Source organism: Diadema setosum, chromosome 10, assembly GCF_964275005.1.
Source record: "Diadema setosum chromosome 10, eeDiaSeto1, whole genome shotgun sequence".
In the NCBI taxonomy this organism is placed as follows: domain Eukaryota; kingdom Metazoa; phylum Echinodermata; class Echinoidea; order Diadematoida; family Diadematidae; genus Diadema; species Diadema setosum.
The window spans coordinates 5,522,178-5,594,266 of NC_092694.1; the positions used below are offsets into that span (position 1 = coordinate 5,522,178).

Below are 72,089 nucleotides of genomic sequence, written 5' to 3' on the forward strand. Positions count from 1 at the left end.
GGCCTTAATTTTTACTTCATGGTAATGGGAATTTCGTTATAAACGTGTTCGTTATAACGGGAGTACACTGTATAGAGAAAGATATAACGTATTGTACATAGGCACCTTTAAACATGTAGAGGAGACCGTCATCAATAAGTAGGGAGTTTTCGCTACACGAAGGGAAGAGCGAGATATACGAGGAAGCAATCAGCTGTTACAGTCCCCCTACTCGGACTCCCGTCCCTCAAGCAGTTGGGTCGCTGTCCTGTCAGGACGGAGACGTGGGGACAAGATCGCTGATTAGCTGGATGGCTGGCTGGCTGGCTCACTCCTACCCAGCATCGGCCGAGTACCGTACTCGTTTTCCCCTGGACGGAATTAAACCTATTGGAGATATCACTATCTTTCTTAATAAATAAGAACTGTAGTTTATCCTAGAAACAATTGTTATCATAACTATTGTTCACACTTGTATCATCAATACTTAACATTGATTATACTGCTTGTTGCACAGTTTTGTATTGGTTGTTTCTGTCCGTATCTCAAAGTTTAGAACTGAAGAGTTTGTTTTCAAAAACCGATAAGTCCATTTTTGAAGATTTTGAAGTACGGTCTCTGTCATAAAGTACAAAATAATACCTTTTAAATGATATATTGGTCACTATTATATAAAGGTATATTTTTGAAGTTATGGTCAAAAGAAGCAACAATTTTCTTATTATTCTCTTTATTTTTCTTGTACTTTAATCGCAAATATCTCCATTTGACAAATATGGACTTATCGGTTTACTTAACTATTTTGAAGCAGTAAAGCTGGGTGTCTGTTTCATCTGTAAATAGTGAAAAATGCCTGAGAATCCAAATATTTCCTGATATTGTTGAATGGAGTTTGTACAATGTGATAGGACCGTGAGAATGGGCTTCAATGGTCATTAAAAATAACGACTTAACAAAAGACCTTTGTTGCAGTTGTTGTCCGTCTACATGTTAAATATCTGAAACTGAAACCAGATTTACACAGTACAATGTATTTACCAACAGTTTATTTCGGCATACAAATTTTCGAGCAATTCGCTCTTTCTCAATTATTATTGATAATGAGAGAACACTTGAGAAAGAGCTAATCGCTTGAGAATTTATATGCCGAAATAAACTGTTGGTGAATACAGCATGAACATGGTTTCAGTTTCATTTTTTTTTTTTTTTATGATATTACCTTTTCCAACAGGATTATAGTAAGGGACCAAAATATGTCATTTCGGCTGTCCGGCTCAAACTTTTAGATTTTTAAACTAAAATTTTAAATAAATTATTTTTTTTTTCAATCTCATATCAGAACGTAATATCTTCGGGTATACTTCAGTAAAACTTTCTTTTTTAAAGCAAATCTTCTAAAGTCAAAGTCAACATGAAATAAAAGCCATCTTAAATGTCTTTTTTATAACTATAAAGATGACTGAACTAACATTGACACGCCACTCCTATCAGACTTCTTCTGCATTATACAAAAGTGCCCGACATAGACACTATTTCATTTCCCTTCCTCTCGCTGCTGCGCCGTTTGCGTTTTCTATGCAAGAGCTCAACAACAATTTCGTCGCTATGCCACATACATCTCAAAACAGAGAATGGTTGAAACATTAGTCACCATTTATTTTTCTGTAGGTTTCATATCCTTATTTCTCTACAGTTGTTGCATACTCTTGGTATACAGCACAGAGAGTACAATTTTGCAGTTTAACATTTCGAACGTATTGCATTTTATTGTATTGTATTGTATTGTATTGTGTTGTATTGTATTGTATTGTATTGTGTTGTATTGTATTGTGTTGTATTGATTTTCTTTTCCGTGGCCTTGCATGCTAGCCAAGTATTTCACAGTCGGTAAAATTACGTGTCAAGATTGTGATTTTGTAGAATCTGTCTTTGTTTCTCAGTTTCGGATGGATTTCTCACATCGATTATGGAGCTTTCTTCTCTGTGGTCTTCTACTTGTAGATTCAAATACTGTGAGATATTTCCACAAAGGTAAGACTGCAACAATGTTTTATGACTTCAATTGTGAAGTGCATACTGCTTGAACAGATGTACGATATTTTCGCACGGTTTTATCTTTAATCAATATAGGTCACGCGGTTATTAGTATTATTTGTTCATAGTTTCTTCGCTATGATATTATGACCAGTATTTTGTTATTAACACGTATGAAAATGCCAACAACCCCATCGTCTTAAACATTTTGATACTCTCCACATTAATGATCTAGTTAATTGCTTTTGTACTTGGGACTTTTATGAATAAGCATAAAACTTGTATAATTCGGAGGGATGAAATAATGATGGTCGAGGGTAATAGAAAAGGAGATCAAAAGGAATTTTCTCTTCGTCCCCGTGACGTAACTCCGTCCTTCCACTTTGATATATAACAATGTAACATCAAATAAGAGACTGGAGAAAGATATAAATGAATTTAATCCATGGCGTTAAGTCACTCTGAATAAACTTTGAATTATTTCTCTTGGACGTCGAACGTAATAAAAGAAAACATCGAGTACGAAATCCTAATTCATAGTAACAGGTAGAAGTTGTTTTCTTCGACTTTAATAGATCTTTAGGTGAAATTTAAGGTCAATGTCACTTCAGAATCACTTAATAATACGCAATCCTTGGGAAATCAAGGAAAATTCAATGTTTTCCATGTTTGCTTTCTCTGTGTGCAGAATCCGGCGTCAAGATTGAAATTTCTGCTAAATGTCTGAACGCAGAGTCCCAACACCCCTCCTCCGTGTATTCCTTTATTCTGTGATAGTCTCTTCTTTGTCAATCCTTCTTTTTTCTTTTTGTAAAGGACAAAAGCAAATCAGGGGAGATAACAAGACATAGAAAGCGATAGATCCCACACATTATGGTGGTAATGGTATCATTATCTGAAATTATGATACTGTAGTTTCATGATCGATGATGGATAGTATCACTCAATTTAAAAATCCTACTGAGTGAAAGATTGCTTAATACAAGTTTCCCACTAGCAACTATTATGTACCTTAACCCCTTTTAAAGGGGATGTCTAGTAACTGATCAATGGGAATCAGTGGGAATGCTGGAGGATGATCGTTCCAATCCCTGTGAGATTTATCTAAGAGTACATTATATATCTATTGTTGTGTGAAAATTATTTGCTTCAGAATGGTCTCATATTCAAGTAATATGCAGTTTAATGTTTCCAGGTTAGCATACCTGTACAGTGACGGGGCCTTAAACTGCACATTACACATGACCATTCTGAAGCAAATGATTTTCACAAAATGGATATATAGTGTACTCTTAAATGAATCCCACAAGGATTGGGACAATCATCCCCCAGCATTCCCACTGATTCTCACTGATCAGTTACTAGCCATCCCCTTTAACCGTTTATCTCCTGTCCGAGTGTACCTCTGCTCTGTTGTGAGTACATATTGATTGACCATGACGCTGCTGTTCACTCATAATGAATATCATCCATACTAAGCATGCTTAGTTATGGTATTAAATGTAGATGTTTCATCAAAACCCGGGGAGAACAAGGAAGCTAGGTAATATCAAAATCCTTCGTGTTTCACGGAAATGCCAGTTGCAATTGACACGTGGAAATTAAAAGTGACTGTAACATAAACGTCTCGTCCGTCTCAAATTGGTTTGTAGAATGCCTTGAATAAATTAAAGACAATGTTTAAAAACGATGATTTAGCATCTAACTTTTTACTAACATTTTCCTTTTCGAAATCAGTGTTGTGAAGATATTGAAACTCATCTGCAATCATATGAAGCGAAAGATAATATTCATATTGTATACGTATCTATTTTACTTCAACAAAGGAAACTGTTGTCTTTTTTTACTTGTGTGCACGACAACAAGAGACAGAATTGGCAATGGCATCATCAAGTCATAGTTCAAAAGTGTGCTTATCATCCAAAGACCTAAGTTTTTGTAATTTTTACCGACATTAGTTTTTTGTATAAAATGAGAAATGGAATACAGTTCTCAACTTCATGAGTCAGACTTAATCATTTGTGAGACTTCTTATTCCTTTGTATTTGTCTCTTTTCGCACCTGACCTGACCTGAACCTGTTGGTAGCGAGAATAAAAAATTGGTCTCAACTTTCCTCTGCAGGCGCAGCCGGCGCTAAACTCATTTTTACCAGCGAAAGCAACAATCACGACAATGAAGATGACACACCCCTCGCCTCCAGAAGCAACGAGGAACAAGGTAAGAATTGTTTTTTTTTTTTTTTTACGTCACGCACGCACACATACACACACACACACACATATATATATATATATATATGATACGGCTTTATAATGTGTGTAGGTTTCGCTTGTGTGACTATATACTACGAGAGACTACTTGTGCGTTGGTTACCGTGACGACATGGTGAATCTAAATCAAATGTTTCCACAAGCCTGTATGACTGATATGCACTGTATTTTGATTTTTATATTCAATTTACGCCACACATTATACAATCATAGTAATAAGAGCAAAGTCTTTTTAAAAGGTGTAAGATCATGAACACACACAGACACGCATAAACATACAGAAATGCCCTTAATTTAATAGCTGAATATAATAAATATCACAGCATGAACCTTGGTGGGCAATATTGATAAGTGCCAGAGGCTTCAATTCTTTTGATTAATGTTTGATTTAGATATGAGGAAAAGCATCATAAAATGAAAATATATTGTACTTCTAACAAAACTCGTCGTCCGGAATCAGTCATACTCATCAGTAAAGAGAAAATCTCTTATTCCATCAGGCGATTTTACAGCTTTCGACAAGATCGTGTTTCCCGCAGCTGTCGCTTTGTTTGTCATCGTTCTGGTTGCCGTGGTGATATTCATCATAAAAAAGTGCAAACAAAGGTAAGACTGCTCTCACTATGTTTCAAACGCAAAGAAATATATGGGCAAATTGGAGAGTATAAAAATGCAGAGGCAGCGGATATGGGGTGGGGTGATGGGGATTATTTTTAATGCCATCTCCACGGCAAGAGCAAGCAGAACTCGATATCTAAAGTCGCACTCGCACCAGTCGCACCAGAGCAAAACAACATAAGCAACAACTACAGTGTAAGTGACTCCTGTGCTGTTATGCATTTACACAGATAATCATAACAGACAGAGAGTGAGAGAGCCAATGAAGGAGAGAAAGAGAAAGAGTTAGAAATGGAAAGGAAAGGTACTTCAAAGAAGGAATTTGTATTGTTTTCTGTACTATCCCCCCATCCCGTTTATTTCGTCTATTTTAAAGGGACTGTCCAGTTCCGGTTGAGGTGAGGATTTAGCTTTTAACGTTTTGGAGATATTCAGAAACCACTCTTTGAGATGTCAAAGAGCATGCAATTCTAAGGGGAATCATTTTTTTTTTTTTTTTGGATGAAAATCGGTTTTGAAATGACTGAGATATCCAAAAACAAGGTGAAACAATGAGATCCTAATAAAAGTCGTGGCCTGTCGCCTTTTATTATTATCACTTTTTTGATATCTCAGCCATTAATTTTGAAAACCAATTTTGAAAAACCAACGTTGAATCCTTCTTAAAATTACATGCTCTTTCATAATGTATCGTAAGAGTTAATTTTCTCATTATCTCACTTAGGAATATTATAAACCTGGGCCCTGTTTCATAAAGCTGTTCGTAAAGGTACGAACAACTTACGAGCGACTGGTGATCAGTTCTGATGTGCTATACTTATCAGAATTTCCATAATTCAGCACAAGAACTGATCACCAGTCGCTCGTAAGTTGTTCGTAACTTTAAGAACAGCTTTATGAAACACCCCCAGAATCCTCACCTCAACCAGTACTGTACAGTCCCCTTAATATGCATTTAAACAAAGACTTTTCATACAATCTTTATGGCAGATGCGCGCAGAGAACAAGATCTAGCGCCCTCGAGTTTACCCCTCTGCAACTCGTCCACACTGCTGAAACCGCGACGACAGAGCATTCGTATAATGATATCAACGGGCACAACCTCTTCTCCCCGGAGGAATACCCGAGCGAGGATCACGAGTACAACGTAATACAGGAACGGCAGGAAAATCTCCCACCTGCTTCCTTATGGGATTCTGATTCTGGGGCTAACCATGGGCCTTGTGTTAGCAGCTTGGCGTGTTCGGATCACAATGATCTTGGAGCAATACCGTCAGGTCCCCTCACTCGTGACAATGTTTCGACTGCTACCAGGGAATACAACGTGCTCGAATGTCCCGAAAGTCTGTCGAGTGACAGCATTTCCCTCGTTTCATCACAAAACTACGATCATGCATGGCGAACCTGTGGCAACAGACCTAACGAGACTGTCGACCTCGTTCCAGAAGCTCATCCTAACGACTACGGGGAGCTATCCATGCCTCCAGGCCAATTATATCAGCCCTTACTACACCGAGACGATCATGATAGTAATCCCGTGGTAATCCCGTTTGTCCCGATGGTGACTTTGAACACAGACCGAGAGTATGATACGTTAAAGAGAGACCGGACCCCCGATCTTTTGCCATCTGGTTCGTTAACTATAGACCACACTAAACTTTATAGTGACAAAGAGTACGAGATGCTAACTCCAGATAGTCAAACTGACAAAGACTCCATGAATATAGTATCTACATCCCGTCATGTACCGGCAGAGACCAATGCCCAGTTGTACCACCATCTTCGACGACCCTTGATAAACCGGTCACTTGAGTCTTTTCCAGTGTCCAGGGATTATTCCACTCTTTATAGTCGCGCAGATAACGACACACGAACTCCAGGTGGTAATACTTCCATAGAGCCCCAGACTCTGGTATCTGCACGCGCATTCCATCAGAAACCTGCTGATACCAACGCCCAATTATGCCAGAATCTCCCACAACCCTTGAAAAACTGTAATGTTGAGCCTTTTTCACGGAATCTAGCATCCAGAAAATGTTCCCCACAACGGTACCCAGCCTACGAAACGCCTTCTCCAAGTGGTGATACTTCCATTAACTCCTGGACTGATATATCTGCATCCCATCAGGAAACTACTGAGACCAACGCCAAGTTATATCAGCATCTCCAACGACCATTGATAGACCAGTCACTTGAACCGAAGCCATTATCCTGGGATTATTCCTCTCTTGTCGCCGCAAATTGCGAGACTAAAAGTCCAGATGATAACATTTCCATGGAATCCCGGACTGTAGTATCTTCATCCCATCAGGATCCTTCAGAGACCAATACCCTGTTGTACCAACATCTCCGACGACCCTTGATACACCGTATACTTGAGCATAGCCCAATATCCACAGATGATTATTCCACTCCTATAGACGGACATTACGAGACACCAACTCCAGATAGTAATATATCCATAGAGCTACTGAATGACTTCTCTGCATCCCGTCAGGTACCTGCGGAGACCAATTGCCAGATATACGAGCATTTCCAAAGACCCTTGATAAACTGCTCGCTTGAGCCTAGTCGACTTTTGGAAGACCGTTTACTTGAGTATAGTCCATCATGCAGGGACTATTCCACTCTTTTGGACGGAGATTACGAGACAACAAATCCAGATGATATTTGCACAGACTACCTGACTGTGCAATCCGCATCCCATCAGTATTCTGCTGAGACCAACGCCCAGTTGTACCAGCATCTTAGACGACCCTTGATAAACAATTCGCCTGAGACCAGTCCATCATCCAGGGATTATTACCCTCTTAGTGAAGCAGATTACGAAACACCAACTACAGATGGTAATGTTTATGTAGAGTCACAGAATGTAGTGCCTGCATCCCATCAGCAAACTGTTGGGAGCACTAGTACCAACATCTCTGAAGACCTTTGACTAGTGACTACCGTAATCTTGAGTCTCCGTCACTGGGTCCTTTATCCAGGGAATGTTCTCTACAAAGTGAAAGAGCTTTTGAAACAACAAATCCGGGTGGCAGTTATACACTCCATGGAGTCCCGGAGTGTATTATCTGCATTCCATCAAGGACTTGCTGACGCCAAAGCTGAATTATACCAGCTAACAGACCTTGACACACACGGGTGACACACTCCATTTGATTCTAGTCGACCCCCGATAAAACCATCACTTGAGACTAATCCATCATCCAGGGATATTGTTCCTCTCTTAGCGACGGAGATTAGGCAACACCAAATCCAGATGGGGATATTTGCATGGACTACCCGATTGCAGTACCTACATTCGATCAGGATCCTGCTGAGATCAACGCCCAGTTGTACCAACTCCTTAGGCGATTCCTTATAAACAGTTCGCTTGAGCCCAGTCTAACATGACATTGTATACCACTGATGTTAGTATTGGGAGTCTGCATCTGTACTACACGTACACTACATTACCAGAGCATTTCCTTGCCCTGTATAAAATTTTTATACATCCACACGTACCTTGTCGATGACCCGTGGACTTTTCCGAACTGATTGACACAGATTACAAGACACCATGCAACTCGGTCCAGGTACGTGGTTATATCCTTCCAAAGACTCCCCAATCAGTGCGCGAGCTGCACTATTACTGTCTGAACCTCGATATCATCCTGCTGACACCAGATGCCCAGTTACACCGGCATCTCCATTGGCCCTTGATGAACGGTACACACACCTGAACCTTGTCCCTTGTCTGTGCATGGTTCACAAATTAGTGATACAGAATACGACACACCAACTCCAGTTCGTAACAGCATTCACTGCGACCTTTAATGTGGAGACATAGTGGCATGAACCTTAGTATCTTATTTGACCTCATAATGTGTCATTGCCACGAGTATGGCAAGGTACCCTGTTTGAAGCTGGGTCAACAGGGACATTGTCGGAAATTCATCCTGTTTAAGAATGCCTATAATAGATGGTCAGACATGAATACAGGATAGCCTTTGAAATGATTAATGGTTGCAACATCACATTTACAGTCATCTGTCAGGGCCGGCGCTCTATCCTTTTAGTTTTTTAAAGGGGGGGGGGGGGGGGGGGGCTTTAAAAAACTAAAAGAATAGAGCGCCGGCCCTGACCGGGATGGGCAGTTTATATTTCTGGTGCCACTTTCGGGTTAAATAAGCTGACAAGCCCCTCCCCCCCCCCCCCCCCCCAAAAAAAAAAAAAAAAAAAACACAAAAAAAACCAACAAAACAAAACAAAACAAAACAAAACAAAAAATCAAGCTTACCACACTTTTTGGTGCCACTTCCGGGATTAAGCGGTGCATATTTTTCTGGTGCTACTTCCAGGGTAAAAGAGCCCCCCCCCCCCCCCCGGTTTTGCATTCCTTGTCTATCTCCAGACACCTGCACAACGATCATGGCCGGGAGTGCACTAGCTGCCTATTAGGAGTTTTGAGCGGTCCTTCTTATTTTCGCGTGAATCTCATGCAAAAACCATCCGTTAATGCGAAATATGTCTGATTATTTTTATTTTTTATTTTTTCCTAAGGCTCGTTATTCCTAAGATTCTCTTTTCCCAGAAGTCACTATTCCCGAGGTTTTTTCATAAAAAAAAAAAAAATGAATTAAGGTTCATTATTCCGAGGGTTCATTGTTCCGAAGGGTCTTTAGTCTGAAGATCAAATAAGGTTCGTTTGAAACCTTCATAATGCTTATCATACTTTCTTTCAATTTCGGATTGACGAACAGCCGGATAACACCAACAATGTTCTTAATTTTTTATTTTCTTTTAAATTAAGGAACATCTATAGATATATATGGAATTTGTGTGTTTCGTAATAAGAAACGTACGGAATAACGAATCTTATTTCAGTTTTCGTCGTAAGGAGTGTGTGACACATTGAGAGAACGTTGAGAGATTTCTGTTTAAATTAATGTATACAAAAGCGTTTGCCCATGCACAGACCCTCTGTTATTGTTTGATCGTCTACGGGAGTAAGTATTTTTCGTGAGGGATCCGCATTTTGTCATAACGGATCATATTCCTTTTATTTGTTTGTTTTTATTTGTTTGCTTTTGTAAATGGCGCTAGGTGAAAACTTCTTTGTAACAAATTGTTATACGTGTCCGTTGTAAACGAAATTTGTACCAAAGGCTTTAAAGATGCATGGTCCCGGTGTTTTAGTCAAATGCATACGCGGGCGCACGGCGCAAGTTTCCTATAGAGACCTATGCTATCGACTCTTCTTTGGCGCTTACCCTGTGGCCCACTTCCCCGAGTCCGAAGAAGTCCGATCCACTGTAGTCAGTGGTCCGATCACAGTTCGGCTCATGATTCGGCTCAGGGGGATGACAGCTTTAGCAAATTTCTTTTGTGATGTCAGAAGCACATATGCACGCACCCTGGCATTACTACAGACTGCGTGATGCGCAGAGAAGACAACAGAGGCAACGTTACTTAGCAACACCTACGCGCTTATACTCTTGATGACAGCTCAACTTCGGCGATCTTCGTATCAATGCTGACGGTGATCGGCAGTATCATCAACAGCGCCCTCTACACTACCGGGACTATGCACCTTTAAAATGATAATTTTGGATCTGAATATTCACGTCGTGATAACGACAATTCGTTACAACCGTGAGCGTTGTAACGGGAGTGCACTGTATTATCTGACTCCTTAGTATCTCCTTCAGCCGCCATTTTATGGTTGAAGATGTTCAAAAGCATCAGGATATGAAGTGGCCTTGAGGTCATTAGAAGTATTTTTGTATTACTCCCGATACTGATACGAATTTTTACCATTAAATTTTGTTCGAATGTGCAAACAGTGCTGAAATACAGGGTGTAATTTAACATTTAGTATAACGATAACAGACATCTAGCAAAATAAGACTAGGATATAGTGACAAGTAATAGGATGGCAGAAGCAAGGTATACTTGATATCGAGCGCCACATGATTAGATTTCGATGTACAAACAAATCAATTACCTAAAAATGATTAATTGCAACCTATTTGCGAAGCACAAACGTCTGCCGATGAAAACACTCGTAACGCACAAGTGCAGAAGCGTACCGTAGAATCAATTCTAAACTGATAAATTTAATGGGATTCAACAACACACATTGCCGGCGCCACGTTTTCAAAAAAAAAAAAAAAAAAAAAGGGGGGGGGGACACTTCATCATAGGTAACAAAACAGCTGAGGCTTTACCGCGTTCACACTTCAAGGTTTCATTCTATTTCTAGTGCCACTTCCTGGGTATAAAAAAAGGTGGGGGGATCCTAAGGGGTGATACTCCACAATATTCCTATGTCTGGAGAAAAAAACACTCCGCCGGACCTGACACATGCAATGTAAAGATTGTATGAAGATCGTGGGTGTTGAAATTGTGACGTGCTCCCTTAAAATCAATGCCACAAAGAGTAATCTTTGCACTTTTCATGGAGGTCAAATCCATGTAATTAGCCATCAGTCGTCGATCAGTGTATTGCTGGGTGATGGTTGATCTGAATGTTTTATAATCCGAAAATGAAATTAGGTTCGTTATTCCGAAGCATTATTTTTCCGAAGCTCACAACTTTCTTACACCTAAATGTTCATTTATCAGAAAATAAAAAGGTGGCTCGGTCATCCAAACATTTTGTGGCATTTTATCGAAAGTTCGTTATTCCGAAAATGAAATTGGGTCCGTTCTTCGGAAGATTCAAAATAAATAGGGTTCTTTAATCTGATTATGAAAAGAAACACCGACAAACGTTCGGAATAACGAACCCTATTTCATCTTTGATTAACGAACATTCGGAATAACAAACCTTTGGCATGTTTGGATTAACGATCTGTACAACAGTATTTTTGATTGTCTTATTGTAAATGAAACATATAAGTTACCCACATGGCACAGATCACGAGCTTTCACAGTTATGATCATAAACGTATGCAACTTATTTGAAGATAATGTGAAAAAAAAAACTCATGTTCTACTACAGTCGGCTCGTAAAAAAGAAAAGAGTCACAAATTCGTAATTTCTTAAATAGCACACTACAAAAATTGCTACGCTCGTTTGTTTTATGGAAGAAGATTCATCTAAAGTTCTATTATGTATTGCATCCCTGATAGATATAATCAATAGATAGATAGATAGATAGATAGATAGATATATAGATAGATAGATAGAGAAAGAAAGAGAGCGAGAGAGAGAGAGTGGAGTATTGCAAATAGTCCAAAATAGTGCTGATTGACATTTAAAGCGTGCAATAATTGTGGTTAAATTGGTTTTGTCATGGAGTTGAGAAACAAGAGAAAAAAATCCTTCCTATTCAAATAACATTACACCATGCACAAATAAAAGAAACATCCTCTCTCTTGATAAGCGTTTGTTTCATCGATATACCTATACTGTATTAGTTTCAACCGTCTGTTACGGCACAAATTGTCGCCCCGTCACAAATTGTCGCCCCTGCATAAATTGCCGCTTGGCGATAATTTGTGCTGGCAAAATGAAATGGAATTTGTGCACAAATTGTCGTCGGCCATGCACTACCTCTAATCCATTGTGTCGTTGTGGTGGTTGCTGCAGCAGCGGTGATATGCTTAGGTGGGGTGGATATGACTGGAAAGTTATGCGTATGTGTGTGGGAAGGGGGGCTGCATGGTACATGATTGTATGTGCTGTGTATGATATGTAGGTGCGTATTATGTGGCTTGTGTATGCGTTTGCGCATGGCTGTGTGTGTGTTTGTGTGTGTTTGGAGTATAATAATACAATATGTTGAAACTGCAATGTGTGGTGGTTAGTGTATAGTGGTAGTGGTTTGTTTGTCTGTGTGTATAGTATACGTGTGCCTGTGTGCGTACCGCCGTACGTGTGTCTGTTTGTGTTTGTGTTTTGATGTTTGTGCGAACGAACTTTTTGGGCGGCAGTAGGCACTACTGCGGCAATGAAAATGCCTTCAACGTGTATGAGCACGTGTTTATAGAGTTCACAGCGGCGTTGATTTCAAAATATTATGGGTGTGTCAATTTCAGCGGTGAGGCGGGCTAGGAGAGAGAGAGAGACCGAGAGAAATGTCATCTGTCTTTGTTCATTTTTTTTTTTCACTGCATTCATATTCTTCCATCAGTCTTAACTTCAACTTCCATGTCACTGTTCTTTGTCATAGAATAAGTTTGGCATGCTATGAACGAATAATTTCGACACGCCGTAAATAATATTACTCAATCGTTAGTTGATTTTAGCATAAACGAACTGCCATATGCACACGGCAATTAAATACATACGTATTTATAAACAAACACCAGCAAACAAACAAATCCTCATAATGCATATAAACCACTACAACACACATTCTTCCATAATATGCAAGAAACGCACACACACACACACACACACCCATGAACGGACATTATCATGTGCGCGCGCACGTACACACTTCCTTGAAACCTCATCGTGACCTTTTTACTACATGGCTTGTTTGCATGGATGTAGCCATGTAAGCTATGTGTTGGTATTTCAATGACTATGTCAAAGAGAAAAATGATATTACCCCCCAAAATGTGCCGTCAGCCCTCAGCACAAATTGTCGCCAGACGACAATTTGTGCTGGGGCGACAATTTGTGCCGTCAGTTCCATGCACAAATTGGATTGTCGCCTGTTTCAGGGGGAGACCATTTGTGACGGGGCGACAATTTGTGTCGCAACAACCGTCTATTCATAATAATAAAGATAATTTTTTGTTGGAGCGCCACTTCTGTGACACAGCTAACCAGCCAAACTTATAGGGGCTGGAACGTAACACCAGGCAATTTTTGAAATCTTAAACTTATTTATGATTAGGAAGTTTTGTGAAGGGCATGGGGATTTCTAGATATCATACGCGAAATGTATGTGAATTTTTAACATTCACAACCATGTTATATCATCAGTTTAATAGATTCTAGATAGTACACATTGTCAATGCATATATTGCATAATAAAGATAATAATACACTGTAGCTCCTTTACCCAAAGAGGTTATAATGAAATAAAGTCAAGAAATGTACATGTCTAATTTAGATTCTGAACTTGTACTTCCAGTGTACTTCCATGATTGTGATCTCGTAATAACTGACTCCCCTGTACAGTGTATGTGATTGTGATTTTAACAAATTCTGTATAATTCTCCATGAATAATAATTTACCCTTTAATCAAGTGTGTGCATGTGTGTGTGTGTGTGTGTGTGTGTGTGTGTGTGTGTGTGTGTGTGTGTGTGTGTGATTGTAATTCTCTATAAAAGGAGACCTCCGGATGATTTTCAGACATTTACATTAATCTTGAAAAACTATAAATTAGTTATACTGAAGACAGTTTCAGAATTTACAGTGATTGGGATGAGGAATAAGAATGTTTTCAAAATTTAGAACAAATTGCCATGAACAAGGATGATGACATGGCATCCTCACCATAAGAATGCCCGAGTTGGGGCTCAAGGAAGGAGAACAAAAGAAGAAGGCATGCATAGATTAAACACAGGTGAACTTGTTAAGCAAGCAGTAATGTTAATGGAATTGCACTGCTACATTTCTGAAATGTGAGTGAGGCCCTTATGTCATCAACACTGTTCAGTGTGATTGTTTTAGATTTTCAGAGTACTTGTATTGGTTTTTCTGCTTTAAGACCACAAAAATTCCACAAATCTATACATGGAACTGTTGATTTATGTACACAACGTGATGTGGAATTATAAAAATTGTCTGGAATGCCCCTCTGACCATTCGGTTCACAGAAGTACGGCCTACATGTATAAATCACAGCTAACATGAAACTAGTCTGGAATTGTATTTTTAAAGTTACAGCTGTACATGTAATAGAAAAGTGGGAGGTAAACAAAATGTCTTTCCCTTCTACCGTATCACAGTGTACTACAGACTTCAAAAAAGAGGGAAAAAAATACAGAAACATTACCATTCAATGGATGATATGTACACATCTTTTTAATCCATATTACAAATCATGTCCAGAAGACAGCCATGCAAAAAATTCCAGTCTCCAAGTCCGACGACATGGAACATGACACATAAAATTGCAAAGTAGCATGCAGTAATTTCGGAGCCTGGGTGCCTAAATGACCATCTATGATAAGTAAGGTGCTTCTGCAGGACAAGTTTAATAACTGTCTCTGATATTCAATACATGTATACCATTATGGAATTGAGTGTACCTCAGTTATAGACAATTAACGATTCAGCACTTTAAGAAGTTTGTCCGACTTTAACATTTCATTCAGCACATAGAGTTTATGCAATACATGTATGCCCCGCAAGTAAAGACAGTCAGGGTAAAACTAGCTGTGAAATGCAGGAACCCTTGTATGAAAAATAAAAAAATACGTATGAATGAACAAATAAAGAAAGCAACAAAACAAACAAAACCAATATTATTGGTGAATGTTGCAGACAGATCATTTCTGTAATGTATTCCGACTATGCTTTGTTCGCAAAAGCTTGCATAAACGAGAAGAAAACTCCGCAACAGCTTGCCCTACCTAGCAACAGCTGATGCCTGGGACCTGCCTAAGAAATCTAATTGGAAGGAGCAGGTGATTAAAAAGTTTCACAATTATGTTGTACAAAAGGAAACATTCATGAATTTTAACACATTACAGAAACGGTCTACTGCAACTTTCATGCATTTGCTCCATGTTACAATGTATGTTATTACAACCCTATATTGCGACCTCAACCACCATTTACAGATATGGCACATTCATAGCATTGCTAGACTTTTGCTATGGTATAAGGATAGCAACCAGAAAAATACCCCCCCCCCCCTCAACCCACAAAAAATAAGATTAAAAAAAACAAACAAACACACACAAAAAAGACAATGAAGACCCCTCACACTACAACATAGCTCTGCCAGTGAACACAACAGATGTGCGTAGTGAGTACTAGCATACAGAGCTATTTTGTGCATAGAATGTGGATAGGCCTTGTTGCACCCCTCAGGCCGGCGAAGTGGTCAGTTCTATCACTCAGAAGAGGAAGTTTATCTCGGACTTAATCATGATCTCTGCGATCATCCAGGATCTAACCCTATATTACACTTCACACACTTTTCATGCTTTCTGGGCACTTTTTCTTTTGTTTTGTTTTTGCTAATATCAAAATGTAATAGATCTGACATAATGAAAGGAACTGAAACCTTTGTATTTTCTCCGAATAAAACAAAAAAAAAAAAAAAATCCCTTTACCGACAGCTATAAATATGTATAGAAACTATAACACTTATACACGGGGGACATAATCTGCGTACTGGCAGGTTTAGTCTTCGAGTGACGAGTACATGTAATACATTTCTACATAATCTTTAGGATTTTTTCCTGGGGAAAAATATTCAAAGGAGTAGTTTGATTTGTAAATACTGTTCTCATTTTTTGCATACAATACAGGGGAGAAATAAAATGTGAATATATGAAAGTTCAAACACGTACCAGTGTCACTCTTTGCTGCTACATGTATGTTAGTACAATAGTTCTATACGATTCCTCTAACGAGAATAAATACTTACTTGACTTACAAGGAATGGTTGAGCAACACTAGCCAAACTGCAATAATGCCACTGGAAAACATTTAACAAATTTGATTAGAATAGTTGCACAATGGGCAAAGATACACTTTACATGCACTCATTTTTTTTTTCCTTCAAAAATTATCATTTAATTTCAGGATTAAAAAAAAAAAATGCTTTGACCCTTACAATTCTGTCACTATATACTTGGTACCTCTGCTCATTCATGACACTGATAAAACTTGAATCCAAGCATACAATGCACTATAATTATTCTCCACAAGTCCTGCCTATGCCATACAGCCCTGCAACACATCTGGGATCTATAAAAACAAGTTTTATCTCAACCATATCATCACCAGCATTCAAAAAAGGTCACATTCTGACTGGCCGAAAGCATAATTATTTGCATTTGAATTTCACATCTGACTCCAGATATACTTCAAGCAACACATAACTCTGGGCTCCATCGCACGTGGGCTTCTATGTAATATGAACTTTATAATCATGCATCGTGGCAACTTCCGTTAATTCACAGTCATTACAGTACAAACACTTCATGCAACCACACACTGATGTGCTTAAAGTGGAACATCTGTACCAATATTAGCTATACATGTATACATTGTACTCTATGCCCAGTAATCATCTGTCTGGCAAGACAAAGTTCATTTGAGTGCTTTTCCTACTTCTTTTAAATTTACTTCCAGGTTATCCGACAGCAGAAGCATTATTATAAAGAGACATAGCAGCCAGATCGCTTTCTCATTCAGAGATGCAACATACAAATATCATTTTTCTGTGGCAAATTACATTTCAAGACTTCATTCTTTACATACAATGATTTGATTTGCAGGTGCGGGGTAAAGCTTCCGACATTGGTGTGGTGCAGCTCATCCCTATCCTATCCACAATAAAGAGGTCATCTTGTACAGTGTATCTTCTGACATCGTCAGCATCTTGCAACCCATGAGTTACAAACCCTATTCACAAACACCGTAGTTTAAAAGGTACAAGTAAAACAAATCACAATTGAACATCAAACCGATAATAAATAACACTAACCTCTCAACCAATCAGAAAAGAGCATTCATATTTGTCTCTGCTTTCCACATGTACATTCAACCTTGATGGCACTTTCTTCACGTACTGTTGCCCAGGTACATCATTATATTTCACTCGCATTTAAGATGAAGATAAGTTACTTTGGAAAGAGCACTGTCTGTACTGAAACGCATGAACATTTTTATTTCAACTGTTCTCTTTAGGTTAAAGTAATGATTATAATGATCATCTATCATTAATCATTATTACTATAATTACAATTGTTACCATCCCTTCATTTGAAAAAAAGGGGTAAAAAGAAGCTTCGTTGCTAACAGGTACAGCAGGAACAGAAAAAAAGCAGAAAAAAAAGAGCAGTCTTACACACTGACAATAGCAATAGGAGCTTTCATTGAGCATCACATATTAAGCTCGCTTCAGTTTTGTTTAAATTTAATTCAAACAAATCGAGCACAATACAGATCAAGTCCTCGTCCAATGTACTAGTATTGGATGATACAGAGTTGAAGACCTGCTTTATGTCCTCTACTGAGAAGGAAAGCACACTCAAAAAAGAATTTCTTGGAATCTGAACGAAACAGTTTCATTGCACTTGCATGGACAGTCGAACGAGAGCGTTGAGAAAACAAAGAAAAAAGATTCAATCGCATTGAAGCTCAATCCGAGTCAGTTTCATCCTAAAAGCAGAGCATGTCCTGACCGACTCCTGATTTACCAGCAAATTTGGGGATGGGTCGGAATTTAATATCGAACTTAGTCCTCCCAGAGACATATTCCAAGAGGAAGTATCTAAAACCCTGTGCTGTCATGCAAAAAGCAAAAATCAAATAAACAAACAGAACAGACATCGCTTCCTGGTTACACCTGAAAGCATCTTGTAGGACACTGTGCGAATTTCCTCATCCATACAGAATAACATCCCCACAGTGCCACTACCACTGTTCACACTGAAACACTTGGCGTCATGTTTGACCACTTCGGAGTTCATTTCAGAGCACGTGTCTACAAGGCTGTTGGGCATTTTAAAATGCGACAATGCCGTCTCACTACAGCTACGGAAACAAACTTGATGCCTTCAAAAGTCCCATTTTCTGACTGTTCTAATTCGATTCAGGCTATTGACAAGTCCTATCTGTTTGCGATCATTTCCTTGTGCATAGTCTGTACAGATTTGTCATATATGTTTTATCTTAACCTTTAACCCTAAGACAGCAAGTCTCTGATTAATTTTTCATTTGTCATCTTTTTTTTTTAAGCTTTAAAGCTTTTAACGAGGGAAAGGGTTTCAGATTCTTTGGTTTGTCTTGCACAGAATTATGAATGCAACACACAGCAATAATAGCTCTGATGATCATCCTTCACCCCTGAACCCAAACATTTCAAGTAATATTTGGACGTACTGACTGTCTATGAGAGACTTCATCTGTATCATTTGCAATCTCATTAGGCTGCTCTGTATGGTCCTAAATGCATCCAGGTCAGTGTCTAAGAGTCATTTGGGTTAATAGGAACTGACTAGAACAAGTGGACGGAGGACAAACACAAACTAAAAAAAATTTCGCAACTGAGGCATCACTACAGCATTAGACAATCTTTCAAGGTTGCCGAGGGTGATCTAGGAACTCCCATCAGCTCATTGATTTGCCCTCGTTTGCTTGACCAGAATCCTAGTAAATATCCATGGAAACAAGGCTCTCGAGACATAGAAATGAAGAGTCATGAGTGATCTTTTCAGACAAGAAAGGTGCAATTTGAAAAAGAAAATAACGATGTACAGTAAGGGAAGAGGGAACAAATGACTCCATTACGTCTCGGTAATGACTGTCACTTCGCATGGCTTGGACTGTACGATTTGTGTGTGTGTGCCTGTGTCTATGAGTCTGCCTTTCCTAACCATCTACTCACTGACAATTTCTAATTGGTTTTGAGAGAAAACAAAAATCAACAACAACAACAAAAATTTTCCTCCGTCTCGCGACAGTATTTACAATATTGGTACACACTATGTAATAGATAATATATTTACAAACTTTATTCGTCATATAGCAGCCTGCAAGTAATAGCATTGCCTGCCAGGTCTTTCCATGCTCACTCTTCTCTACCCCCCCCCCCCAACCTATCCCCATCCCTTCCCCCTTCCCTGTAAAGAAGTGACCTCTAGTATTCGTCCTGTACTTGATCGTCGAACTCTTCGGGTGGATAGATGCCTGCGTCGCCGTCAGCAAATTCCCCTTCTGCTTCCTCTGGTGCCTCGAAACCCTCCTGGAGAGACAGGTATTGAACGAGAGACAGGACAGATAGACGGGACAGACAGATGAAAGAGGAATAAAGGAAGGAGAGGAGGACATTGGAGGGAGAAAAGGGAGAGAAGTAAATGAGTAACACTGTCAGTGTAATTGAGTGGCAGATCGGAACAGAACAATCCAATAGACTAAAACTAAACATAAATAAGTGCTAGATAAATTAGCAGCTACACATTGTGACTGCGAAGAAGGCAAATATACGCAAAGTAGAAGTCAGGAGGTAAAAAGCCAAATGCAGGTGGATAAAAAGAAGGAAAAGTATGCATACAAAGTGAACAAAGAAAAATGACACATGGAAATGACCATTAGATAACTAGCTATAGAGGATCATACAGCAGAATACACTCATTACAACAGGCAATATACAATGTACATGAGAAGGCATAGTAGGCGAGGTGGATTATTGGTACTGATGACATGTTTATTGATCAATTAAAACATTCACATTAAAAAAGAAGGGCAATAACACTTTCCACGTGGCACATGTAATGTAACAGTAAAAATAAAAATGCTTGATATGCATGGACAGAACAGGCATAAATTCAACGCAAAATATAAGGAAGTAAGAAGCTGCAAAGCTGCTGTACAAGAGGTGCTCGACAGAAGTGGAAGAATATGATATGTAAAAAGGGGGGGGGGGGGGGGAGTCCCTGAACAGAATGCAGACAGTTGAAGCTTTTTTTGGCAAGCCCTTTCAGTTTCGAAACAGATTTTCTCCACGAGACTGCTGCTATCACGATCAGAGAAAATACCAAAGCCTTGTGCAAAACCTCCGTCCAGTACGGCAAAGGGAACTGAAACGAACTCCACCTTTCTCTTCATGACTGAACGTGCTCAAGAAACTGCCAGTTTGAGTGGGCGAAATGAGAAACCGCCCTACTCATATCATGTGTCTTTATGAATACTACTTATTGCAATGTTCTGAATATTGATGTACTTTAACTATGGGAGCTATCACTTTGAGGTGTATAAATGCAATTCTTTTCAGTGGAGCTTGACTAGAAAAAGAGGGAAGCTGCATTCAAAATGAACACGAAGTCACAATATGGAAAACAGCTGGAAGAAAAAAAAAATCTTTACAAAAAAAGTCATATGATACATGTAACAATCACTGAGCACTTTGAAATGCATCCTTCTGGGAGTGAAGGGCCGGCTGGGACTTCCAAACAGCTACAAATTTGCTACAGAACTATTAAAGACATTTTATACAACACAGCTTTGCAACTTCTATCTCCACATTCTCTTTATGCTCCATAATCTACAGCCGTGTATGCCACAGGACGCTTCATAAACACGTCAGTTTATCCAAAAACCCAGAAAGTACAGACTTCCATCTAGTCAGCACATTCAGGGATGACATTGAGGTTTGTTGAAAAAAATCAAAAATTGACATTTTCAGCTGATTCTTATACATGGAAAAAGCAAAATGTGATTAGACTTGAAAGAAAAAAAAAATGAAATTAGATTTAAATCTACAGAATATCATGCCTGACATTACAGTACTTGGACATACTTTCATGCATATTATGGATTCCTTCAGATGTGGACTTGACAACATTGCATGTTATCTTTTCCTCTTTTTGTTTCAAATAAGCAGGAAGAGAGAGAGAGAGGGGGAAAAAAAGTGATCAGGAGGCCAATGACCTTTCACACTGTGTACAGTTCTGGTCGAGGTGAGGATTTAGCTTTTAACGTTTTGCGAGATATTAAAAAACCACTCTATGAGATGTCAAAGAGCATGCAGTTCTAAGGGGTATCAAAAGTTTATTCGATGGAAATCGGTTTTGAAATGGCTGAGATATCCAAAAACAAGGTGAAACAAAGAGATCCTAATAAAGTTGTGGCATGTCGCCTTTTATTATTAGCACTTTTTTGGATATCTCAGCCATCTGAAAACCAATTTTCATCAAATAAACGTTGAATCCTTCTTAAAATTACATGCTCTTTCATATTTCAGAAGAGGCTTTTCATTATCTCACTTAGGAATGTTCAAAACATGAATCCCCACCTCAACCAGTACTGTACAGTCCCCTTAACTCACTCGTTTGTGTACAGTATATATGAAAGGTGTCGCCCCTATATCATGGGAAATTGCACACATCAAAGCCAAGAAACTACAAAATACCACAAAACACACTTTGATTTGGCTGTAAAATATGAAAGAAAACTGACTTTTGGTCACAAATCATGAGTTTGACATTTGACCAATCTCCTACCTGAAATTTCAAAGTCAAACAATGTCTGATATTATTGTCACACCTTTTGATTTTCAAGCTGTATGTTGCTCCAGTGTATTGAATCGACCGACTGTACTGTGCCATTTCAGATCACCTGCATGCTTAATTGCAATCTTTAAGGCCAATTTCCTTTAAACTGTGTTTATCTCATGGTTGATTTTTTTCTTCTTCTTTCCATGTATTTCCTGGTTTCCTTTATATGGCAGGTTTATATGGCCAATTTCCTTGAAACTGTGTTCATCTCATCGTTGATTTTTGGTTTTCTTATTTCTTTTTATTTCCTGGTTTCATTTACATGGTACACATTGGGAAATGAAGTGGGACAGGAGATATTAAAAGTTTACAGTCTGAGGAAAACATGACAAAATATGAACAATTAATATTCAGTAACTTCACTGGGCTGTTGAAATGATGTGTCACAAAGACAAACATGTATACCACACTAGTATGTTCCAATTATGGCCTGCACATCCCAAACCTTTTTTGTAAAGGTCCTGAGGAGACAAAGAACACATACATTGTACAGTGTACACTTGTAGCATCACATTGAAAAATGATCAAGCAGACACTGGGGACAGCTATTAAAGGCTATGACAGTTAAGACTTACACGTGTACTACAAATAAATATTTTGGAAGAAAATGAAAGAAAAGTACAGAAGGGCACACACTGTTTGGATATTGCAAGCCAGGATTAAGCCGTGACCCTTTGAGAAGAAGAATAGAGCCAATAATCACATATGACGAAAATCTACATGTAAATACAGTCAACCTTGCCCAAGCCGAAACTTTGGACTGGAGAAATAGCTTCAACTCAGAGAAATTTTCACTTATGAGGGATTAAAAACAATCTATGAAGACAAGAGGAGTTGAAAAGACCTTCGACTTCGGCAATTATTCAAAGTATGCGACGTCGACTTAAGCAAAGTTGACTGTAGTTTGATTCATCTCAAACCACTCTTCTACTTGAAGATTTATCAGACAAAGTCTTGAAGAAATCTAAATTTCAACAATTTGTGTCATCCAAGTGCTCTGACACACAAAAGTGTAAATTTCACACTAGTTGGCATCTACATCAATGCTCCGAATTCATGAAGGTGGTACAAATGAAACCATGGTTTAAACGATGGACGAAAACCATGGAGCGCCAAGTGTCGCATGGAATATTTCATTACGAAATCAGTTGATGAAATGATTATTTTGTAACGAAATGACATTTTGTAACTAAATGAACATTTCGTCCATGAAATGATAATTTTGTTAACATTTCATTTTGTCGATGAAATAACCAATTTCATAAAAAATTTTCTGTGCGACACTTGGCGCTCCATGGTTTTTGTCCATGGTTTAAACCATGGTTTCACTTGTACCACCTTCGTGAATTCGGGCCAATGAGTTTAAGTCCGAGTATTACCTCACACACTAGTCTCGTAGCAAAGTACTATTATAGACATGTTAAGATGGGGATTCACGGGGCAGAAAGGTTGAACACGCTTGGATATATTTCAGAATCCTTGTGACGAATTGTCTACAGCTTTATCACTGATCTCTAGATGTACCGTATGTCAAAAAAAAAAAAAATTACAATGGGACCCTCCGCAATGATAACTTTAAAAATAGTTAATCAATCTAAATACAATTTCAGGGTACTAAACTATAACTCATTGCCCACATCTTACAGAAAACCCCATTCGATTTGCTTCAGTGGTCAAAGAGAAATAGGGAATTTTTGTAGAGCATGTCAGGAATCTCTTCCCTCCAAGTTCTGTCTGTTGTCTTCAAACACAAGAGCATCCAAGTGCTAAACTTGGAAGAATCAGACTCATGACATGCTTTTACCACAATCCACATTTCTCTGTGACCGCTAAACCAAATTGAATGGGGTTTTTTGCAAAATAGAGCTAAGATGTTATATTTTAAGACTCTGAAGTAGCATTTAGACAATTTAATCATATTGGGTGTTATCAATGCGAAAATCTGATTGTAATTTTTTTGGGGGACATACTGTAAAGTATACACACAGCCAGAAAATCTCAACTGGAGTTGACCTTTAAAGGTAGGGAATCCCATTTGCAGGCCTTAAATGAAGAGTTATATAAATACAGTGGTATGTTGAAGAGAGTATCATTTTAGAAACTCCCATAAAGTATTGAAAGTGGAAGGTAACATTTAGTACATTTTTATTGACCGTTAGATTTTGAATTGAATTTTTTTCGGGGCTCACCGTAAATTCCAGTACATTACTAGGCTACCTTTGCAGACCCATGCACTGCATGTGTGTCCATCATGTATATTTTGTGAAGAAAGTTCATCAAAACTTACAAACATTTCTATATACATTCTTGCCACACACTCTATACGTTATTACATCAGCTCTTATACTTTTAGATTTGTGTTTATAGATAAAAAAAAAAAAATACAGAAGACTGGAACAAAAAGGCTTAAGTGTGGCTGACACACAGAACTACTGAGTAGTTGAGTTTTGTGCATTATTCAAATTGTAGATAACTGTTGACTTCCAAATTTCTCAGCAGTGGCCTAAACAAGTCCCCTGAGGTTCATATTTAATGTTTTGCTGCATTTTGGGAGGTCTGTAAAAGGTATCCCCTACCTTTAACATTGAGTGTATGCTTTGCTGCATGCATTTGGTGGGTAGAAAATGAGATCAATTCAATCAGACTATCCATGTCTCCCCCGGCTACCACTTTTGAGTCTTTAACCCTATTCCAACTGGGGGGGGGGGGGGGGGGGGTCAAATTGACCCCCCCCCCCTCGACATTTCGCACCACGATTTTGCAACGCGGAAAGATTTTGCCGCATCGTTTCATGACTTTTTTCATTTAAGTCTCCTGCATATTTTGAGACCAAATTTGCGACGTCCGGGTACACCATTCTGAAGTTACGTAATGTTTTGCATATGCATGTCAACCCAAAAACAGCTCAAATTCATGATATCGTATGCAAATCCAATGCAAATTGTGTTTTTTTGTTAAATTGATATAAATTAGATTATTTCAACTTTTAACCATTGAAATTAATCAATTCTAATGTAGATAAGCTTGAAAAAGTGCCTGCAACAAATTTTGGCAAAAAAAAAAAAAAGAAAACAAAAGGTCGAAAAAACAAGAAAATACATAAGAAATTAACAAAACAAAAAACCCCAAAAGAAACTGATTTTGATTTTGCTATTTTTTTACAAGAAACTTGTTTGATGTGTCTTGAGGAACTCTGACACAAAAATTTAGCGATCCTTCAGTCATTTTAATTGAGTTATAGGTGAAAACAGGATTTCATGAGTAGATTTGCATAATTAATTTACTAGAAATAGAAAGCCAATATTTTTCTATTGTATGACAATGTAATCTTGTAGTTGACATCCGGCTCTATCTTCAGGCAAAATTTTGCGGCGATCATGTGATCGGCGGCCAAGATCTGAAAGGGGGGGGGGGTCAAATTGACCCCCCCCCCCCAAGTAAAAACTTGGTCTCAAGTAGCCCAGTTAAAATAGGGTTAATCAATGAGCGTGTTTTTACTGAGAGCACCTCGCATCCCTCGCATCGCCACAAATTTTGTCCAACGCAGCACCTCGTATTTTATGACCACTCGAGCTGTTTCTACTGAGCGATAGAATATGTGGTGATGCAAAGGTGACGTGCAAATACGGTGATTCCGGAAGTCACATATTTTCAGGTCACAGATCGGGTCACGTGCGCACTGCCTTATGGGAAGGTAAACAATACGAAGATGGCGCCAACCACAGACAACCCGTTTCTTCTTGCCTTACTCATATCAGCCGCTCAGACATCGGCATCGAGACATGAATCAAGTTCAATTCAATTCAATTCAATTCAATTCATTTATTTTCATTCTTCTTTTTTCCAACAAAACATAACACAATATAAATTAGGTATTACATCATAGATAAAAACATTTGCCTGTGCAATAGATAAATGATATTGATAAACATAAGAGCGCATACTGGCAAAGAAAAAAGTAATACAAAGTCATGCTTCAGTTGAAAAAAAAAAGAATAGAGAGGTCCACTAAAAAGCAAAGCTTGTATATTGTGAACCACTCATGAAACTTATGAATTACTTATTTACAAACACTTGTCACAAATATGATATAAGACAGGACGGGACAAAACAGAAGAAACATCACTTGCCAGAATAGATGAAAAGAATGCAAGGAAAGAAAGAAAAAGAGAGAACAAGAGAATGCCTAGACGCTGAACAAGGAAAATGGAACAGGGGATGGTAGAGAATGTGCTTCATAGAGTTGGCGCTGCATGCACAGCTGTGCTCCTTCTAAAGTTCCTTTAAGAAGGAGAAGAGGTAGCCGAATGCCAGCTATGGGAAATATGGCGACTCGAAGCTGAAGAAGCGTGCCAGCAGTGTAAAATCAAAGTATAATACTATAGGACTCAGTAGTAGTAGTGCAATCGGCTGTTAATCACGCGAACAATAGACGATGAATTAATTCACATGTAGGGCCTATACACAAGTGAGTTGGTACAAAGCATGATGCGTGCGAAAATACGGTCGCTGTGTACACAAGTGTCGGAGTGTGTGCGATGAACTGATTGAAAAGCGCAGGGCGAAATTCTGGACGTCCGGTACACAGTGAATTTCGCTACCCGGTGTGTTTCTACTGAGAATCGTCACCTGCATCACCACGCATCGACCACCTTAATAGGTGTACGACGGAGCACCATGCATCATCGGCCACTACCCGATCTGTTTCTACTGAGGAAAAATTCGAGGTGTCACCACGCATCATCACACATCGGCTGGTATCATCACGCATCGGCTGGCATCACCTCAAATTTTCGTCGCTCAGTAGAAACACGCTCATTGCTGCCTGCATGACAGATACACTTTTGGGGAAGAAGAAGTACACAGGAACAGTGTATAACAGTGCTTTTGAAGAAGCATTTCATAAGAATCACACATGGCATACAGTGTTTGATATATTTTTTGGAGCACTAATGCTGAAAAGTATCTGTTCATTCTAATCTAAAATGATTTGTATCTCATATGAAGCTCTTGAAAAAATATGCAGAAAAATAAAAAGATATTGCCTCCGCCATCCTTCGGGTGGAGGCATAAAAAAATGCAAAAGCACAGCTCCACTTTTGCGGGATTCCAATAACTGAACGGACAGAAGAATTTAATGTAATGGCCATGCTACAAGTTTTTGCATTCACAGTAATAACATAATGAGTAATAATGGTCAATCTGCTACAAAAAGTCAAATGCATACAGAGTCAATTTGGACAGAAAAGAAAAGGAAAAAGAGTGACAGGGATTTTATGCGTCTTGAAAAATGATTTTTTTTTTTTTTTTTTTTTTTTTTTAAATAAGATGGAGAGTGCGAATAGGGAGGGAGGTTACATTGTAGAAACAGACCAGACAAACTTAAATACATTTTCCTATCCTGAAACAGTTCTGCACAAGCAACCCGTACAGAGACATTTCACCCAGAAATTAGATGCGCTAGAACTGAAAAGAGAGACAAAGGAAAAGATAATTTAAATAAGCAGCATATGGCCTTTTACCCGCCACCCCTTTTTTCCCCTCTTGATCCAGCATAACATGAGGTTCAGAACAGCCATTTACATGTACTTAAAAGCTCAAAATGCACAATATTGCATATAGCAATGCTTCAGGAGGATGGGGTCAGAACTGTTCATGAACACAACATTTGACTTTTGTTGTTTGGATTTTGCTTCATTGCACAGTGATGAATTGCAGGCATGGGAATTTATTGGCATCAGAGCCATGAGCCTTGTATGGATTAGAAGTACATCCCACTGGAGATTATGGCGGGGGGGGGGGGGGGGGGGGGGGGGAAAGAACACATAATACCGCCACATAAGATTTGTAGATTTAAAAGGATAAATATTAAACAGCTTCACAAGAATAAGATAATAAGACAATATATTACACAACGTACAAGTAAAATATGAAGTACAGTCAAAATTCTACTATTGATATTTGCTCACAGAGAAAGGCAGCGCGCAAAAAGCACTAATAACATGAAAGTACAAATATGTTCTGACACAAAAGAGATGATGCTTTCATGGCAGAGAGAAACCAAAATGCAGGGGAATTTGAAACAAGATGAGAATAAATTTTCAAGTAAGGAATGACACGGGGAACAAAACCAAATCAAAGAATCTGACTGAGAGATTGCACAAAGATGACGTGCGTTCAAACAGTTTATTTTCAGTACAGGCAGAGGGGAAAGTGCACAATTTGACAAGCAACACTTATTTAGATTAGAGAGCGCTCTATACAGCTTATGTTTCATCTCTACCCTAATACTGGTCTGATGCCCGATCATCTAGATCATCTAGGCTCCCAGGTTCTGAATCGGTAGCACCGAAGTCTTCAGGAACCGCAAAACCCTCCTGGAGAGCGGATTGATCCCAGCGGTAGCAGTAAGGGGGAGAAGTAAGGGAGAGAGTGGGGGTGGAAAGAGGGAGGGGAAATGGGACGGAATGGGACCAGAGCAAGAAGTTAATTGGTACAATATAGACGAGAGCTGCTTTTGACCTCACCAAGCAGAAATCAAAGGCATCACGAGAGATTCTCACAGAAGCGAGATATTTTCTTCTCTTCCTTCGGCATTTGGAAAAAGGAACTCTCCCTGGAGTGCAAGTTAATCCTTTAGTGCATTCCAAAAACAAATTGTCCTGTTTGTGCAAGTCTAAGCAGCAGCATGCGTTCCTTCACAAAACACAGAAATCTCAACTCCTTTCACCAAACAAAAAAACTCTCATCCAATACAATCCAAGCAGTTCATTTAACTGGCCCAACTAACTTACCACCCATGCAAGAGAAACAAAAAAAGAAATGCCAGAGAAGGCCCATTTTTACATCCGAGAAGAACAAGCACCATATGGGTCGTGGAATGGGAGGAAGACTTTTTTAAAGTATTCTTGATGTGCACCTTAAGGGATGTGCAAACAGCATCTGGGAACCGGCTGGTGAGTTCATCAACGCACGGACTCATCACCTGAATGAGGCCAGATGAGGTGTAGTTTTCTTCCCCTTGGAGGGCTGCTGTAACATTGGTGGAGCCACCTGTATACTTGGTCATGGGTGGGCCATACGCCCCCTCCACTTCTAAGGCCATTGGTGGCATGCCTGTGGGGCCCCCGATAGATTTAGGTTTTAATGGGTCAGGAATGGGCTGGGAAGGGGTAGCTACTGGGGTGGTATTATGTAGGCTCATGGTCACTGTGGGCTGGGGCGGGGTCTGGCCCGGGACGGCACCAACACCAAACTGGAAAGTGCCAGAGTCGTAGTCTACAGTCCTGTAGACGGGATCCCCAAGCCCAGGGACAGGATTAGCCATCCCCGGGATTGGGCGGACCAAGTCCGGGACACAATGTGGGTCTTTGCGGGAAATGTTGGCAGCGACAGGAACAAACTGACCAGACCCAGGGACTGGTGCAGTTCTTCCACTCTGGGGCATATTGGGGGAGGGGGGTTTGAGAATCCAGTTGGGGTCCTCTTGTTGGGGTGAGAACTCCACCTCATCAGCTGGGGAAAAACCCTCCTGATGAAAGCCATGGAATGGAAGACAGCAACACCGTCAATGTACACATGTACAATGTATGCAGAGTACACATTGTGGAATTTGCTTGCATATTTCAGGAACTCCCTCACAAGGCAACATTTATCGATTCCTGTATTTGAATTTTCAAGACGGACTCCAAAATCACTCGTTCTGTGCAGTGAACACATTTACTTTCAATGGGACATTTCAGCAAATTCGTATCAACTCTCTGATTTGTCATCGAGTGTGGTTTGGGTTCCATCTTCATCTAACAATTAAAAAAAAAGAAGAATGTTTCTTTCTTTTTTTAGGGGCCTTTTTTATGGGGGGGGGGTATAAATTGTTAAGATTGCTTGAAAGCCAATAAAAAGGGCATGGAAGAGTAATGAATGATGATAAAGCCAGCTAAAATGAAGTTTGCATTTGACATGGATGGTACTCCACTGTTGAGAAAGAAAAAAAATGGCAATGAAATTAGTGAAACAGAATCACAGAAATGATATAGCACTTGCTTTTTTGTCTTCTTTTTTTTTTTTTGGTTATGGAGCTTGTATTAGTATTTCCTACCAACATTTTGCAAATAAAATTAGTACAAAAATTCATTAAAATTATATGCTGACTTAAAAGATCAAGTGCACAAACACTATCACTGATAGACTGCATTTTACATTTATCAAACAAAAGTCAATTTTGCCTAATAAATTTGCCAAATCAAAGAAAAATTCTACCCCATATCGATACATGTTGAATCTATTGGGTGAGTGAAAATTTATGTAAATCGAAGAATTTCCTCCGGTTTCTCTGAGTTATTAACTGCATACTTATATCTTCGTGTTCGTTGTTGTTTTTGTGGAGGTTTCTATTGCAGGTTCAGCACTCTAATTTGTTTACCTATTCCTACTGAATGTACAGTAGGTGGCTAGCAATGGTAAAGAGAAATCGATAGGACATCTGTACAGCAACGCAGAATTAAATCACTGACTTGGGAAGGTTTTTGCTCTTTAACATTAAAAAGCCCCTTACAAACTATTTACAGCATTTTGGTCACAAAATTGTTAAAACATCATTCTTGTGTATTCTGCCCATTAGTGACACGCAGCTGAGCAGAACACTATGGCTACAAGTCATCCGCTCAAATACGTTTTCAGACAAACTCTTATTTACGCAGCCCTTCTCACCCACCCCCTACATCATATCTATGCATCGTTGGTAAGTGATAATCAAAACGAGCACACCCCCATCCTACCTCTGTGGCATATAAGACTTCCAGTATCCTCTGTACGCCACTGTGCTCCTCTTTCTCGTGTTCCGTGCAGATGACCTCGATCTCCCGCAGCTTGCCGAAGTAGAAGTCCCGCTCTTTCTCCAGCCCGTTGATGGTCATTAGTGACTCTTTCAGCTGCGAATGAGGAAGGGCAGACATATCACAAAACGTTATTTAAAGGGACTGTACAGTACTGGTTGAAGTAGGGATTTAGGTTTATAACATTCTTAAGTGAGATACCGGTAATGAGAAACCTCTTATGAAATATGAAAGAGCATGTGATTTTAAGAGGGATCCAACATTTATTTGATGAAAATTGGTTTTCAAATGGCTGAGATATCCAAGAAAGTGATAATAAAAGGCGACAGGCCACGGCTTTTATTAGGATCTCTTTATTTCACCTTGTTTTTGGATATCTCAGCCATTTCAAAACCGATTTTCATCAAATAAACTTTTGATACCCCTTAGAATTGCATGCTCTTTGACATCACATAAAGTGGTGTCTGAATATCTCGCAAAACGTTACTGGCTAAATCCTCACCTCAACCAGAACTGTACACACCCTTTACCCACAAATCGCGGTGTCATATACTGGTGATGAGAGTTGCCATACAAACATGGATTGTTGTCAAAGCAAGGCATGGATGATTTTTTTTTTTTCCGCAGACACAAAATCAAATTGCCTCCTTATAGCAAATGTCAACATAATGATCCATAAATGATCTTTTATTGTAGAGCAAAGATGTTGGAAAGTGAAATGTAGAATTAAACTACAGCAAATGTGATCAGAGTGACTGAAACACAGCTGTCACCACCATCAAAAGATTGTGCTACCCACATAGAATTTCCCAAACTACATGTAGAAAACAGTGTGCAATAAAGATTTCGAACTGGAACAGTGGAAAAAGTGACAGAAAGGTAGTGCACAGGTGGTATATTTCGCAGTGTTTTAAAGTTTCAAAATTTGCTTGAATCAATCTTCATTCGCTGCCCGCTGGGATACATTCAAAAACTACAAACAGCAGGGGTCAGCGAATATGTGCATCAAAGCCTATCATGCTCATCGGTCACCACTGAATTCAGTCAAAATTCCTTGGCTGTGTGTGTACTTTCAAGGGTACATACATGTAAAGCTGTCAATTTGTTACAGGGATTCTTAAAGACAATAAAAAGTTTTGGTACCTCAAAAATTTCCTTGTCTTTGTTTGTGTTTCAGGTTAAAGTACCTTTCATATAACTAACACTGTGAGACTTACTCGCCCCAAAGTGCTCTCATGTCTTAGTAATCATGCAATTAACTGCGACCAGCAGCCCCATACGCATAGCGACCAGCAGTCCCATACGCATAGCGTAATTGGGCTTCGCATTGTAGCATTCAGGATCATGACAGATTTAGTATCGCGGGATAAATGTTAACTTAAAATCCCAAAAATTCTTCAATTTGAAGACTTACCAATTAAAGTGAAGTATTGAAAACAGGCTTCGGGCAACGTTTGGTTCTGCCTAGAGTCCCTTTCTGTTCGAATTGATGACTGAATGTGACTCGGCCGAGAGGACCTTGGGAGAGCTACATACACCATGTACACTGAATACTACAGTCAGTGCATGCGAACACATCACATGCGCACAAATTTCAAATCCCATATCAACGGATAAGATGTTTGTGTGCGCATGCGCTGGCCGTAGTAGTCAGTGTATGCATCGGTCCATGGTGTATGTAGCTCTCCCAAGGTCCTCTCGACCGAGTCACATTCAGTCATCAATTCGAAAAGAAAGGGACTATTGGCAGAACCAAACGTTGTTCGAAGCCTGTTTTCAATACTTCAACTTAATTGGTAAGTCTTCAAATCGAAGAAATTTTGGGATTTTAAATTGACATTTACCCGCGATACTAATTCTGTCATGATCCTGAATGTTACAATGCGAAGCCCCATTACGCTATGCGTATGGGGCTGCTGGTCGGAGTTAGCTATGCGTACAATGGGCTGCACGCTGCTGGTCGCAGTCAGTGGTTTCGTACAGTATTTATCGACGCTGTACGGCGACGGCTCTGGTACGAAACCATTATTGCATGATTACTAAGACATGAGAGCACTTTGGGGCGAGTAATTCTCACAGACAACGTACTTTAACGTGAAACACAAACCAAGACAAGGAAATTCAGGGTAACTTTTGAGGTACTAAAACTTTTTATTATCTTTAAATATATTCAAGCCGGCCAGCCTACCCTCTCTGTGCTATCCCCACACTGCCGGGCCTATAAACAGGCATAGTCATTTCTGCGTCAACTTTTTATTCCTTTAGTAGTTCAATCAAAACTACTACTTACAGTTACTGCCTGTAATACTAATTGCTATTACTACAAAAACAACTAAAACTAATACTACTACTGCAGCATCAACCCCTACTAAAGTATGATGACAATGATGCTAAAGAATTACCTGCATTTCAAGGTTTGCGATCTCCTCATTTGACACGGCATTCTTATTCGGGGCAGCTGGGCCACTTGTTTTCCTTACCCCTGAAGAAGGAGCTGGCTTCGGTTTGGGTGCTGCAGTGAGGGAAACAGTCAGGAAAATCATTTGATATGATCTGAGATTTCACTGGTCCCCGTAAGTGTAAATCAAGGAACATTCACAGAGCAATAATGGTAATATTATGATCGTGATATTCTTTAAAATGATTATCATAAAAATAGGCTAAAAATAATAATGTAAAAAGAAAACAAAATTAGCCACATGGCACTTGTTGTGTTGTCCACTCAATGTTTTTTTTTTTAGTGTGTGTGTTTTGTTTTGTTTGTTTTAACGGTTTTACTGTACATATTTCAAGGGTGCTGAATTCAAATCTGGATGATGCAATTTTGCATTCTGGAGGGTTTTGAGATTTTGAAGATGGCCGCCAAAAACTGAAATTCCCATACATTTCCTTATAAATGATAACAAATTAGAAAAAAAAAATGATGGTTTTAACCTATTTTGTGGGTGCTCAGAGAAAGGATCATTCTCTTGAAAAAGGCAAGGACATGCTTGCCGAAACATCTGGAATGAGTAGGCCCTTTTATTGGCCACATACATGTACATACCCAAGAAAGAATATGTGGTGCACTGTTACGCTTTCTAACACCACGAAAGTCTTCAAAGATTTCAGTACAAATGCATAATGGTCACTCTTGATTGGGGAAAGGGAACACGCATGGCTGAACATCAGCTCTTACAAAATTCTCTTTTGTTTGGAACTCTCAAACAATTTGTCTTAGGGAGAGTAGATTATCATGAAAATGGATGAGAATTCAAAACTGCTTTTCAAAGATATTTGTATTAAAAACTACTTGCACTACTTGGTTCCATGACAAATTGCTCCTGCGGTAGTTGCTTCCATGAAAAATCTGCACGCTAAGCCAACATAAAACCTACCTACAAACATAGACCCTAACCCAGGACCGCACACTAACCCATTTTTTTCTACTGGGCTTGCCTGTTGGTCAGACCAGTAGGTACCCAGTTTTTCCTTTTTTTTAAACAGTCTATTCCTGAAAATGTTACTGGTCCAACAGTGATTTTCAATGGTCAGGGACTGTCGGACCAGTGCCAGTATGCAGCGCAGCCTAACCCTAATCCTACTCCTCGAATCAAACTGAGCCTACAATCCTATCACAACGCTATTTATACCGTAATCCTACGTCCTTGGAGAAAATTAGACTGCCGAGAACCAATTGTCACAGGAGTAAATGTTGTGTCACCGCACTTTTTAACTTCCCAAGAAAGGATCATGGAAGATACTCATGAATCCTATGAAAAACATCATTAGAAGTATTACAACAGATCAAAGATGTTTGACAATTTTGTTTTAAATATATGAAGATTGGTAAAATTTGTTTATATTTCCTACATATTATTCTACTATTGTGACATCACACATGAGTTTCATCTACACAGGCAGCAAAAAGAATTAGTGCAAAAGTGGAAATTTTTGGTGTTCAAATTTCCACACATTTCGTGCAACCAGAAGCTAGCGCGAAAATGACAGCATGTGAATATTTTTGCGTGCCATAATTATGTTCCAGTACTTGATGTCTTGATTCCACTGAATTAAAAACACACGAAACTGTTCACGCACGGTCAAGTGTGAAAATAATATCAATTTTTACAGCAATGTGACTTTAACATTAAATTCATGACTCTATTTTCACCTACTATCCCAAAATCTGAGAAAAAAACAGATCACTAAGTGACTCGATACCTAATCTTTCTGCACTCGGTAAATCCATGCTTCTCAAAGCATTCCCTTTAGCTTGCCTACTGGTAGCAGTCTCTAATGGCAAGGGTGATGATAAAACTTTGCAAACATAATGTTACAAGCACAACAAAATAAGAAATTCACCAAAAGTCTGCCTTTGGACCTATGAATGGATTTCCACATGATTCTGTTTGAATTCATAACATCTTGGAGCACATATTTTGTATAAGTGTGTGTATACTTGTATGTACTGTAAAGATCTGTGAAATTTTATTTGGCAGTGAGCTAAAGCACAAGAAGATGGATTGAAGACTAGTCATTCTATCTCTTGGTACATTGTGTCTGTAACTTAACAGGAACACCAACACTGAAAAAAAAGAAAAAAAAAAAGTTGTTTTGGGATACGAGTTCAGGGTATTCAACGAGGCATCCAGGTAAACCTGAGGGGATGGGTAGCTTGCCTCGTCAGTCAGTGAAGGAAACAGGGTGACTGCTGTGTACTTCCAGAGACAAACACAAGAATCAGGGCATGTTTCTCACCTTGTGTACGCTTTGGAGCACTCGTTTCTGTTTTGCGGGTTGGGGCAGCTACCCTGCCCGCAGCTGGCTTTGCAGGGGGCCCGCCTGCTCCCCCTCTCGCCGCCAAGGCGTCGTACTCCTGGCCCCCGTAGTTTGCGTCAAAGAACTTCTTGAACCATTGCGCAAATTCAAAGTTGTCCTGGAACTTCCCCTTGACTAATTTTTCTACAGGGATGACCTAGGTGGAAAAATTCAAGAAGGTATCAGCATTTGTAAATCTATTCTTTGCTTTTCCTCTGAAATGCAGCAGACTCGTATCAAACAACTTTTTGAGACTCTTTGTGGAATTATCCTGTTCACTTCCAAGTCGTGAACTATGCAAATACAATGATCACACATAAATGTTGTACATGTACTTTATCTTAATGCGAGTCTTATGTGACCAGTAAACTAACTGGACAAGTTTCACACTGATAACACGCGTGAGAGAAATTTCAGACTTAACAGAGCAGAATTTTCCAGGCCTTAATCACATTTTTACAGGCCCTGAAAGGCCTTGAAAGAGCTCGAGCCCGGTGTTTGTAAATTCCAGGAGGGTTAGATCACCAATGGCAGCATGTTCCACTTGACCAATGGCCCGAGACAACTAGAAGTAACATTTGGGCGAGTCATATAAAGGGCCATTTGCCCATTAAAAGTATGGGGGTCCTTGACCAGCGTTTATTTGGGCACATTGGTGGATTTAACTTTTGTTATGCCCTAATGGCTTCTTCAGTTTTGGACACATATCTGGATTCTAACCCGTTGAGGACGAGTCCCGAGTATATTCGGGCAGGCGTCTATGGGACATACGAGTTGTAGCAAACTCAGCCTGTCCTCAGCGGGTTAATTTGGACCCCGTTTACAGTGCGGGGCTGGGCCGAGCCACGGCCAAGCCGCGGCCGAGCCCGGCCTCAATTGCAGGGCCAAGCCCCGCAATTTTGTCCGTTTACACTGCCGGGCTCGGCCGCGCTTTTAATTCAAACCTTTTAATATTTTGTCGTGGTGGCGCTTTGCTTGTAAACAAATACAATTTGGTATAGTCTGGTTTTCAGACCCTTTGCCAACTGGTGCCCGTGGCGACAAAGTCGCCGTTCGGGCAAAGGCCTTTGCAAAAGGAAAATCCTTTGCAGGACAAAACCACCTTAACTATACTAGTTTTCGACGTTGAGGGGGTTAAAGATAATAAAAAGTTTTGGTACCTCAAAAGTTTCCCTGAATTTCCTTGTCTTGGTTTGTGTTTCACGTGAAAGTACGTTGTCTGTGAGAATTACTCACCCCAAAGTGCTCTCATGTCTTAGTAATCATGCAATAATGGTTTCGTACCAGAGCCATCGCCGTACAGCGTCGATAAATATTGTACGAAACCACTGACTGCGACCAGCAGCGTGCAGCCCATTGTACGCATAGCTAACTGCGACCAGCAGCCCCATACGCATAGCGTAATGGGGCTTCGCATTGTAACATTCAGGATCATGACAGAATTAGTATCGCGGGTAAATGTCAATTTAAAATCCCAAAATTTCTTCAATTTGAAGACTTACCAATTAAGTTGAAGTATTGAAAACAGGCTTCGAACAACGTTTGGTTCTGCCAATAGTCCCTTTCTTTTCGAATTGATGACTGAATGTGACTCGGTCGAGAGGACCTTGGGAGAGCTACATACACCATGGACCGACGCATACACTGACTACTACGGCCAGCGCATGCGCACACAAACATCTTATCCGTTGATATGGGATTTGAAATTTGTGCGCATGTGATGTGTTCGCATACACTGGCTGTAGTACTCAGTGTACATGGTGTATGTAGCTCTCCCAAGGTCCTCTCGGCCGAGTCACATTCAGTCATCAATTCGAACAGAAAGGGACTATAGGCAGAACCAAACGTTGCCCGAAGCCTGTTTTCAATACTTCACCTTAATTGGTAAGTCTTCAAATTGAAGAAATTTTGGGATTTTAAGTTAACATTTATCCCGCGATCCTAAATCTGTCATGATCCTGAATGCTACAATGTGAAGCCCGATTACGCTATGCGTATGGGACTGCTGGTCGCTATGTGTATGGGGCTGCTGGTCGCAAGTTAATTGCATGATTACTAAGACATGAGAGCACTTTGGGGCGAGTAAGTCTCACAGTGTTAGTTATATGAAAGGTACTTTAACCTGAAAGGGCAAGTCCAAGATAATGTCCCCTCAGATGCTCAAAATTCATCTTGATTTTATCAAAAAGTTCTTGATATCATGTTGTAGCCAAAGAGTTAAATCATATATTTCCAGCAAAGAAAATATTGAATTATGCAAATTTATGCAAGAAATATGGCCTTGATTTGCATAAATCAAAAACAAACCTTACGTATGGGACAAATTATAAATATTCATCTAAAATCAGTTGAATTTGTCCTTGACCTAGTTCCTTTATGGACATGACCCCTGTATGAGTTAGTATAATCTGCAATTGGTAAGACAAGGTCAGCACATTAATTATGCAAATTATGCACTTTCCCAGAACATAGTGTCCCATACGTAAGGATTTGAGTATGTTTTTTTAAGTTTTTTCTGAAGATTTGTAACATTGACCAATCATACTTTAGGAAGTTCTAATTTATTCATTTCAACTCCAGATTAGCAAAACTAAATGAGGAAATTTAATTAGTCCTTCATCTTATAACTAATTAAAGTCTGCTTACGTATGGGACAAATGCCTTACGTATGGGACATTACATGCAAAGTGAATGGGAAAACCGCCTTTTGACATGGATGCTATATGTCCTTACATTTGTTTGGTTAATGGTTATCTTTGCACCTACTCTGAAGGATATGTCTATATATCTGCCTCTCCTACTCAGTTGACCTCAGGGAGAGTGTAAGAACAGCATTATTGAGTCATTCTATGATTAAGAAAGGAAAATAAAGAATATTCATTTATACTTGTATTTTCTTATTTTCATTACAGGCTGTGCAGCTGGTCTTAAATTAACATTCCCCGTTAACATTTTGATATTGGACATTTTCTTAATTCAGTTATCATTTTCAACTTTACCTCTCTACAAAATGACTTTGTCCAAGAATGGGATTCTCTGAGTGTCATTTTAGGTGCAGTACACTGTTCAGCATGTACCACAGGTTGTACAGCCTCAAAAGCGAAATCAAAACAATTGTGCTTATGGCGCGCATCAATGACAACATTATAGGTCTTACTGAAAAGAAAAATCACTTAAGGTGTGAGCAGGTAACTTTGTCAGTACTAGAGTTGATAGCAAAGGAAAAACCTTATGAGAATACTTTTTATTTTGATATGATTGTTAATATTTCAACTGCTCACCCTCAGAATATGTCATGACTTATCAAGGTCATGAACATGATTTCTGAAAATCCTGTAAAATGAAGACTATAGTTTACATTTGCTATAAACCACAATATCAATACTGATTCTGTGGTTGGAGTGCTAAAAACACAAATTACACAAACAAATAGGGAATTCAATTTTCTTTTCTATTTTGTGTTTGAAGAGACAGATGTGCTCTGAGACACCTTCATCAACTCATACTTACTTTGTACCCCACATCTACACAATTATCAACATACATTGCAATCTGGTAGTGTATGATCAAATGAGGTTATTAGAATTTATTCAAAATTGTAATTTGCAGATCAGTGAGTTACTTAAGTGTTTCAAATCTAGATTTGAATGTGCAAATGATAATCTTTCCTGTATCACTACACAAGCATGTATGTATGCACAAAGTAACACAAATTTTGTCGTCTTTGGTTTCATAGACACGAAGCCAAGCAATTTGAAAAAAAAAACAACAAAAAAAACAAACAGCATTGGTACATACATTCTTCTATCTCCTTAAAATCTAAAACTTTCATTAAAATTTGATTGATTTTGCAGTTCAGCTAAAATTCACATGGCAAAACATGATGATTACAGAGCAAAATGAAGTACTCTTGTTGTTGTTGTGTTTTGTGCTGCATTTCAAACAATTATAAAGCTTTATAAAAACTTAGACAACTTGCAAGGTAAGCCTAGAGCTTCTGAAAGTACCCACTTCAAACTGTATTTGCAAATTACATTGTACATGACATTTGATTCTAAAGTTGAAATTATCAAGACTACAAATTAGTTATTGTACATGTACATGTATGCTATATCAAGGTCACAAGCTAGAATTCGCTTATTTTTTTTTCATTTGATGAAAAAATATTGACTAGAGTAATTACAAATGGGCTAGAAATAGAGTGTCAGTATACTGTATCTGTATGTGTAGACATCATGAGGACAGTGTTGATGCATGACGGAATCCAAACTAAGACATTTAATTATAAATTGGTAAATACTTTTATTTGTTTTATTTTAGCTTTTGCTAGGTACCTGAACCGGGAAAGTACCCACCTAGAAGTCTATTTCATTTGTTACATGTTGTAGCATGATTTGTGGAACTGAATATGACACTATGGGGAAATTTAAAGTCAATCCCATGAATGCATTTGTGCACTAAAGACAAATGTCCCATACGTAAGTTGAGCCATGTCCCATACGTAAGGTGTACTTTCGTTGATTAAACCAACTTCATGAAAATATGCTTTATTCTTTTGCAGTGAAACTTTGCTGAAAGATACTTCAGTATTGTACCTTTCTTCACTTCCAAACAGAACTTGATCAGTAAGGTACTTTCAGAGAATTTTCAGTTCAAACTTTATTTTGAAAAATCCAGTTTTTCTCTGGTCCCATACGTAAGTTGGCATATTTTTCTTAATAAAACCATCAACCCAAGGTCAAATGACATCAAACTTAAACACAATATTCTTCTCAGGGATACCAGTCCTCCTGATGATAAACAATAAAATCCAAGTGCTCCTTCATTACTTTTCAGAGGTTTGAAATCTCTGAATGTCCCATACGTAAGGTGCGCGATATCTTGGACTTGCCCGAAACACAAACTAAGACAAGGAAATTTTTGAGGTACCAAAACTTTTTATTATCTTTAATATCCTGAATAGCGAAATAGAACGGGCAGAGGGTTTGGAAGCCAGACTAAAATTGGCCGCGCATTTGGCCCAGTTTGCGTTTACACTGAGAAAAGGCCGGGCTCGACCGTGGCCAAGACCACCTCCAGAGCAAGGCCAAATGCGAGGCCAATTTTGGACCCGCATTTGGCCTTTTGCGCGTTTACATTGAAGCGGGGCTGGGCCGAGCTGCGGCTGAGCCTCGCACTGTAAACGGGGTCTTGGAGAGCAGAAAGAGAGAAAGCAGGGTGACATAGAGAGGGACTACCTTGTCTACTCCGCATTTCTTGAAAGACAATTGTAAGAGTTTCCAGTTTGCGATGTACTCGTGCTCCTGCTTCGCGCTGAACTTCACTTTCTTCAGAGGTACACAGTTTTCAAAGAGCATATCCATGAACTGGCAATAGGCCGCACCTATAATGGCACGTGCAAAATAAGAGAAAACAGCAAACCTGGTCACTGACAGATAGGAAAAAGGTCTTCCTGGACAGAAAATGTTGCATGAAAAATTGACTTCATGGAAAAGAAAAAATAATAAAATGATTAAATAAATGAAAAAAAAAATAAAAATGCCTCATTTCATGAAATTAACCTAAATGCCTCAAAGTACAACTGCAAGAAAAAAAAAAACTGTTTTCTTGAAGCCATATTGTTAGAGAACAAAAACCAAACTAACCTTGACTATTTTCAACACACACTGTCCAATTTCATTTTGTTCCTCTCTTGTCTGCTGGGTCAGAAGGAGAGGACTAAATCTTCACTACCTATATACAATATGTAGTTAACTTTTGGGACATACCGGTTCATTGTTTAGCTTACCTGACATACATGTATAGTGTCTATTATGAAAACTTCAACAAACTCATCTTTGCTCTAATACCCTCACATATACTGTACACTGTATTTATAAGCCAATTAAAACAAAACAGAACAAAAACAATCACAATATCAAACGAAGTCTGTTTTTCAAGGAAAAACCACCAATGTTATTTCATATCTCATTCAGACATGTTCTCAAATGCTGTGTAAATTATGTCTATGCGAGACAGGAACCTACTTTCAAAAATTTTCAAACAAGGAGAGAGAGAAAAAAAGTTTCACAGGAAAATATGTTCCATGACATTTTTACTGTACATCTTTCACAGGCACAAGATTGTATCACAGCTTGTTGAATGCATGCTGAGTGGGCCCCGATGAACAACTGCTGCATAACATCACAGTACTGCACTGGGCTAATATCGTCGGCTGAGAATGAGAAGGGCGTTACGTTGTCTCGAACACTATGGGTTTAGTGACAACTTAACGCCCTTATCATTCTCAACAGACGATATGTAAAAGGTGTAGATATGTAATTGAGAGGATGGCTGGTGGAAAGAAGCTTATCTCAACGTTAAAGAAGAAATTTTTAATTACTTCCACTACAATACCCTTCCCATGATAAATCTGCAAAAGTGACAGGTACAACTGTACGTTGTAGATTGACAAGATTTTCAACCTGTAGAGTTTGTAAAATGTACATACTACACATTGTACAAGGCACTTTAACAGCTGTGGTGTTGTAGAATAGCAAGTGATGTACTGATACCCAGTACTGATGCTTAGAATAGCAGAGCATTTGCAAGTTACATGTAGCTTTATACATAGCATACATGTACATACTTTGGAATATGTTTTGAAAATGATGTTAAGGCCATGTCACACCATTCCGGGCAAGCTACGCGGGCTTGTGGCGAGGAGGTAGTTTCCAGCACGTAGAAGATTTTCAGCGGGCGAACAAGAATGTTTGCAATTTTCATTCATGCCTTGTCATACCGTACGGGGGAACTTCTGCGGCTTGACTTGCGGGGAAACAAAGTTACTCCCCGGAGCTCTCCACAGTTGGTCCGCACCTGACAGTATCTAGCGCGTAGTCACCCGGAGGTGCTCACGCAAGTCCGATTTAACCGCAGCCAAGTTTTGAGCATGACCAAAACTTTTTCCGGGTGAGTCGCGGGAATGCCCATAGAGGTCCACGCAGAACGCCAGTAGGAGACCCTTAGCGGCAGTACTTCCCAGGCAATTCCCACGCAGGTACTTCGCAGTCCCGTATGCAGCCAAGATAATGAAATTCTGTGAGATTTCAGCCATTCCATTAGAGTAATTCCTTCACTGAGTTGTCAGCCCCCACACGACTGGTACAAAGGTCACACAGTATACTCGCAAGTACAAAGTATAACGCGTCCAGCAAGTAAGACACATGCGCTGACTTGCACAAATCCTTTTCCACCCTCAGGAATGTCCGGTATGCTAGAAAATCCCTACGCGTAACAAGCCCGAGTAGCTTGCCCGGAAAGGTGTGACAGGGCCTAAACACGGTTGCGGGTAAAATAATATACGTGCGCACCTCCGGGCGACTACTTTTGAGATACATGCTAGGTACTGTCATGTGCGGATCATCTACGGGGACCTCCGGGTAGTCAAAATTGTTCTTTGCAAGTCGCACGCAAGGCTGGTGTGACACGGCCTTTACAAATGAAGCTTACTGGTGCTGACAGACAGACAAGATTCACTTCTAAAGTTTTATGATATTTGAAGTTTGATTTACAGTACTCACCAGAGCACAAATTTTCAATTTTTGTGTAACCGAGACCGAGACACATGTTCACCCAGTTGATCATCTCATGCCTGCTCAAGTTCTCTGACGTAACAGATGTTTGAAACACGTTGACCGCCATTCTCCCTGCTCTTGTGATAACTCTGTATTGGAGCAAAAGGAGGTGAAAAATACAGAACACTAAACCATAAAACATCACAATACAACAGAACATGCTAATTATACAAGTTTGTGTAATACTCCAAAGTGTCCAAGCATACAATCAATGTGTGCTGTTTCTTGAAATGATTGTGTTTTAGTAAGCCCACGATTTACAAGGGACTTTCCATTTTCATTCTTTAGTCTGTTTTGATGACATGATCGACAGCAGCGCACCCACTGAACATGTAAGGGCGAGCAGCAACTGCTATAGATATATCACTATCATGTGTATCCTGTATGTTGTAAACAATGCACAAGGAAGCGCTTCTTTGAATGTGCACGCACTTCACTGTGTACTCGCTCACATTTTTGCGATTGTACATGTGCAATAGATACAATTACCGGTAGTGTACATGTACACACTTGTACACCACCAAAGTCCTGCGATACGTTGCAGGGTGCTACATAAGCACTTGCCCGATTGCCCGGGGCAAGTGAAAATCAAATTCAGGCAAGTGTTTTTGAACAAACAACAAATGCTTGCCCGAATTGGGCAAGCAAAAAGTTTTGAAGCAACCAGTTTTTTCTTAATGCCCCCTCCCGACAAACCCACAAAGTTAACCATACAAAGCCCAAAGATAATGGCTGTGTAGTGACGCAACACACTTTACATTTTATTTCAGCAGCTTTCTAACACTTACATGCAGAAGCTCCAATGCAATGCAATGCCATGGCAACACTTGATCGGACAGAGTTTGTGTACTACAATGTGTTTAAAGGGTGGTACAGTATTGGGCTTTTAACTTTTTGCGAGATACCAAGAAAACACTTATGGTATAGTACAAAGCATACCATTTTAAGAGGAATTCAAAATTTATTTGTTGAAAATCGGGTCTGGAATGACTGCAACATCCAAACACAAAGTAAAACAAAGCGATCGTAATAAAGTGTGGGTCCCACACTTTATTAGAATCGCTCTCTTTTGGATATATCTCAGTCATTTCAAAATCAATTTTCATCAAATAAATGTTGAATTCCTCCTAGAATTAAATGCTCTTTCATTTTTCATAAGAGGTTTCTCAATATCTCACAAAAAAAAGTTAGAAACCTGAAATTAGGTCTCAACCAAAACTATACGATCCCTTTAAGCATGCGATACAATGTGTGCTGTTTATTCCAATGATTGTGTTTTATTAAGCCCTTGACTATGTATATCATTTTCTTATATTTTGGACTTTCTTTTCGGGCAAGTAAATTTCATATTTGGGCAAGTGTTTTGCAGCAAATTTGAAAATCTGCTTGTCCAATTGGGCAAGTGGTAAAATAAAGTTATGTAGCACCCTGCGTTGTATAGTGTATCAAAACTTTGTCATAGCGTGGCGATAGATCCTTATCAATCACAAGTTCCCCAATTAGCCCTAACCAAAGGTCCCCAATCTTGGTTGTAGGTACGGCAATGCAATAAAAACGCAAAATCTCCTCCCGTAGATGCGCAAGGCTCGCTCTGAAAATCCCACAGCTAGCATGGCTTGCCCACTGTCTGCACTGGTGGATGCAGCTGGACACTTGCACAAAAAGCCCCCAAAGAATGGTGGACAGCAGACTTTAAGAAGAAAATGAACTCATAATACTTTACTTAGTGATAAGTTTACTGACAAAAATCGAGTATCCACCTACTCTATCAGTGTGTAATAGCAATTTGAAATATATAGCTCTATGCAGCAGGGTGCCTATTTCTAGCAGGGGCACTTTCATTTATCAACATTCATGATCAATGAAACAGCTAATGAACATCATGGGTGCTTCAGTCCCACTTTAAACACAAGCAGTCCCAGTTACTCACAAGTGCTATGGGAAGTGACACTTGATTGGGCCTTTTCATCAATGAATAAAATGGCCCTTGCCGCACATAGGCACCCCGTACAAAGCCTGCTGCAAACAGGGCATTTTACTAAAGCTAGGTACGTCACCGTAGCACTAGATGGCGCTCTCGCGCATGAGCACCAATTATGCACGTCTTTACTACGCATTTCCACGAAGAGTTAATGTTAAGTGGACGAATATCTGCCAATTCTAATGTGATAGGGCTACCCCTACAGCTGCTGTACATTGCCTATGAGATTTACATGTAGTGTTACCTTGTGACCAGGTTCTGCAATAGATCAAATTCATCTTGAAAAAAGCCCAGAAAATGATCGGAAAGTACCAGTTTTGGTGAAAATTTCTGTCAAAACTCATATCAAAAAATTGTTTTTTCCATAAGAAGACATGCGGAGATGCACATTTGACATGAGCATGTTTTTCGGGAAATCTAGAAAACTCTCTACGACTCTAGTGTTCTAGGAAGATTACTTTGTGAACATGATTATGGAGGCCGTTCGCAGCCAAATTTTTCTACACGCAGGCTTAAGACCACCTTTCATTCATAATATTGGCCCAAAATCAACGATCGATCGTGCTTGCGAGATTTTTCTGCGTGTGCTCCCCATTAATTAATGCACTAGATCTATAACATACCTTACCACTAACGTTAGATAATTGCTAATCAGACTATCCAGAGCACCCGTAACTTCAGCGTAAGTGGTTAAATTCCTTCTGTGTGCAGTAAAGCGTAGGTTTACTAAGAATAAGATGTAAATTTAAAGTAACTTTAAATTTATTTAAACTAGAATAGGTTAGACTAGTGTACCGTACAGTAACATAAGATTCATACACAAGCACAGATCACAGATAAGGATAGAACAGAACTTTCATTTGATGTCCCGATCATCATTGATCATGATCCGAATGTTTAGTTAGGCCTAGGCCTAAATAAAGAAAGAATCGAGAAAGATCAGCATAAATTTTACTCTACAACAATCAGAGAGAAGATGTCATGCAGGCTTTGTCATGCCGCAATAGTTTCTAGATGGATCTCGATCTGGTCTACGTTGGTACCTCCTACCATCATGACCATCCACACAGCAGGGCAGAGCAGCAGAAAAACATCGGCGAGCATGACACCAACGTTAGAATTTCTAGTATGGGAGTGCTAGTGCTAGTGCGCTATTCCCATATATCCAGTCTCAGATCTCGATCTACTTCATCTGTACAGTACGTAAGACTATGTCGAGTTATGACCCCGGCCCATCCATTCGCATCGTAAAGAGAGCTTGCCTTTCGCCGCGTACTTACGCGAGTCATTCATCAAACATAGCACCATAACTCATGCTTTTCCCCAAGATTAATAATGATTATGATTTTCAGTGATTCCTTCGCTTAACGGAGGGACTCTGATTCAGCATTCCAGAGAAAATGTGTAACATACCTTTTCCAAACTCGATGAACTTCCCTGGCCAAGTTGCGAGAGTACACACGTTCAAATTTCCGGTGGCTCAATAGTGTGCGCAGGCGCAACTTTAGGGCAGGTCAAAGATCACGTGCCTAATAAGTCATGTGACCTGCACTTCACCAATCAACACAGGGCTTAGGGAAGTCATAGGAACGTTGATCAGCAGTGTGTGGATCTGTCATCACATTATTTGATAAAATCTACCGTGTTGCAGGGTATTCTAGACTCATCATTTTCATGACGTTATTCTATGGTTCCTAAGCAATATTACGGATTGATATCGATGCAGAGACACGGATGAGGGGATGTATTAAGTCATTCAACAGATGAGTCATTCGTGATTTCCATATTATTTCCAGGGCTTGAAACATGTCAGCACCTACATTCTTTTGAGGGTAAGTGAGTTTTTAGGATGACCGTACATGGTACAGACTTTGATAATTCCTGATTGGGGTAGATTCGCGAATTGTTATATATATATATTTTTGTAGGGAGCTTGTCATAGATGTTGTCTGTTTTTTTTTATTTTCAAGCCTCATCCCTTTGTTCAACCAGCAATGCATATATTGAAGTACTATTGTCACACAGACCAGCACGTTTATTTTTCGAGTTACCCATTTCAACAATGGATCATGCTTGTTCGCACCTAATGACTTCCGGGTTTGGTTTCCCCGAGTCCGATGCACTATGTACGGTACGTACCTTACCCGGCTTGGCTGCTGAATCCTTGGGTACATGCCCGAAGCGCTGGGGAGTTCCTAACCATACGTCCCGTACCCCGCCTGCCACTGCAGCTGCTATCATAAGTGAAAAATTTGATTTCGTGGTGCGGCGCCGTGCAAGTGCAGTGGACACCAGTAAACTGTGATAACCCAGACATTGGCAGAAACGTCAGTGTATGATTTGTAAACACTGCATTCTTATTTTCATTCACCCATTGAGGAGCTCTTGTGCTGTTAGTAGACTTGGAAAATTACAAAAATAATCAAAACCCTCCAAATTTCCTGTCCTCAGTTATTTGTTTTAACGGTTACAAATTGCTTAGCCTTTCATGTTGTTAACATTATTCATTAACAAAAGGAGAAATGTGACTCCTGATTAAAGAAACCAATTGCCTTCATATACACTACTACTTTAATACTCTCCAGATCTGTGTAGGCAGTCTGGAGATTGTTTTGCCATTTATTGCTGACAAGTGCAAGTACCTTTTGAAAACAGGGAGAGTAAGCCCATATTGGATATATTTGGTCGCCACTCTTACGTACTACTGTAGGTGCTTCATGAAATAACAGCCGCCCAGCGGATATCGTGGATGTGAGCTTGGATTTAATATGGATTTAACCAAATTGATGGAGGCCATAAGGAATCGTGCAGCTTCGGACGGAAATATCGTATATGAGAATAATCGCAGCAATGAGGCGGGGTTGAGATTGTCTACGTCCTGTGAGTGGATGTTCAAAGTCTCGTCTTTTTAAGCTGAAGTGTTGCATATATCTGCTGCTTGATTGCAATGAATAAAATTGACCTGAGCAATGTGCATGAATATGTGAATCATGAACAGTGATTTTTTTATTTTTTTGACAGTGCATTATGACAGTTTCTTTCCTGGAGTTTATTATTTGAATTGAGTTTGCTCTTGACTTTAATAAGTGGCTTTCCATTCAAATTTAATCTTGGTTGAGTCATTATTACTCGTTATGATGTTTGCAACTTCTTTGTTTTTGTACAGCTAGACCCTATGTGAATGTGTGATTACTACTCTGCTTTGATATTTGTTCCTCAGTGATACAAAAAAAGAGACCTGAGTATGTAGATGTCTACATGAAATTAACATCATTTAGCAAGTAAAAATTCAGAATTCTGAGGAGTTAAATGTTAAAAGCATGATCCAAAACCTGTAGGCCTACACACCATGTGCCTGTTATGATAACATTTTCTTTCAGGACAATTTGTACTGTAATGAACTAGATCCTAATATTGATAAATTTATAGATTTACAGTGGTATTGTTTTATGTAAACCCATACATTGTAGCTGTTGAACTCCATTTATTGATGAGATTCTAGATGTACAGAGTACAATGTAACCAGCCTAAATTTGAGAAAGAAAAGAAAAAGCCACAGACTCCCATAGAACGAAACATAGAACGAAACATGCTTGGCTTAAAGTCTGTCAGCAGTAGATTGTGATGAATGTTACTTGAAGTAGCTAGTGATGTCTTTCAAAAACACTTGGAGTCTAGAAGCTTTCCGTATCAATGCATCCAGAGTGGAAATGTCTTTGTAGAACTGTTGGTAGTCATGTTTATTGTAGCATTACAAACTTTGTATTACAGCTGTATGTCACTAGACACTACATTTTATAGAGTTGTGTCCAATGTTATTGAAGTACTTTCATTATACAACTATTAGCAACTTGTCGTCTGCTGTGCTTTTAATACTTAAACTCATCAATGATGACACACTGTGCCAGGAAGTGTTGTACGAGTGTACAGGTTCAAAGATATCTGTACCAGTCTATTCCAGCAAGCAGCTTTGTTGTACAATTTGTACATGTATACGTATGCTTTATTGATACCATTAGATATTTTGCACTTAGAAATACCAAAGTGTGCTTGTTGAGCCAAAATATTTCTAAGATTCTCAAATTATTCACAGTGGTAGCCTTTACTTGTGAACATGTGTGCATCATTTCCACACTTCTTTGATATTGGCATTTATGTGGAGGTGGTACAAATTTGGTATTCCTATGATACAAATTCTGATTGTTGTAGAATCTCATATACACACGCAAAAATATCCACTTTTACAATATAGTATACAGTAGATCAATAAGACCCCGGGGCCAGCACTATACTGTAAATGTATAGTCTGTATGCCTGCTTTGTTTGCATTGCTTGTAGAGTACTTTAATGTGATTGAATACTGCAGTCCTCCACAGAGCATTGGTTTGTTCAAAGATTTGTGTTTCTTTTACTGTGAAGAAATTTAGGTGAATGAGCATGATTTCATATTTGTTTTCCTGTGTTCTCTCTCTGCATGGTTACTGTTTATTTTTGTGTTCTTTTTGTCTTCTTCCCCCTCTGCTCTTTCTTTTGTTTATTTTTTACCCATACAGTGCAGCTATCCACCCGTTTTTGAGTTTTGACCTTTGACCCATAGGGGATTCCCCTCCAACTCACACACACTATACAGTGTACATCAGTCATGTCTGAGGTCAAGGATAGAACTAGGTCTCGCTGGACCTTCCGCTCCTGGAGGCTGCGATCGACGCGGAAGAAAAACAAGAACAAACAGCAGCACACAAGTATTACAACCTCCAATTTGTATCATTTGTTTGCAGGAAAAAAAAAAAGACCACCTGTGCTATTTCACATTTTCCTTCCTAGTGCAAACTTTAATACCCCTTTGGTTTGGTGTTTCATCTTAACCCATGCCCTTTTATTCTCATCTCCTTTCACTCCCCCATGTACCCTCCAACATTACACATTATACAGTTTGTTCTACTCGTCAATCTCATGAATCAAGCAAAATGTACTCTTTCAGCTTTCTGTTTCACTTTGAATGGCTACTCACGTGTTAGGGCCTCGTAAACTTTTGTGCATACATTGTAGATCTGGGAAGTACACTGTATTTCCATTGTCCTTGTAACTAATCTCTGTTTTGTGAGTGAATATAATGGGTTCAATTATTCATGTCTAAATTATTAAAGAGTGCATGACTTTTATGTGTTTGTTTGAAGTGTCGTGACCTTCTACTGTGCACTGCATGCACAGACTGACAAACGCGCGCATGTACACAGTGTACAATGTACATGACTGTACATCTGAAAATACTGCGGCAGTGCCTAACAACAGTCTTTTTATTTGTGCGTCCATAGTACTATCTGAAACTGGCTGACACTGGTAGTATTTCCCATCTTTTAATGTTGAATTCATTAACTCTTTATGTGCCACGTTCGCACGGCCCGACTCGGTCGAGGGCATGCCAGCTTCGCATATTCTGTCACAGTTACGGAGCTCCATGGTTACAGTGCAACTTTTGTACATTTACAGTGTACAAATGTATCCTTGTTTGTTGTTGTGTTTTAATCTTAACCCGTTGAGGACAAGTCTCGAGTATACTCGGCAAGCGTCTATGGGAAATGCGTTTTGTAACAAAATCAAACCGTCTTCAACGGGTTAATTATCTAGAACTTGAAAATTTGGGGTGATGTGAATCTGGAACAGTCAATCTTTACCCTTTCCTTGCACAGTCTGTTTCACAGTGAACTGGGCCAATTTCAGAAGTTCGCATATTTTGCTCAAATGCTCAACCGCGCACAAACCAATTGGTAAACCACAATAGCTGTGCCAGAGTACATTGAGAACCATGTCGCCATACAGTAGCTTACAATGTACATAAGTATGGTATTTGAATGAAAATTACATCACATTAAACTTACAATTTTCTCTGCAACTTTGTTGCACATCTATGGCATTTCTGTGAAAAATGTTAACTATCTAGTAGAAAGACCGTACACAAATGTACATGACTTGAAAAAACAGAATATTTTCCCGAACACCTGGGTAGAAACAAAGTTAAGGCTAATAATGGCATCAATGTGCACTGCATTTAATTTGCAGATCATAACGATGTGGTTTTTAACCGAAATTGATATTGGACGAAAACATACAAATGTATCTGTAGCACAATCCATATCTTTCTACATGTAATTCTGCTATGTCTGAATTTAATGAAACTTCCATCATCCTGTCTGTTCACTATAACATACTTTTATTCTGTTAAAAAAAAAAAAAAAAATCACATTCAACTTGAAGGAGGGATGGCATTGTTCTTTGAGGAGTTAATATGTGCAAAAAGCATTCAGAATGGTACATGTAACTACAATGTAGGTGCATTCAAGAATACAGGGTGTACCTGTGATGGTGGTTGGTGTGCAGTGAGGAATTGCATCACATCATGACAACACTTTATAGTCTTCACTGATCTCGACGTGCTACAGGGCATCATGCATCCAGCACCCATTCCACGACGCAAAGCACAAGACTGGCAACCGACATCAAATATTCATTTCAAAACTCTGCATCACAATCTTTCGTGGGGATTTTTAAATCCGACGTGGAATGCATTAAATGGGGATACAAGACAAAATGCAGAATGGGCAATGCAGAAGTGGCATGATGTTGTCAGGCTCAAATCTGTCATTCTTCAAGCAAAGCAGCTGGCTTTTTCATCGCTCATCTTTAGGCTCTTGTCAAGTTGGCAGTTCTCAGCTATCAATGTGACCGAAATCGAAAAATAGGATCATTTTCATCCTCATTGCAGCTGCATGATTTTTAAAATTGTCACTTTCCCATATTTATCTGGGCAAATTTATGAAATTATATGGATTAAAAAAAAAAATTGAAATCTACTTGTCTCATTTGGTTGTCGAAGATCGTTCATTCAAGATTACTTTCCTATGAGGATTTAGGGTGACTGAGTACATTATAATGAGACGTACTGTATGTTCTGAGTCAAGTTTTTCTTCCTCCTTGCTTCGATAATGAGTTAATGAACCAAAATAGGCGTGTGATTTGACATGCCAGGAAAACTTGAATTAAGAGTTAGACCACAGTTTATGTGTCATTTTCAAGGAGAAATTTACAGTTGAATGTCTTTTTAAAGGGTAATCTGGCACCATTTTAAAATCAGAACAGAGTATTAAAAACCAGACAAACAGTATGGTTTATGGTTTCAACAAAATTGGAGAGCATGATAATGACAATTACGGAAATTTAAGTTGAAATCTCCAAAACAAAAGAATGTAGATGTGATAACCATGAAATTATTGGGTGGAGATTGTGATATCTTGACTCACAAATATTTACTGAATTTCCTATTCTAACACTAACATGCATTTCATTAAGATGTATCCTAATGTGTTAAGTTATTACATGTATGGTTTTCTTGTAGTAGCTGTAGCATGGTGTATATAAAGCTTATAAATACTCATCCAAAAAAGTAGTGTATAATTTATAGTATGTTTCACTGGAAACCACCATACCTGTAGCTATGTAGAGTTACTTGCTTAGAAACAAACCTTTAGAGAACATCTGATATTGCATACTGTATATTAAAAAAAAAAAAAAAAAAAAATTTATATATATATATATATGCCATATCACATTGTATTTTGTGGAAGTTTTTTTTTTAAATTATTGTCAGTCAACTCAAAAGAGTTTGCAAAACTAATCATATATGCCCTATCTTTTTTTTTTCCATATTTTATATTACACATGTGCAATGCATCGTTACATCATCACCATGCGGGAAATATCTAGCTTTGCTCTCTTCTGATTTATAGGGGCAGAAAAATATAATCCCATTCTTTACCAGTAGTTTTCAATCATGACTTTTAATAACTAGAAAAGCACTCTGAGAGCGCAGACCTCCGCCAAGCAGCTACTTTCCACCGATGATCTTGCTCAGATTCCCAAAGAGAATTTTCTCCTGCTCCAACCCTGGGAAAAAGGTCTTTGGGCTCTTCTACGTATAGAGATCAGTGATTTCCACACCCATAGGTATACTAGTACATGCTGAAAAATTATAGAAGCCTTTGTTATGTCATAAACCCTCAGCTGCGCGGCGTGCCTAGCCCTAGCAGAAAGTGGAGCACGCACTTTAGTGCGTGCATGAAAACCTCAAAATGTGCAGCTTGAACTCCCAAGTTCATTGACCCTACCTGCCAAAATATCAAAAATCCTTCATAAATTACCAAAAAATTCTTGGATCACTACCAAAATTTAATTATCTGTTACTTGTGTCATTCTCAACCTTTCCTGTAAGTTTCACCCAAATCCGTTAACTACTTTTTGAGTTATTTTGCACACGGACAAACAAACTAACTAACAAACAAACGGTAACGAAAACATAATCTCCCCCTTGGCGGAGGTACATGTAACTACGAATAGCATTTTAATATGGTAGATAATGCTGAACTGCCAAGATATAAAATATGTTTAAAGGCACTGCATGGTGTACATACAACGTGTATGATGCCTGTTTTTAATTTCGAGTGGTATAATGTACACTAACTGTGTATCACCATTAAGAATATGTGTTGGTGGTGATTCTACAACTCACTTGCCTTTTGTGTTATATCCCAAGCTATCATTTCACCAACTGTCAGTTCAATTTCTATTTTATTGTGCATACATTTAAAACCTTTTGTCTGTTTTTGATGTACTCTGTCTTGGTCTTGCGGTGAAAGGTTTCTTGTATGAACTTTGTTCTGTGTGTTTCAAGCTATCAGTGTGAGTTGGAACTCAAATTGCCTAATGCATGATCTACAAATTAGTTTTGTCTCTCCCAACTGTGTGTGTGCTCACATACAGTGTACTTTGTTGCTGTTTAGCATGAAGTGTAGGGCCTATGTTCCGCTAGAATGCAGTTTAATATGATTTGTGCTTTGTGCTCGATGTTGCACCTTGATGAACTTTGCTCTTATACGTGTATTTGTTGGCTTCCATTCTGTCTTTGCTTATTTGATATGGAACAAAAGTCTGAAATAATGATCATGTGATATGTACACTTGTTGTCCATGTATCAATGTGTGGAATGTGCGGTTTAGGAATTACACTTCTCACTACATAGAGGCTGGGACCCTACATTAATAGCTGACTGTGTCCTGGTTTTGCAATCAGTGCATCGTCAGTTTCTTATACACGTATATTCATGGCTGTTGACTTTATCTGTATACAATGCAATATCAATGCTTGACTCAACTACATGTAAGTCCCAGCCCAGGGCCCTACGGTAAAATTTGGTGTGCATAATTTACCTCCACTGAACTGCTTGGTAAACTTTCCAAATAATTAAAGAGCTCTGAAGTTCGATACACTGTACACTGTATGACTTGATGTCAAAGAGGTTTTGTGGATGAAGTGCACCCTCCCTACATTCCAAAGAAATTTTCATTCCGAGATTTTCAGTTTATTGTTTTCCTACATATATGCAAATGAAACATCACCACATTGGCTATTCAAAGTTACTGAACCTTATTTCCTATAGAAATACATCTAGATCTAGATATTTTTATATCACTTTCAAGAATTTACCATAAAAACTGATGGAAAGTTGATCAGATGAGCATATCATTTGTCACTAATGTCAAGATTGCAAAATATAAGAATCACTGTCAGAATTACATTAAAAATGATGTTGAATCATAAGCTTCACATAGAGTACAAAAATATCCAATTTCACACACATCTTGGATTTGGACAGTCTGTCATTAAAAGCCGTTTAGGACGAGTCCCGGGTATACTCGGGCAAGCATCGATGGGACAATATAATGTGTTGTAGCAAAATCAAACCGTCCTCAACAGGTTAAAAAAAGAATTACTTATTAAAGATTTTTTTAATTGGCCCAAGCCAGATTCCCTCACTATTAAGCAGTTTTAATGCAATTGTGGTCTTTAAAGTTTGGGGTTGTGTCATGATATTGTTGTGATTGTTCATAATCAATTTAACTCATTGAGGACTGGCTGATTTTGCTACTAGTAATATTTCCCATAGACACTACTAGCCTGAGTATACTGTAAAACATGATTGTATATTTGCGGCATGAATTTTTCACGAATTGGAGCCAACGGCCTTTTTTGCAGCATGAAATTTTTGCGAACTGCTACTAGCATTCAATGCATATAGTGTAGACAAGAACTTTTGCATGCATTTTAATTTCGCGAATCTTGGCGCTCGTTAAATTCATATTAATTAAAATGCACGCAAACATTCCTCGTTTTACAGTACTTGGGACTCATTCTCAATGGGTTAATGTAATTTGTGCAAATTTAATATTTTCACGCTGGGCAAATTTAAATAAGTTTAGCAAGTTAGATGATTTTGATTTGATGAGCGACCAGTCTGTTGATATTGTCAGACCCAAGGAATATTCATTTTATAGCATGTTTTTAAAATTTTTCATCAATGGCTCAATGAAGCGCAAAACTTACACAAAAAATCTATACCAGGAAGTAGTCCCTGCTACTGGTGAATATTCCACAACGAAAAAAGATTATTTGTGATATTGCAGTCATGACAATGCACAATTTTCTCCCCAACAGTACTCTGGTATTGCTTTGATATGAAAAAAAAAATACTTTGATGGGAAAAACCCTTTCGTGAAGTGTTTGAACAATTGTTACAAGTATACTCTTTAGAATATTGACCCGCTTTTCACATTTCCATATTTCTGCAGTTTGACCTTTGTTATTCAAATAAAGTACTTTTAGGTGTTTTTTTTTTTTTTTTCTATTTACAAAAGCATCGTAAAAGAAGTGTACAGTTCTGGTTGAGGTGAGGATTTAGCTTTTAATGTTTTGTGAGATATTCAGAAACCACTCTGAGATGTCAAAGAGCATGCAATTCTAAGGGATATCAAAAGTTTATTTGATGAAAATCGGTTTTGAAATGGCTGAGATTACTATATCCAAAAACAAGGTGAAACAAAGAGATCCTAATAAAAGGTGTGGCCTGTCGCCTTTTATCATTATCACTTTTTTGGATATTTTAGCCATTTGAAAACCAATTTTCATCAAAATAATGTTGAATCCTTAAAATTACATGCTCTTTCATATTTCATAGAGGTTTCTCATTATCTCACTAAGGAATGTTGAAAACATGAATCCCCACCTCAACCAGTACTGTACAGTCCCTTTAATGGCTTTATTTATAATTGACTCTTAAATTGGCAACAAATTTCAAACAATTAGAATTCTTCTTCTTTTTTTTTTTTCTTTTTTTCTTTTTAGGGTGGGGGGGGGGGGGAGGGGAGTATTCATACATTTCTAACCCTGTGCAGATCTGATTAGTTTTACCATTTCCATTCAAACTTTTTTCCAATATGGTACTTGTACATTATGCAGTGAAATCTAGAGTTGCCAATTTAGTGATCAGAAGATGATGATTTCGGCAAAAAATTTGCCCCAGGACATAATTGCTTACATCACCATAATACCCGGTAAATGGTTTACATTAAAGCAGCCATTAGTTAATTCGATTATCACTGCTTTACTGAGTTGTTATTTGGGGACTTTATCACTCATAAAGACTACAGGCTTGCAGGGGATAGCAAGCAAGAGTATTACCCCCTATTCAGATGCATGCCATTTTACACCAAAACTCGATAATGAAACAACGTGTAAAGAATCATCGTATAGCCGACAGACTGTTCAAGCACTGATTTCAACCGTTCTGGGAAACGTCGTATAGATAGTGCAGTTTCCCACTGCGCATGCTGTTACAGTCATGAGTGACAGCTGTGGGGTCACCTTTCGTGCGCACGCAGTTATACCGTTCTATGGTCGCCATACGTTCAGACGCACACGGAATGCTGATTCTTTATTGAGTTCTAGTTCAAAACGATGCTCTGACTGTCGTTTTGCTATATGTCATTTCGTTAACTTAGCGTTCAGACGTATGAATTCATCATCTGTAGCTATACCGTTTTGTGTAGCTATACCATTCTAGTATGAATTTTTTGCGTCTGAATGCCCTGTTATACGAATCACAGGGATGTATCAGGAAAGGTAATTTCACAGTGCACCCAGCCATAAATGCCATATCAATTGGGGGTGAAGCAATCAGTGAAGAAATGGCAATTCTGCCCATTTTGAAGTTCATTAGGATTCCATTCATCGAAAATCCCAGAATATCTTTTGACACTCAAATGACAGCGTGATTTTTTTTTTTTTTTTTATGTCATCACAAAACACACAAGAAAGGTCAGGAGAATGACATGAAAGAGGGTATTATTCCATTAGCCCATTAATTTGGACTAGAAAACACACTTTTTTTTTCTTTGGTGCTGTAATGCATTTCTTTATTAAAATCATAATCTATGCTATAATTCATTGATAAAGTTGTATCATGCAAGATGGAGTGAAGAAATATTATATTTCATTTGAGTCCTCTGCTGTACATTGTATACTATTGGTTGGATTGGTTGAAAACAGTGCTTTAAAACCAAAATTTTTTGTGTGCATTTTAATTTTGTGAATTTCATGAGAGCCAAGATTTGTGAAAATTGAAATGCATGAGAAAGTTCTTGTCTGCACTGTCTGCATTTTATATAAGCGGCAATTCACAAAAATTTCATGTCATGAAAAAGACCGCCGGCTCCATTTCACAAATCTTTCATGCCGCGAACATTTCTTTCATTACAGTTTACAATATTTTCAATAGCTTCCTAATTGAGTAATCTCATTACCCGGTAGTTATTCTTAGCTTAAGAACATATTCCATATTGTATATAATATGCCCAGTTGAATCGTTGGTGTGTGTGTTTTTGTTTTTGTTTTTGTTTCTTTGCGGATGGATGATTGCATACTCTTATAATGCAGCTTTCAAGGGAAAAACAATGCTTGCTCAGTTTGGCATTTTTTTTTTCCTCACAGTTGATCATCTTCCTACTGAACCACTCTCTGCCAAAAAACTTTAAAAGGTTGGTTGTGGGTTTTAAGTCAATTTGACCTTCCATTAACACAAGTTCCGGAAAAAAACTGTAAGCATCCATGGGCAACTCCATTATGTGAGTGGTTGCATGTACTGCACTCTGGGACAGTTGCAATGTAATGTCCCTAAAGACACTAGCCTTTTAATAAACTTCAGCAAAAGTGTAGAGGTATTGTTAAGGAGTGTGGAGGTTTACCATTAATTTCATTGAGTAGGTTGTTAATTGCTAGCTTAGCTGGAATCACAAATATGGCATCAGGAAGTGTGAATTTTCTCTGTTCTTATGATGAAATTCCATTGTATGGAAATTGTGAGAGAATCTTGCAATAACAAAATTTCATGGCCTAAAACTCTACCCATTGTAATTGAACTTTCTGTAGATTTTTCATCCACTTGTAACTGTCCTTGTGAACTTGATGCATACTGAAATTATCCTATACTAATAAAGATTTTTTTTTTTTTCTAAGTGACAAAGCGGCTGGCCTCTATAGCGTAGATTGTAAATATCAGTCATGGATACGGATTTATGTTTATGCAGTCTCTGCGTGTGAGTGTGTGGTGGATAATTTGCATTCAGCCAGCACTTTCCCCATCTGACTCAACAATCCATGGGGTAATCTTATTTCGCCTGCATAATGCCATTAAATATGACTCAGTCTTTAAGTCAGTGCGGGTTGGATTCACTCTCTTGTGTGTAAAAGGTATTGGGTTAAGTCAATGGTCAAATGAGGACTCTGAGGCTTTAATTATGGACAAGGTATCTATTAAATGCCTTGCATGGTCTGGACAAGTACATGATTTTTCACAAGACTGTTTGAAATTAGATATAATTCTTAAAGTCCTGACAAAAAAAAATAAAAGCCCCTCTTATTTCGGCATCATTATTGAATATCTATGCATTTAAATCACCTGGGCATCTTTCTCTCTTTAGTACCACCCTGCTTTTGACATGTCAATGTTGACAGACCTGCAGTGTGTATGCAAGACTGCCCATCTTAGGTATGGAAGTATCATACAGGTAAAGTAGTGACAGTAATTGGCAAACTTCCTTTGGTGGTGTGTAAAGTGGAAAACAGGGGTAAGATACAGCTAGGTGTGAAAACTGTTCACAGAAAGATGGATTGTCAGAGATTACAAGGAAATAATTTGTGGAGGGTCTGTTCTGTGGCAATTGTGTTTTAAAATGAAGTGTATGTCATCATGTAATTTTTGACCCTTTTGATGCATTTTCATCGGACACATATTAGATCACTCAAGAAGTACACTTCATGAATGCTCTCAATTATGCCTTCTGTTGTATGAAAATCATCTGCATAGTATAATTTGCTGTTTCATTACTCTTTATTCTGTGTTCACTGTTTTATAGTTGCATGACTCGCAGTAGAACCAGAAATATCCCAAGCAAATTTATATTTTGCGATATCAATGACATTACTTTCCAAAGAGTATTATAGCAATATATTCAACAATGTCATTTCAAACAGTATCTGTGGACATGTCATGGTCAGTGTAGAAATGATTTTGTGTAGTTATACTTACAAAAGACTTGAACATGCGTTTATCGTGAGGTGTCATTGCTCTCCTTAGTCATAGGCAACCAAAGATATGCTTTTGAGAATTCATGCAAAACTAGCTGGGTGAGGAGAGCAGTATCAGTAAAGAATGCTAAGTACTGTATTTGTACATTGTAGTGAGACCCATTGGTAATCTTGCCCCACTTTCCTCTGAGTATACAGTATACGATAACACCCACACTTCCAAACATTTTGCTCACTTTCCATGGCTAAGATAGATTTGTATGAGACATCTCGTGGTCAGAGGTAACAATTCACTCTGACCACTTCTTGCAACCCTTTGTGTCAACCCTACCCTGCCTGTCAAAGGTTTCGAGCAAGCTCTCTGTCGTTATTTCATTGCAGTATCCTGCATAAAGGACTGTAAAATGAGAAATGTTCGCGTGCATTTTAATTTTGCAAATTTCTTGAGAGTCAAGATTCGCGAAATTGAAATGCACATGAAAGTTCTTGTCTACACTATATTCATGGAATGTTAGGGGCAACTCACGAAAATGTCATGCCTTGAAAAAGGCCATTGCCTCCAACTCGCGAAAATTTCATGCCGCAAAAATATCATGTTTTACAGCAGTTGAACCATCTGAAGTGTGGGTTTGGTTGTATGAGTCCAAAGCACTTCAGCTGGAATAGGTAGTTTATAGTCCATGTAATAGTTTGAATTCATCACATTTTAGCTCTTTCCCTCAGTAGCAGTCGATGCAGCTGTAGAAGTGATTGGTGTGATTTATAGCTCATTGAATTCCAAAAACTAATCCGTCAAAATGTCAGTATTGATTTCGTGTATCAGTTTGCATCAAACATATTTTTCTATAGAATCGGCCTCTATAGCAGCACAAGCACTCGCTGAGAGTGAATGGGAAAGTTGCCGTGCCCCCTTCCACAGCCTCTCAGGAGCCCGTCCTGATTATTTATGTTTGACTAGTGGAGAGGGACATGTTTTCCTTTGATCTGAAGTGACAGTTTGCGGATTGCGTTTCACGCAGATGCCTCCCCAATAATATGTATGAGAACACATCCAGAACGAGAAAGAGAGAAGGGGGGGGGGGGGATGGAGGTGTGGGTGAGGTATGATAGTGAGATGAGTAGATAATTTATAGTGACATAGAGAAAGATACCTCAATAGGAAGATAGATGATGAAGACCATCAAGTATATAGAAAGCTCAGAGATAGAGATGGTGTGGATGTGATAGGCCTACTTGTGATAGTAAGATGAATAGATAGAATGGAGAACAGAGAAGTAAAGATACTGTAGCTCAATAGAAGATGGATGATAATATAATGTAAGAAAAATTAAAAATTTAAAGAAATATGAAGAAATACAAAAATACAGAATATAAGTAGTAAGGATAAAAATGTGAGCGGGACCTACTGAAAATAGCTGTGGATGTGGAAGACCATTTGTATGATATGTATACATAGATAGATAGATAGATAGATAGATCTTTAGATATAGATAGATAGATAGATAGATAGAGAGAGAGAGAGAGAGAGAAAGGGGTAGGATTAGCAAAAGTATGGTTATTGATAGATAAAGAGATACAATTTGTATATAGACTGATGGATAAATTGGTAGAAAGATCTGGGGATAGATGATTGAGTATTATAAAGGCATGACAAGATGCATTACAAAAAGTTTACACGCGAACGGTGACAAACAGATAATGAGCTATGACATAGATCCGTCATTTGCATACCACCTACTGTATCACAGTACGTTGAGTGTTAAACAATAATACATATTTATGATGCAATCACGCACCTCAAATGCTACGTTGAGCTAATTTATTAATGAATCTAAATGGTAATAAAGACGCGCGCACCTATTGTCACGTCACAATTTTGCATACGCGCTAAGTCACGATCACGCGTTAACCCGATGCGAACTCATAAGGCCAATGACATCTAGCCAATCAGCGTAGCGTATTCAAGTGAGAAGCACGCAATTGCTTTAGTGTATGAACATATTGGTGGGTTATTCACGCGCGGCTAAACTGACATGGTTTATGAATATTGAAAAGGTACCGATGGCGAAGTTTCACGAAAATTCCTCCTAACTCAGTATGAATACTTGTGAGTATTTGCTGCAACTTACTAGGCAGGTGCATTGTACAAATACAACAGGTATGGCAGTAAAATAACCCTCCCAAAATGGCCTTTAGGCTCACAGTTGTCATTTTAAAATTGTGTGTTGTCGTAGAGCTGATTGCGTTTGAGTGAGAAATGACACCTAATTTTCAACTCGAAAGGTACCGATGTAAAATTTTCACAAAACTCTACAAATGAGGTATGTAGAGCAAGGTTGAAATCTAGATTTTCATAAAAACCAGGTGCATGTTAATATCAAAGGGCAAGTCCAAGATAATGTCCCCTCAGATGCTCAAAATTCATCTTGATTTTATCAAAAAGTTATTGATATCATCTTGTAGCCAAAGAGTTAAATCATATGTTTCCAGCAAAGAAAATATTGAATTATGCAAATTTATGCAAGAAATATGGCCTTGATTTGCATAAATCAAAAACAAACCTTACGTATGGGACAAATTATAAATATTCATCTAAAATCAGTTGAATTTGTCCTTGACCTAGTTCCTTTATGGACATGACCCCTGTATGAGTTAGTATAATCTGCAATTGGTAAGACAAGGTCAGCACATTAATTATGCAAATTATGCACTTTCCCAGAACATAGTGTCCCATACGTAAGGATTTGAGTATGTTTTTTTAAGTTTTTTCTGAAGATTTGTAACATTGACCAATCATACTTTAGGAAGTTCTAATTTATTCATTTCAACTCCAGATTAGCAAAACTAAATGAGGAAATTTAATTAGTCCTTCATCTTATAACTAATTAAAGTTTGCTTACGTATGGGACAAATGCCTTACGTATGGGACATTACATGCAAAGTGAATGGGAAAACCGCCTTTTGACATGGATGCTATATGTCCTTACATTTGTTTGGTTAATGGTTATCTTTGCACCTACTCTGAAGAATATGTCTATATATCTGCCTCTCCTACTCAGATGACCTCAGGGAGAGTGTAAGGACAGCATTATTGAGTCATTCTATGATTAAGAAAGGAAAATAAAGAATATTCATTTATACTTGTAATTTCTTATTTTCATTACAGGCTGTGCAGCTGGTCTTGAATTAACATTCCCCGTTAACATTTTGATATTGGACATTTTCTTAATTCAGTTATCATTTTCAACTTTACCTCTCTACAAAATGACTTTGTCCAAGAATGGGATTCTCTGAGTGTCATTTTAGGTGCAGTACACTGTTCAGCATGTACCACAGGTTGTACAGCCTCAAAAGCGAAATCAAAACAATTGTGCTTATGGCGCGCATCAATGACAACATTATAGGTCTTACTGAAAAGAAAAATCACTTAAGGTGTGAGCAGGTAACTTTGTCATTACTTGAGTTGATAGCAAAGGAAAAACCCTATGAGAGTACACTTGTACTTTTTATTTTGATATGATTGTTAATATTTCAACTGTTCACCCTCAGAATATGTCATGACTTATCAAGGTCATGAACATGATTTCTGAAAATCCTGTAAAATGAAGACTATAGTTTACATTTGCTATAAACCACAATATCAATACTGGTTCTGTGGTTGGAGTGCTAAAAACACAAATTACACAAACAAATAGGAAATTCAATTTTCTTTTCTATTTTGTGTTTGAAGAGACAGATGTGCTCTGAGACACCTTCATCAACTCATACTTACTTTGTACCCCACATCTACACAATTATCAACATACACTGCAATCTGGTAGTGTATGATCAAATGAGGTTATTAGAATTTATTCAAAATTGTAATTTGCAGATCAGTGAGTTACTTAAGTGTTTCAAATCTAGATTTGAATGTGCAAATGATAATCTTTCCTGTATCACTACACAAGCATGTATGTATGTACAAAGTAGCACAAATTTTGTCGTCTTTGGTTTCATAGACACGAAGCCAAGCAATTTGAAAAAAAAAAACAGAAACAGCATTGGTACATACATTCTTCTATCTCCTTAAAATCTAAAACTTTCATTAAAATTTGATTGATTTTGCAGTTCAGCTAAAATTCACATGGCAAAACATGATGATTACAGAGCAAAATGAAGTACTCTTGTTGTTGTGTTTTGTGCTGCATTTCAAACAATTATAAAGCTTTATAAAAACTTAGACAACTTGCAAGGTAAGCCTAGAGCTACTGAAAGTACCCACTTCAAACTGTATCTGCAAATACATTGTACATGACATTTGATTCTAAAGTTGAAATTATCAAGACTACAAATTAGTTATTGTACATGTACATGTATGCTATATCAAGGTCACAAGCTAGAATTTGCTCATTTTTTTTTTCATTTGATGAAAAAATATTGACTAGAGTAATTACAAATGGGCTAGAAATAGAGTGTCAGTATACTATTATCTGCATGTGTAGACATCATGAGGACAGTGTTAATGCATGACGGAATCCAAACTAAGACATTTAATTGTAAATTGGTAATTACTTTTATTTGTTTTATTTTAGCTTTTGCTGGGTACCTGAACCGGGAAAGTACCCACTTAGAAGTCTATTTCATTTGTTACATGTTGTAGCATGATTTGTGGAACTGAATATGACACTATGGGGAAATTTAAAGTCATTCCCATGAATGCATTTGTGCACTAAAGACAAATGTCCCATACGTAAGTTGAGCCATGTCCCATACGTAAGGTGTACTTTCGTTAATTAAACCAACTTCATGAAAATATGCTTTATTCTTTTGCAGTGAAACTTTGCTGAAAGATACTTCAGTATTGTACCTTTCTTCACTTCCAAACAGAACTTGATCAGTAAGGTACTTTCAGAGAATTTTCAGTTCAAACTTTATTTTGAAAAATCCAGTTTTTCTCTGGTCCCATACGTAAGTTGGCATATTTTTCTTAATAAAATAATCAACCCAAGGTCAAATGACACCAAACTTAAACACAATATTCTTCTCAAGAGTACCAGTCCTCCTGATGATAAACAATAAAATCCAAGTGCTCCTTCATTACTTTTCAGAGGTTTGAAATCTCTGAATGTCCCATACGTAAGGTGCGCGATATCTTGGACTTGCCCCAAAGCAAAAAGACCTATTCTGGGAGGTATGAGTTCATAAAGTCCAGAGTCCGTGTAAATGTCCTATACCTGATTGTGCATTCTGCGCGGTGCATTTAAAAACGCTCGTTTCCTATGGAGGATGTCACCGCACTTTTTGTAATGGAAAAAGATAGGGCATGGATACCAGTAGAGAGAATGGGGGGTTCCCCATTTGTGTGAAACTACATTGTATATCCTGGAATATAATCACAGCATCCATGTGAAGTGAAACAGTGAAAGAAAGAAAAAGAAAAACAATATCACAATACAAGTCTCTCATTTCAAAAGCTGTGTTTTTTTAGTGAGAGGGATGCCTTCATCGAGATTTATTTTTCTACATCAGCCATAATTCTGTGAGTGATGGATCTTGCAACATGTTTCTATATAATAGTAAGAATACAAAACAATAATTCCATTATCTCTTTCTCTCTGATGTTTCATGACACATGACACCCGTATCGTATGGCTCAGTAGTCTTTCTGCCCCCATCATTAATTGATTCTAGATGAATACATTTATAGTAAAATAAAAGACAGCGTGACCCTAGTCTCTTTCAAATGCCTTCACACTGTTGTTGCAGTGAGCTGACAATCACAAACGTAGGGAGCCAACTCATAGCACTTTAGCACAAGAGCCTATTGAGGTCTGCAAATATACAACTGCACAGTTATTATTCATTAAACCGGCACATCAGTCATACTGAATAATTCAGTTGTTCACATTGATTAATGATATTGCCACATTCACTCATTAGTCGCCAGTGCGAAGCATATCTATACGTTCCAGTACATTTATAAAATATATTAAAAGCATCTATGAATAAACATCTGCCTATTGGTTTTGGCCTATTGATTTTAGCTGCCAAAATTGTAGCAAAATTTGCTGAGTTGAAGGGATTGAAATAAGGAATTCAGTTCTATTTCAGAGGCCCTATTATCAGGGCTTTACTCTCATTGGCAGCTTGTTGATTCCGCCCTCACGACCCCCTGTTCATTTCTTTTTAATACAATTTATAGGAGAGGGTCTTTGACTAAGACTAGATGTGACCCTGGCTTTAATACAGCCATGTACCTTGATGTATATAGTGTACGCCTACTAATTGACATTCAGATAATATACTATTTATATACAACCAGTGCTTTGATAAGGTTGCTATTGAGTAGGAATAGTGGAACAGCTCAGCTAGTAGGGAGAAAGGATTTTTTTTATTTGGGGGGGGGTGGGGGTGTAGGTAGTTCGAGGATGCATGATTTAGATTTCAGTAGTTGACTGTAGAACTAATGTAATGATAGGTCAGATGACTGCAGCAAATCAAACTTCAAGGCCCAGAGCCTCTCTGAAGCTCAGCTACTATTTGCTAATAATTGTTAATATATGTATATGTTTCTTATTTGTCAGTAGTAAATAAAGAAAGAAGTTTTCATGTAAAGATTTGTGGTTGAATTCCTGTCAGCTGCAGTAAATGTAATAATGTAATAATAATGATAGTAGTAGTAATAACAATAATAACAATAATAACAATAATAACAATGATGATCATAATAATAATAATAATAATAATAATAATAACAATGATAATAATAATAATAATAATAATAATAATGATAATAATAATAACTATTTTTTATGACAGTAATTAAAATTAAGGGAAAAAAGAACAAGAAAATGTATAAGTTTATAATTTTGCTTTTATGCTCTAATACATAAATGTGTCTAGGTATTGGAACTTGATTTTAATGATGGTATAAACAGTTTGCTGTTGCTTTTCAGTAAAACAGGCAGTTTAAGGCAGTCTCATTGACAACCTGTATACCCAATATGGTAATTGTGTAGTAAGATAATATTTGGGTGCAGGAGAGAGTCGAATGTGTTTCATGTGTTATCACTAAGACTTACACAAAATATTCAAATATTATACAATAATATTGAGATATAGACATTGGAACATTTTTACTGCTATGCATTCATTCCCATCCTACATGTAGAAGTACTTTTAGCTATAGTGTGTATACTTGGCTTTTTGCTTGTTTACTTTGTATTTTGATCATCTTTTGTTTAATGATGGAAATTTAGAATTGAACTGAATTATTGATGCACATGCATATTTTGTAATAGTTACCTTACAAGTTCAAAACGCTGGTTCATTTCAATCATTTTCCAGAAGCAGGTCTCAGCTTAATTGGTCTTCATTGGTCTGATTTTGCTTTGATACATCTCATAGCTTTTGTATGTGTTCTTTTTGATAACACTTATTTTCTGAGAAACTGCCCAAAGTTTGTTTCCCATGATTATGGAATGAATACTATATGTGACCCTGCATCACAAAACCAACAAAAAGTCGCCAGACATGGATTTTTAGCCAAGGACACATTCTAAAAGAGCATACTCTGAGCTTTAAAATGATGTATAACTCAATTCAAATGGACTCTTCTAACCTGTCTAAAATTTTGAAAGAAAGCACACACTCAGGAAAAGTGTGAACTGAGAAAATAGGCTCTGAAGTAAAGGGTCTATTCAAGCACTTCATCTTTACCAAGTCATGCTGGCTGTGTGATGAATGGGACAAAAAAAAAACCAAACAAACAAACAGGATGTTAACCACCAGAGCAATAACAATGGAGGGATTATTAGATAAAGCTTGAAATAAGCATGCTTTATTTAACACATTCTGTCCATGATTAATGCCAACTTTCAAAGTAGTAGCATTATACTTTCTACAGTTACTAGAGTTGAAAGTGAAGAGTGTGTACAGGGTTTTTAAGAACTGAAAAAGGGACTCTATTACTAGACGTCTGATCACACTGTTCTACAAAAAAGTGTTTGAGAAAAACTGCTAAAAACTCAGTTTCCTGTTTGTTTTATGATCCCAAACTTTAACAATTTAGAAGAAGACTTGCTCTTTCAGAAAATATGAAAAACTCAAGATTGGTTAGGTTGACCCATTTAACCTATTTTCAGTCCTCACACAAAATCACTACATGCGACTTTTTGTTCGTTTTCTGATGCACCGTCACATATAAAACCCCATACACACAGATAATACTGTATGGACATGAGGTGACTGAACCACAGAGCTAGCAAAGCACCATTTTGAAGCATTTTTTGAGGGAGGTTTAACACTGTTTATTTGCAGGGATGTACATGAAGAGTGATATTATTTTCCATTTTATATATGCTCAAATAATTTGTATTTCTGTCAGTCAGTCCTTCAAACTTTTACCTTGCAGCAATCTTTGTTGCTGTGTGACCTTAACACGTGATACAATAAAAGTGCTTTTATGATACATCTTTTTTAATTAGCTCAGGGTCGCATGACATCATGAAAGCTTGTTCTCAAAATGATGAGCCTCAATGCAGGTATTGCAGCGCTCCATCCTAGCAGGATATTTTTTATGATTCCACTAATCAATATGCAGTGCACGTTACAGAGATTTGAGATGGCGGATTTTGCTGGCACTTTAACTTTTATATCATGGAAATGTCAAAAAGCTGTAAGAGATGGTTATGATAGGAAAGATGTATTTATGAAATTGCTAATCACCAAACTCTACCAGAGTAGAGGAAAATTAAATGAGGGAGTGAAAATCATGAGAAGAAAAGGGTAGAAATAGTTTACTAGTAAAGTCAATGCTGATGTATTTGAGTATTTAGGAGCCTACAGTGCAGAGAGCTTTCATATGACACAGAATTCTGGACATTGTCCACAATGTTGCATCCTCTATACATTTCAGGCTGTTCAAATGGTGAGGCAGTGTTTTTTTTTCTTCTAAGTAATGGGCCTCGAGGGGATGTACGGAGGAAAACGCATCACAGGTAAACAGGAATCAACACATGCCGCGGATGTGTTTGTGTGTGCGTGCATGATGAAAATAACTTGGAAGGGGCAGTGCCGAAGGATGAGCCAGATTTAGCTCCGTGCTGCACACGACGACGGCACCTCATCAAAATATTTGCCCCCCCCCCCCCACCCCTCGCCAGGAAGTAGAAGGGTTGAGGATGAGCTCAGGATTCAACAACAACAATAACATGACGACATAAATTATAACAACTCAAGTAGTCTCTGATACTTGTAGCAGCAGCAACAGAACAACAACAAACATTTTTTCATTAGTCATGGTGTTAAAATACCACAGTGTAGTGGCGGACAGAACGGATGCTTTGCTTATTTATACAGTACCTGCAAAGGAACACCACTGTAGACTTGTGCATTCCAACGCTTTATGCATGCATGTACAGTAGACAGGGTAAGAATGGAATTTGAGTAAACAAAAACAGAATGTTTATTTGGAACTCACTGTGGGTACAATTGTGATTAAATGATAATGTAGTGGCTGCAATGGTTCATTAGCTCTTTATGTGCCGCAGTATAAATCCACTGCGTGCCACATTATTCCGAGACTGCAATTTCACAGTCACGCTGTGGGAAACAAATTATCTGTTTTTCAAATATATGTGTAACTTTGTAGATTTTTGTAACACTGGATATGGAATAAACAAAGTTGCAGAAAAAAATCCAAGCTTTACTTTAGATGATAATCCTCGTATGTCAAATTTACATGATTGAAGACACACATATTTTGAAACGTGTGCTGTGCTGGGTGTGAAAGAGGGCATTTGTACGGGAAAAAGAAAGCAACAACAAAGGAACCCACAACAACAACAAAAAAGTGTTAGCCCAAGTCTGTGATGAGCTACACATCTAGAAATTGTAGTTATATCTTTTGACATATATACGCTATATATTTAGTGAGTCTGAGTTTTCGAGAATTGGGACTTCCCGATGATTTTGCGAGTGGTTAAATTTTTGATTGTGGAGTACTGTATACTGAACGCAGAAATGTTATGTGTGCGTCTCATTATATCAGGGATCAGTCATTATTTTCGCATGGCTGTCTTTATTTTCGCGAATAGCACCTGACTTGCAAAATTTGTGAAAATAAAAACCTCATGAAATATTCAGCATCATGCAGTATTATGCTGACTTTTATATTGCAGTTATGGTGTCTTTGTATGTTCTTTAAATTTTCTTGGGATCTTACAAAAAATTTATGAATCATCGGTGCATGTAGAGGCAATCGGAGGCAAATTGATTTGATGCCGGCGGTTGGTAACCTCATTAGGAAGCTTGAACCACAACCATCCTCTGGGGCTCAATTTGTCCTACACATCCTGTTCTCTGAAAGTTGTTAGTTTGTATGGCTTGTGTTTCTTTTCATGCTTATTGAGAGCATGATTTCCTCATGATTCTTGGGGGTTGGGGTTATCGCGTGATGTTCATTATTCCGATGGTTTGGTGATCCAATAGTGAAATATCATTAATCTGAAAATGATAAGAAAGTGTGTACTAAAAAGTCCGTGCAGAATTACGAAATCTTGTTTTATTTTCCGAGTAATGAACCTGTAGAATAACAAACATTATTTCATTTTCGGATAAACAAACCTTTTGAATAATAAACCTCATCTCATTTTTGGATTAATAAACCTTCAGATCATTATTTAATCAACTGTAACCAGGACTGTCAGGGTAGCAGACATTTCCTCGTGGAAATGGTTTTGTTGAAAGCATGTCTTACTCATGATGCTACTCTGGATATAAATAAAATTCTTCAGCAGGCCTTAAAAAAGACAAACTCACAGCACAACTCTGTTTTTGTATATTTGTTTTATAGGAATCATATTGCAAAAGTGTAAAACAAAATTGCAAGTTCTGCTCACTTGTATTAAAGTGAGCTTGAAGGAAAACACTGAAGTAGAGCTTGAGATTGGAGCATAGAGAATGGCCTGGCTTGGTGCTGACCCATCTTTGTGAATGTAAACTAGATGTTTACATGCCCACAATTCATCATTCCTATCCCAAAATGGGTCAAAGTGTTTGGTAAATGTGATTAAACCACGTTTAGGCTGTGTGTGCTTGCCATGTTTACGTGTATATGACGCATTCAGGTTTTTATTGTGATTTTTTTGTTTTTCTCTGGACTCGTCATGACCCGAACAGGGAAAGCAGGTTTTGTTGCTGTTAGATAACCATCTGATGAGGGCATACTTATGTAGGTATATCATAGTCAGAAATCAGTGTATGATACTCTTTATATTTTTGGGTGATTGTACTCACCTGGCTGTTGCAATCTTTTTCCCCATCATTTTTGTAGTTTGTTCCTCCGATTTGAGAGTGTTAAGTGCTTGCCGGAGTGTTTCGTTAGGAGAAGAGATACGAGGAGGGACATATTTTTGTGACGAATGCGGAGAGACCGCTTCAAAGTGTCAAAACAACGCTGCCATCTAATCAGCAACTCGCAGTTTCATGTAAATGCATTCCAAAAAGAAGAAAACGAGCTGTCCTCTAGCTCCCGGTCATGCAAGTGGGAATCAGCTTCTGGTTTAAAGGAGCGGTTTGGATATAATAGGAGGCTGTATTGCTGATCATGGAGGGTAGCTGGGTCACAAAATGTTTTGGTAAGTGTGAAAGAGGGAATGTTCTATACTATATTTTATGCTTGTTGGCTTTTCTTATGTAATGTAGTTGTAGCTAGGTGTCACCAACATATGATATACTGAGTTATAGTGTAGGATAATATTTACCCAACTGCTCGTGCAATGTATTTTTCTTTTCTTCTTTTTCTTTTGTCTACAAGTACAGTTTGTAGCTTACACTTGTAAGCCCAGATCATTGAAACTTAAACTCTTAACTTGATAATGACGTGTAGTAGATAGCTGAATAGAGTAGCTAGTTAAGTGTGTTTGTAAACGAATCAGGACACCCATGGCTTTGCTGAGGAGTGCAAATCAGTGTCATAAAAGACCACATCCCAACACAAACATCACACGATGCGTAGAACGTTGATTCGAAATGTTTGCATTATATCCAAAAGTGTACTACAGACATTCCTGTCCTGTAATGAGCTATGCAGTTAATAGAGAGAGAGGAAAGGTTCTTATACGCTGCTCCTTGTGGACACACACTATGTATAGATCAAACCATTGTAGGCAAGCATTCGTGAGATTGATGGTACCAGTCGTGAGACTGTACCATCATTAATGACATTCACATGTGGCATAACTTTGGCAAACTTAAAGCACTGGTGTTACATTACTTCTTTATTTTATACAAGTTTTAAAGATAATGTGCAAAT

General features: G+C 38.3%; 1 protein-coding gene across 1 annotated transcript; it reads right to left on the reverse strand.

Moving 5' to 3' along the window:
* Nucleotides 1-19,653: 19,653 nt before the first annotated feature.
* On the reverse strand, nucleotides 19,654-46,789 carry LOC140234012 (microtubule-associated protein RP/EB family member 1-like). The gene is made up of 7 exons (XM_072314095.1): nucleotides 46,736-46,789; nucleotides 43,288-43,430; nucleotides 40,963-41,108; nucleotides 35,666-35,882; nucleotides 33,328-33,437; nucleotides 30,869-31,021; nucleotides 19,654-19,780 (listed from the first exon to the last, which is right to left on the reverse strand). The coding sequence occupies exons 2-7, from the start codon at nucleotides 43,406-43,408 to the stop codon at nucleotides 19,676-19,678; spliced, it is 852 nt and encodes a 283-aa protein (XP_072170196.1). The 5' UTR covers nucleotides 43,409-43,430; nucleotides 46,736-46,789; the 3' UTR covers nucleotides 19,654-19,675.
* Nucleotides 46,790-72,089: the final 25,300 nt, after the last annotated feature.

What these genes read in the sequence shown, in the direction of transcription:
- LOC140234012 (XM_072314095.1), bottom strand. Translation starts at nt 43,408, where the DNA reads ATGGCGGTCAACGTGTTTCAAACATCTGTTACGTCAGAGAACTTGAGC. An exon ending in TCGCAAACCTTGAAATGCAG is followed by an intron (nt 31,022 to 33,327) that starts GTAATTCTTTAG and finishes CCTCATTCGCAG; the next exon opens with CTGAAAGAGTCACTAATGAC. An exon ending in AAGTCTTATATGCCACAGAG is followed by an intron (nt 19,781 to 30,868) that starts GTAGGATGGGGG and finishes CTGTCTCTCCAG; the next exon opens with GAGGGTTTCGAGGCACCAGA.